At 54.7% G+C, this 57,156-nt stretch overlaps 4 protein-coding genes across 5 annotated transcripts; 2 read left to right on the top strand and 2 right to left on the bottom strand.

Annotated features, from left to right (window-relative positions):
• Positions 1 to 1,792: 1,792 nt before the first annotated feature.
• On the bottom strand, positions 1,793 to 12,481 carry PRPF19 (pre-mRNA processing factor 19). The gene is made up of 16 exons (XM_046015450.1): positions 12,263 to 12,481; positions 10,416 to 10,565; positions 10,164 to 10,240; positions 9,007 to 9,148; positions 8,850 to 8,923; positions 8,670 to 8,732; positions 7,555 to 7,596; positions 7,356 to 7,430; positions 6,976 to 7,051; positions 6,709 to 6,818; positions 4,764 to 4,919; positions 4,472 to 4,541; positions 4,159 to 4,244; positions 3,675 to 3,845; positions 3,447 to 3,552; positions 1,793 to 2,294 (listed from the first exon to the last, which is right to left on the bottom strand). Exons 1-16 carry the CDS (start codon positions 12,279 to 12,281, stop codon positions 2,197 to 2,199), a joined length of 1,515 nt encoding a protein of 504 aa, XP_045871406.1. The 5' UTR covers positions 12,282 to 12,481; the 3' UTR covers positions 1,793 to 2,196.
• Positions 12,482 to 12,597: 116 nt separating this feature from the next.
• Positions 12,598 to 24,807, top strand: TMEM109 (transmembrane protein 109). 2 transcript variants are annotated; one of them, XM_046014202.1, is made up of 4 exons: positions 12,598 to 12,717; positions 21,541 to 21,785; positions 22,654 to 22,756; positions 23,195 to 24,807. In XM_046014202.1, the coding sequence occupies exons 2-4, from the start codon at positions 21,549 to 21,551 to the stop codon at positions 23,584 to 23,586; spliced, it is 732 nt and encodes a 243-aa protein (XP_045870158.1). In that variant the 5' UTR covers positions 12,598 to 12,717; positions 21,541 to 21,548; the 3' UTR covers positions 23,587 to 24,807. The 2 variants fall into 2 exon arrangements, with proteins under 2 accessions (XP_045870158.1, XP_045870157.1); XM_046014201.1 differs by lacking the exon at positions 12,598 to 12,717 and adding an exon at positions 16,656 to 16,777.
• A 1,065-nt stretch (positions 24,808 to 25,872) lies between these two features.
• TMEM132A (transmembrane protein 132A) lies at positions 25,873 to 38,869 on the top strand. The gene is made up of 11 exons (XM_046016288.1): positions 25,873 to 26,134; positions 28,586 to 28,800; positions 29,042 to 29,260; positions 29,996 to 30,327; positions 31,605 to 31,754; positions 32,832 to 33,030; positions 33,128 to 33,271; positions 35,197 to 35,399; positions 36,332 to 36,611; positions 36,987 to 37,178; positions 37,593 to 38,869. The coding sequence occupies exons 1-11, from the start codon at positions 26,035 to 26,037 to the stop codon at positions 38,625 to 38,627; spliced, it is 3,069 nt and encodes a 1,022-aa protein (XP_045872244.1). The 5' UTR covers positions 25,873 to 26,034; the 3' UTR covers positions 38,628 to 38,869.
• SLC15A3 (solute carrier family 15 member 3) lies at positions 38,792 to 52,224 on the bottom strand. The gene is made up of 8 exons (XM_046016289.1): positions 51,033 to 52,224; positions 47,811 to 48,100; positions 45,407 to 45,554; positions 43,916 to 44,026; positions 43,046 to 43,214; positions 41,032 to 41,190; positions 39,511 to 39,666; positions 38,792 to 39,071 (listed from the first exon to the last, which is right to left on the bottom strand). The coding sequence occupies exons 1-8, from the start codon at positions 51,570 to 51,572 to the stop codon at positions 38,917 to 38,919; spliced, it is 1,728 nt and encodes a 575-aa protein (XP_045872245.1). The 5' UTR covers positions 51,573 to 52,224; the 3' UTR covers positions 38,792 to 38,916.
• Positions 52,225 to 57,156: the final 4,932 nt, after the last annotated feature.

Below are 57,156 nucleotides of genomic sequence, written 5' to 3'. Positions count from 1 at the left end.
GAAAGAAAAAGAGAAAGGAAGGAAGGAAGGAAGAAAAAAGTCAAATAATCTGGCCAAGGGCCCCAGCCTCCTAAGTGCCACAGCTGGGATTCTGCGCTCCTACCTCTATCCTGGACTGCAAAGGAGGCAGCCTGAGGTTCCTGGGGGGTGCAGGGAAGCTGCTCGGCTGCACAGCCAAAAGCCAGGCTGTTTCAAGAATAAAATGAGAGAACGTATGTATCGTGTCCAGCACACAGCTGATATGAGGGCACGGAAGGCAGGACGGCGTGGAAAGTGTTTCAGGGTTTCTAGCCAAACACGCGGCTCCCAAGGCCAGGAGAGCAGGGCCAGGCTCCAGTTCCAGGACGGTGGTTTGGAGCAGGGTGAAGTGGGACTACAGTCCCTTTGAGATCCTCTGAGACATATTCCAAGCCCCTCCGCCGCCAAAAAATGCACATGAGCGAGGACACGACACACGCTCCACCCCACAGCGCCCCTCCTAACCCTGCAGTCCCCAAGAACCTCCCTTTATCTCTTCAGTGGCTTTCCAGGCAACAAAGCTGACCTAACAGCGCCCATTCACGTCTAGCCAGGAACCCACCAAGAGCTCAGTGCTGGGCTAGGGGAGCTCCAGCTCTGCCCTTCCCCACCTTGACCGCGAGGCCCTACCACCTGCAAACCACGGCTCCAACCCGTCCTCCTTTTGTAGGGTGTCCGGACTCAGGAGAACTGCATGACTGCTCTTTTCTTAAAAAGGGACAATCCCACATTTTTCAAACCAGAATACCCAAAATTGACCTTTGATTGGCAAATACTGGAAAAGCTCTAGGTGTTCAAAGGCCGCCTCCTTACTGCCTGTTGGGCATCTCCTGTGAGAACTGACCCGAACTACCAGGTGGCCGGCGCTCAGCCGCCCGCAGCAGGCCGTCTGCCAACAGCTACAACTCTGCCGTGGGTCTCAAAGGCGAGTTCTAGGAACAATCACAGATACACACACAAAGGCTGTGCTAGTCAAATACCTGTGAAAACTGGGTCAGTAAGTTAAAAGGTTTCTTTCTTGCAGTTTTCAAAGGCCTTACTAGCCTAGCAAGCATTCTGGGCCTCCAAGTCAGAGAACAGCATGCCTGAACTTTCTAGACCACGGAACGCTGACCCAGCAGAACACACACGGAGCTCTTCTGTGGCACTAACAGGGTCCCCGTGCTTTGCGCCACTGCCCCCGGCCCCAGCGCAGTACCTCACCAAATCATGCTTCCCCCTCACACTCCCACACAGGCCCCCATGAAGCTTCCAGTCCAAGAGGCTCCTGGACTGTTGTTGTCCAGGGTCCTGAACACCTCCCTGGCCCACCACCCCTGCCCCTGCACAAGCACTAAGGTTTCAGCTTCGTTATCACATGAACGAGGCCACCCCGCCTTCAGCAGCCAAGAAGCTCTGCTTCCTCTCCCAGGAGAGGCATCAGCGACCTGATCTGTGTTTATTTACTGGACTGGCCGTCTCCCCTGGAACCGGCTCTACTTCCAATGTTCAAAAGCCAGAGTTTGGAAAATCCTTCGGATTTAAGCCGGCCTGGGACAGGTTTCGCAGCACCCACAGTAATGACGCCTTCATGATTTGCTCACACTTCCTCACCAGCAAGAAAAGGCTGTTTTGCCCTCACGTTCCCTTCCCCTCTTGGCTGCTGTGGAAGGAAACCCCACAAGGAAGTGGCTGCCGTGAAAGTGTCCTTCTGGCAAATGTGCTTCCTCCCCGCCCTCGGGGGAAAACCGAGCGTGGTTTTCCTCTTACAGACACACACAGGGGGGCGCTATGTTTATTTTCTTTTTTTAATGAAACTAAATCACTGCTTACAAAAACCTGCAAGAGCCCTCACGCCCATCCCCTTCACACTTCCCTTGGCTCAGCCTCTCCCCATCTCCCAGGAACTGAAGCTCACGAACGCCATGAGGGGAGAGGCCCTGGGCTCCGATCCGAGCCTTCCCGGGGTGACAGTTCTACCGCCCATGATCCTTCCTGTCAGGCTGAAGGTGGTACGGATGAGGGTGGTCCCTGCCGCCGTGGCTCTCAGGCCACCACCCGGACCAGAGTGAAATGATGTGAATGCCCCGCCCCAGAGACCCCCCTCCCTCAGTAGTCTCTCCCGCCCCCCCACCCCCCACCCTAATTCTACCCCTCTACTGAGATGAGGCCCGGCTCCCAGATCCGAAGGGCCAGGGCCTACAGACTGTAGAACTTGAGGCTCCTGTCCATGCCCGTTGAAGCGATGAACTTGGCGTGGTGCCCAAAGGCCACCCCTGTGGTCAGGCCGCTATGCTCTGAGGAGAGAGACAAGAGGCAGTGGTGAGGCTTCTTCCGCTTGCTTGGGGCCAAGCATTGACCCCGAGGACACGCTCCCAAATCCATCCAGCGCTCCTGGGTCAGTGCTCATGTACTCTTTCCCCAGTCACCTCTACGCCCCTGAGGGCAGGGTGCTAGTCGGACCTGCACACCACCGGTCCTTACTCCACGTCTGGCACACAGCAGGCGCCTGTGCACTGAGTGCAGAGAGGAACGTCAGCGCCCCCACCTGAGCTCTCGGGGCAACTGCAATTCTGCTCAGTTCAAGGGCTAGAAGCCACTGAGAGCTGGCAGAAGGCAGTCTCATTCTCTGCCTTCTCACAACCTCAGTTTTACAGATTTAGCGAAGTTCTCACTTCGGTTTAAAACCTCACAGCTCAGCCGGCTGGTGTATGTTTATACTTTGTAGTTAGTTCTAACTCCTTGCTTAGAACAGTCCGTTGGCTGTTCTAGCTCGGGGTTCCCACTTAGGGAACCTGGGCCCCCAACACAGCGCAGGGCTGGGCCGAGGGCAGAAGAGGCTGGGTGACACGCAGCCCTGGATTCAGGTAGTTTGTGAGCAACAAAGCAAATTCCTTCTAGGTTTAGGGGTAACACCTGGAGCCCCGACTACAGAGCCCAGGCTGTGCTTCCGGCCTCCGTCCCACTTCACTCCCAAGGCAGAGATGCAGTGCTGAGCAATGGCAAATCCTTACTCCAAGCCAGACACGGTTCTACGTTCTAATGTGTATATACACGTGGATGCACGTCATATACACAGCTACTTCCTGTCACATATGGATGTGTGCACCCTGAACAGATGACTTCGTATGTGTACCAACTCACCTAAACCTCATGGCCACCCGGTGGAGTACACCCCGTCAGCATTCCCCAGAGAGGCTAGGCAACTTGTCCAATGTCACACAGCCTGAAGCGCACTTGAAGTGGTAGAGCCGGCATTTAAGGCCCAGCAGTCTGACACCTGAGTTCACTTTCTTAGCCACTCAACTCTACTGTCTCTGGTGGTGATGGAAAGCTGCCTAGGCAATCTCACGCCTGCCCCTAGAAATTCCTAGCCCGGTGGTATTTGCCCTCTTCGTCCTGGGCCAGGGCACCCAGGGGACCTTGGGGGCCCAGAGGTCAGACCCTACCTGTGAAATGAAGAATCTCTGTCCACTGTTTGCAGATGTAGATCTGGACATCCGTGCCCCCGAGCGCCAGGTAGGTGCCGCTCTGGTCAAAGATCAATGACTTCACCTGCCAGAAAAAGGACAGAGGTCACACGAGAACAGTCAAGGATACACAGAAATTGGATCACTTCGGTGAATAACCAACAACCGAGGAGCCGCAGCGACAGAGCAGGGGCGGGAGGGGCCCACCTCGAAGTTGTTATCCAGCTGCAGCGTCTTGAAGTTTTTAAGCTTGCGCAGATCCCAGAGCTTGACCGAGGAATCATCAGCCGCCGTGGCCAGGTAGTAGCCATTCTCCGAGAAGGCAATGCTGGTGATGGGGCCCGAGTGGCCAGGGAAGTTGGCCACGTTGGTGCGCTCCTACGGTTGGAGGATGGGTAGCACAACATCACCCACTGGTCACGAGAGGGAGAAGATGGAGTTCGCCAAATGCCTGCCTCTGAGCCGTCCTCCTCCAGGCTTCAGGGAAGGACCACGAGCAGGAATGGCAGAAGCAGACGGCCCAGCCCAGGAACCCCAGACCACACCTATCATATTACATCACACATACACACACACACACACTCCACCCTTGGCAGCCCCCCCGCCAGGGCCAGGTGCCATCAGCACTTAATCACACTGTGTAGTCAAGGGCTCAGAACCTGGGCCTTAGATGGAGACTGCCATGTCCTACCTTCAAGTCCCAGATCTTGATCTGTGAGTCCATGGTGCCTGTCCCAAAAATGAGTCCATCGGGGTGGAACTGCGCACAGGTGAGAGCTGTGGGAGAGGGAGACAGAGCTGCGGTCAGAGCCCACAGGACAGACACGCACAGAGAGAAGTTCCTCACTCTTCACGCTGCGCACTGTGCCCAGCACAACGCCTGGCACCTGGCAGGTGCTGGCGGTTACTGTATTTTAAGAAGAAATGAACAAATGACTAAATAAAACATAAAACTAAATGAGAAGCAGCAAAAAACAGAAGCCAGCGCCTCTGAAGCAACTTACAGCAGCCAGAGGTCTCATCTGTCACCTTGGTGAGCACACGCCCTGTCTGGATGTCAGAGAAAGCCCAGTACTGAAAAAACAGAGACAATGGAGCCCGTAAGAAAGTGGGTGTCCTTCAGGAAGGCAGGGACCCTTGTTCGGCAAACCCTGGCCAAGCCAGACCCTCCGATCAGAGAACATCCTCCTCCGGGGTTCTGGGGAACCAGCTGGTGTTGGCAAGGTGCTCCCTCCTCCCAGAATGTTCAAGCTCAGAGACCAGCAGGCCTCTGCAGCGTCCAGGCTGGGACCACACCTGGTCATCAGAGGAGCTCAGGAGATAGTCCCCAGTGGCATGAAGGCTGAGGCCTGTCACAGCGCTCTCATGCGCCCGAACAACCTGCACACAAGAGGCATTCGGGACCGACCAAATCCTGATAGTAGCATCCGGAGAGGCAGAAAACACCAGCTCCTGAAAGGAAAGCAGAAGAGATGGACCACACAAGCTTACAAAACCGGGGACGGCCATGACCCGAACAACTGCTACTCTTTCAGTCCTGTCCTGCCTAGCACCATCCATCCACCCAGGGATGCCTAACAGAGCCAAAGTAAAGGCTACTTAAAATGGTAACTCAAAACAGCACTGGCCTAGATGAGGAAGCTTATCTAGTGCTAAGGACAGTTGTACCAGAGATCAATTTCCCACACCCTGTTTCTAAGACCAGAGAGAGCAATGTGTCTAATGCAACTGAGGAACTGAGTTTTTAAATTTTAGTTTATTTGGGGCACCTGGGTGGCTCAGTGGGTTGAGCCTCTGCCTTCGGCTCAGGTCATGATCCCAGGGTCCTGGGATCGAGCCCCACATCGGGCTCTCTGCTCGGCGGGGAGCCTGCTTCCCTTTCTCTCTCTCTGCCTGCCTCTCCGCCTACTTGTCAAATAAATAAATTAAAAAAAAATCTTTAAATTTTAGTTTATTTTACTTTGTTTAAATAGACACATTAGCTACTGGCAGGGATGGCACGGGTCTGAGCACTGGGTCTGGGAGGGGCTATAAGGACAAGTTCCACGTTCCAGGACCTCCCACACTTCAGCTCTGCAGGGGCAAGTTGATCCTCAGAAAAATATGGGGCAGAGAGAACCTCCATAGTGTCAGCCACCAATTATTTGGATTAGGACATTAAAAACTGTAAGGTACAACCAACTACCCAATTTCGTCAGTATGATTTCATAAGAGAAATAACAGCACCCAATAAGCAAGGAAGGAATGCTTTCCACCTGAAATGCATTTACTTTTGGGGTGCCTGGCTGACTCAGTGGGGGGAGCATGTGATCCTTGATCTCAGGGTCAGGAGCTTGAGCCCCACGTTGAGATTAAATTAAAAAAAACCTAAAGAATAAGGGACTATGGACTCTGAAAAACAACCTGAGGGTTTTGAAGGGTCAGGGGTGGGAGGTTGGGGGAACAGGTGGTGGGTGATGGGGAGGGCACGTTTTGCATGGAGCACTGGGTGTTGTGCAAAAAGAATGAATACTGTTACGCTGAAAAAAAAAATAAATAAATAAAAAGGGAAAAAAAAAAAAACCTAAAGAGAATAAATGAAAAACAAATATATTTAATTTCACAAAAAATTCACGTTCATCATCTATCTAATTTCCTCAAGGAATAAGGAAAAGGCTAATTGGGAAGCACAGACTCAGCCACTCTCCTGTAGTCTCAGACCCAAACTGTCCCAGGCCTCAAGACTCAAATCCTGTAAGGTCAGTAATCTGGTCTACTGAGTGGTCTTTGCCCTCTACGCCAGCACCTCTCCATCTACTTTAGCCCACGCCACTTTCAACAGTCAACATCAAGCCCCCACAACCCCACAGGACCATGGGAATGTGGACACACCTGTCTTTCCCACATATGTTAAGTCAAGATTTTGCTGAGCTTTGTTTTCCAGTTCGTATTACAAAGAGCGTAGGGTTTTCCCTTTCCCCTAACATATGTCTATGAATAAGCTTATTCAAGCTCTCCGTTTCCACTCTTCCCCTGGTCTGAAGGCGACTGCTCTAGGAGGTTCTACAGAGTACAGGGCAACCCCATGACTGCAAACAAAGGCCTAGTGCCCACTCTGAAGGCTCAGCATTCTTCCTCGGGCTCGATTCACTTCCAAGAGCACACAGCAGGGCACTGGGTAACTGGGCCACGACCCAGCCCACTGCAACAGCAACCACTGCTCAGGAAGGAGCAGCCCCGGGGAACTGGCAGAACCCTTTACCTGGGAAGGATGAAACACCACACTGGTGACTTTCTTGGTATGGCCTTTGAGGGTGGCCAAGATCTGCTCAGAACTCTTGTCGAAGACGACAACATTTTTATCCGCCCCACCTAGAAAGGACCCAGATGAGATCCAAAAATGAGTCACGCCCACCTGGGTCCTCTGCTGAAGAAGGTACTTTTGTCCCCAGGCCATGCACAGGACAGGAGCATGCACCTTCCCTACCACCCTCCCCGCCTTGGCTGGCTGGGCCCAGCCGGCTCTCACCAGTAAGGATCTTGTTGGTGTCGGCAGGGCAGAGGTCCAGGGCCAGGATTCCAGGAATGCTGGCACTGTGCAAACCCTGAGCAGAGAGCAAGACATCAAACCCAGTTGTGGCCGAATCCAAACCTGCCATAAAGCCACACAACTCCCCCATTCCATCCCCAGCCCCGGGGAATAAGAGTGACTTCTGTTCCTCATTCACTACACTTGGCCTTCTGCTTGGACACAGCACCGCCCTCGTGGCATAACCGGGAAGGCCAGCACTGAGACAAGAAGCTGGAGCCCTTGTGCAGCTCTACGGCCACCGTCCTCCATGCTGGCTGCCCGCCCCAGATACCACAGGGGCACCCTGCCCCCCAGCCAGCGGGAACCCGGCTACTCACCACGTGGGAGGCCACCTGCCGGTATTTGCTCAGCTCCTCCGGCTTCACCAGCTCCTCTGGCACCGTCTTCCCTCTCTGAGCAAAAGCGAAAGCCCCCCAACGAGGGCAGCAGTGAGTGCAGGATGCAGCGACCCCCACTTCCCCGAAGGAGACAGCCGCCTCCACTGACCAGCTCTCCCCTGGCTCCGGGAAGACTCACCTTCTTACGCTCCGTGGTGAGCACAGTGGCCTTGTCTTGAAGCTGGGTGAGAGAGAGGAACAGGTACAACGTTGAGACTAGTGATTTTGCCAGCACAGGGCATGCCGGACGTTGGTCACATCTCCAAGTGTCACCTGCACTCGTGATCCACCAGGTTCTGCGCTGAGGGCTTACGTGCATTCCCTCTTACTCTCACCCCAACCTGATGGGGGGGTGCTGCTGACCTGACTTCACAGAGGGGACACTGAGCCTCCGAGGAGTGAGGTCACTTCCCCAAGGCCTCAGCAGTGACAAATGGCAGAGCGAGCACCTGAACCAGCTCTGCAGAGCTCCCAGACCAGGTCTACACCATCGAGAGAGTGGAGATGCAAGGTGAGCACAGACAAGACACAAACGACCAACTCCTACCACAGGCGAGTTCTGTGACCACAGCAGGGCACTGGCCCTGGAATCCCGCCCGCTCTGCCTCTTGTTGAGCTCTGCCTTTCAGCTTTTTTATCTTTTTTTTTTTTAAGATTTCATTTATTTGACAGAGAGAAACATAGAGAGGGAACACAAACAGAATGAGTGGGAGAGGGAGAGGAAGGCTTCCCACAGAGCAAGGAGCCCGATGGAGGGCTCGATCCCAAGACCCTGGGATCATGACCTGAGCCACCCACGTGCCCGTCTGCCTTTGAATCTTAGTCTCGGGTTCTTTATCTGTAAACCTAAAAATGGTAATTCCCATTCTGTCTCCCTCAGAGAAAACACACGAGAATGGGTAACAAAGTGTTTCACAATCTGCAAAGAACCCCCATAACAGTAAGAGCTACAAGTTGCACTTACCAGGAATTACAATCTTTTACATTCTCCCAAGTCTATAAAGTAGACACTGTTACTCTCAGTTTAGAAACAAGGAAAGCGAGATACAGAGTTGGTTGAGTCAGCCCCAGGTCGGCCGGCTTCTAAGAGGTGATAACACAGCATGACCACAGGCAGTGCGGCCTGAGTCTGTGCTCTGCTCCCCTCTGCCTGAGTACCACGTGCCTGGGATTTCTAGTCAGACAGGACTTGAGGCAGAGGGCGAGAAGTGAGGGCCCACAACCGTTCCAACCGAGTGACTTCCCACAACTTACCTTCTGGATAATCTCGGGGGTCATTCCCACCAGCTCGCCCAAATCCATCGGCTCGCCTGCACCCTGAAGACAAGAAAGTTAAAGGTGAAGGAGGCACAGAAAGCCAAAGACCCTTGCAAGAGAGCCACATGTGACACTGCACACAGGGGCTGCTCATGGTGGGGGCGGGGGTCCACTCACCGCAACACTCGGCTGGGAGCTTGGCACAGCCTGAGGCACGATGAGACCGGCCTGTGGCTTCAGGGTGGCCAGAGCTGAGAGAGAAGAATACATTAGAAATGGGGCGTCACAGAGCAGGACCGGCCCAGAGTGGGGGATGGCAGGGCAGGGGCGGCACCTTCTCGGGCAGCTGTAACTTCCTTGGTGAGACGGGCTATGACGCGGCAGGCAGCATCGTGCTGGTACAGAGCGTGGGACAGCTCCTGGCGGGTTGTCTGCAGCTGCTGGCGCAGAGTGAAGCTGTGCAGCATGACTGCGTCCTGGGGAAGGGAAACGCCACTGTGAGGGGGTGGGGAGGAGCAGGGAGCACCCGGTGGAAGGGTCAGCCCTTGACCAAGAGGATAATGCCCCGTATTCCCCCAGCCTGGACCAGTATCAGTAACCCAAGAGGTCCAGGAGGGGCTGGGAGTGTGCTGGCAGCCGCTCTGGAGCTGCCACCCCACACCAAACACTGGGCACAGGGAGGACTGGGCGCCCACTCTGCCCCACCCCATCTTCTCCAATTCCCTGGCCAATCTCAACGTCATGCCGTCACCTCCCCAACAAGGGAAGAGTGATGCCGCTGTTGCCATTTACCGACTGCCCTCATTGTGTCGGGTACCGTACACGACAGTCGCTCAAGATGTGTTCACTCATTCGTCTTTCAAAGGGCCTAGTACACACAGTGCAGCTCTCAGCGCTGGGGATACACCGAGGAACAAAACAAATCCCTGGGGCGCCTGAGTGGCTCAGTCGGTTAAGCGTCTGCCTTCGGCTCAGGTCATGATCCCAGAGTCCTGGGATTGAGCCCCACACTGGGCTCCCCGCTCAGCAGGAGCCTGCTTCTCTCTCTGCCTGCTGCTCCCTTTGCTTGTGTGCTCGCTCTCTCTCGCGTGCGTGCTCATTCTGTCTCACTCTCATTCTATCTCAAATAAATAAATAAAATCTTAAAGAAAAAAAAAAAAATCCTTGATGTCACCTTCTACTCTAATCTTATTCTAATTCTCCCCCAAACCCTGAGAGATTGGTACAAGTCCTTGTCCTTTAATCAGGAAAACTGGGACTCACATATGAGCAATTTGCCCAAAGTCATATGGTAAGTAAGAAATGGAGCTCAGCGTGGAACCCAGATCTGTGTGAGCTCAACAACCAGGCTCCTCCTCCACTATCATCCTGCCCCTCAAAAAACAAAATAAAGCGAAACAAAACAAGACTCCATCCTTCCCACCCCAAGTCCTAGAGCAGTGATCCCCTCTCTTCGAGTACAGAGACATCGGTTCTCTTCCGGGGACTCACCCACTCATCCTGCAAGGCTTTCAGAATGGCTGGGATGCTGGTAGCAGAGGGAGGTTTGGGCCGGATTGGGTGAGCAACTGCCAAGAGAGGGAGAGCGCGTATGAAGAACCGTAACTCAGGGACTCTTCGCCTCCTGCATCTCTTTCCCCTGCGTTAACAGAACATCATCTCCTCCTCCAGTGCGCTGGCCCCACCTCCCAGGCTCTCAAGCTCTGAGCTAAAAGCTCTGGACAGAAGCCAGCCACCAGGCACCTTTGATGTCGATGAGCTGCTCCTCGGACAGAGGCTGGTTGTTGATGGGGTCTGTGCCATTCTCTGCAATATACTTCTCAATGAGCCGCCGCTCGTAAACATGATTAGAGACGGGGGACACGCACGGGTGCTCTGGCACTTCATTGGAGACTGTGGAGAAAAGGCAGGCAATCAGCTTGGGGTGGTGAAAGGGACCCTGGGACAAAGGGATGCCTCACGGGCAACTGGCCCCGACAAAACCACACGTCCCCACATTCAACTGCCAGAAAGCAGGACATGACGCTAGTTTTGTAGTGTCCTCAGCATCTTTTCAGCTACATAACTAGCTTCTTTCTCCATCATTCCCAACAGGTAGTCAACCAACAATTATTGCGTTACTACTATGTGCCATGTACCTACAGAGCAGTCAATAATCCCCGCCCATCTCCATTTGGAACAAAGACACCCAAGCACCCATTATACTCTGGGACACAGAAATACACATGGCCACTTAAATCTCAGTCTAGAACCAAGATGGATAATCAGACAACGAAATTACAAAGCACCGTGAATGTTACATTAAGAAGAAACACTTAAACTGCATTCTCAAGTGCCAAGCACAATTGTAAACATTTTTCATAGGTTCACTCATCCTCACAACAACCCCCAACAGAGGTATCATAGCCTCAGTAGGCTATGCACCCCTGAGGACAGGGATTACAGCTGGTCTGACTTCCAGCACAATGCAGATGCCCAGCAGGCATCCAGTAAACATCTAACAAAAACATTGAAGCACAATCAAATGAAAGGAAGGATGGTGCTGGGAATATGGGGAAAAAAACCTTCCTCAACACTGAAAGAAAATAATCAATGTGAAAATATTTTGCAAATTTTAATTTCTTCACTATGAAAAATTCCTTTTTCTGGCCCTCATTTCCCTTTCTTCCTTCCTCCCTCCGTTTGGATTCATGGAGAGGTTCTGAGAAGAGCACAGGGCTTACATGTTGGAAGCAAATCGAGAAAGGGATGTTCTAGTAACCTGATGACACAGAATGGAAAACATCTGCGTGCCGCATTAAAATACCGAAAGGAAAGGCCCTACAAGCCAAGAGGAAAAAGCATGGATCTGGGGTGGGAGAAACTACCTCCACCACCCAGCTCCGCCAGTCTCCCCCAACCTTACATCCTCATCTGTAAAACCCCCATCTTCCTTTCTGCTTTGGAGAATTCTTGTGAGGATAAAATGAGATCACGGACTCAGAAGCGCCGCGTCAACCAAAGGCTTTACAAATATGCGCTGTGTTTGGTAGTGGTATACAGAGGAAGACTGGGAGGCTGGGAGGCTGGGAGGCTGGGAGCCAGGGACCTGCATTCCAGCCCTGTCACTGCCTCTAACTCGCCGTGTGACCTTCGCAAACTGCAGAATCTCTGACTACCCGAGCGGGACCTCAGACGTCATGCAGCGCAATAACCTCTTTTTGCAGGTGTGGAAACTGAGGCCCAGAGCCTGCGCCAGATCACAAAGCCAATCGGAAGGGAGATCCTGCACAAGCCCGATTCCTACACCACAGCTGCTTCCCTGCACCAGCTCCTTCCATCCAGGGCTCAGTTCACTGCGTAAACGAGGTGCTTGGCCTCAGTGACGTCTGCGACAATAAACTTGAGGCGTTATGTAAACTGTGAAGCGCTGCGCAAATGCACCCCACGCCAGGGAAGAGGAGGACCCCCGCACTGACAGGCCGCCGCCCTGCCCCCAGGGAGCCCTGCTTTCGCCTCCGCCCCGACCCCCGCGCCGCAGCGGCCCGCAGCTGCTCCCGCTCCGCGCTCCGGCCCCCTGCGACCCCCGATCGGCCGCAGCCGACACTCACTCGAGCAGATCAGGGACATGGCGCCGTCGCTGCGCTCCCAGGCGCCTCACACCGGGCTCCGGGATTCGCCTCTGCGCCCCCGCGGGCCGCTTCCGGTCCCCCGCTGCTTCCGGGAGGCTCCGCGGCTAGCGGGGAGCGACCCCGCCGAGCGATGTTCGCGTAGCGCTTCACGTGGGGATGCGGCCGCTCGCGCGCCTCAGCCTCCACCACCTAACGGAAACTGCCCTTTCCCAGAATGCAACCGGGCAGGAAAGGGCCCGCCACGGAACCTTCGGCCATTTCCGGACCCACTCGGCGCCTTCCGTAAAGCACTCCCGAGGGCTGGGGCAGAGGAGGTTCCAAACTACATTTCCCACGATGCAGTGGGAATTTAAAGCCAATGCGTTGAACAACACTTTGGGGAGACCTGTGCTGCGCTGGTCCATGGGGACGGTATCTCGCACAAACTTTGGAGTGTAAGTGAATTTCCTAACACACTTTTAAAATGCATCTTCCTGGGGTCTGCCTTAGAGAGTCTGCATGTTTAGTGTGTGCCCCACGTGATTCTGAGGCAGGTGTATCTCCGACCACCCTTTGAGAGACGCGGCTAGGCGCCCAGCCGCCCGGAGAAGAAAGCGCAGGTGCAGAGGGGTAGAGAAACCAGCCCTCAGGGAAAAACTGTTCTGGCCCTGCCTCTACTACCAATTTGCGCTGTGATCGTGGGCAAGTCATCACCTTCTCTGCCCCTTTCCCGCATGACTGCCAGGCCACTTCCAGCTCAGATCTGTCGCGTTCTAAGTGGCTGTCTATAAGGGGTTCTAAGAAATCATGGACGGAACACGTGGTGTGGGCTAGAAGGGATCCAAGTGTAATCAGTGACGTCTTCTTGGCTGAAGAGGGGTGAATGAGCTGGATTTTTACAGGTAGGCAATACTCAGATAGAAGGGAAGAACAAGGATACCAAGAAGAGGAAGGGCTTGAGCAAAAGTTTGGAGAGAAGAGTACAAGTTGCAGGTATGAAGGGCAGCATGGCATAGGAGCCAAGAGCAGTCTGAAGTCTGAAGCCAGATTGCCTGTACTCTAATCCCAGCCCGCCCAGCTAGTAAACTGTGTGAACTTCTCTGCCTTAATTTCTTCATCTGTAAAATAGGGGGAATAATGCCAAACGTTAAATGATCTCATCGGGTTGTGTGAGGAGTTAATATTTAAAAAGTGCTTTGGGGGGCGCTGGGGTGGCTCAGTCAGTTAAGTGTCCTCTTGATCTCAGCTCAGGTCTTTATCTCAGGGTTGTGAGTTCAAGCCCTGCTTCTAGCCTATTTAAAAATAAAATAAAATAAATAAAAAGAGCTTTGGACGTTGCCTGGCACATAGTAAGTACGAATACATATTCGTGTTTCTCATTATCCCTGAATCCAAGCAAGACTGTCCAAACTACTATTATGTCTCCCCTGCAGCAGTAAATTAACATCCTAATTGGTCTCGCTTCCAGCCTAGCCTTCCAATCCACTTTTTACAGAACAGCCAGTGATCCACTTCCCATGAAAAATCTATTCCTGCTACTCCCCAGGCTTTCCAAATTCATCCAACAAATATTAATTGGGTGCCTCCTAAGTGCCAGACTCTGCTCTGATAACTGGATATACAAATGGTGAACAAGGTTTCTGCTCTCTTGGAGCTTACATTCTTTTTTTGGAGGGGGGTGGTGAGGTGGCAAAGACAGTCAACACATCAGAAGAAAATTCCAGAGAGAGGTAAGTGCTAAGAATGAAACAAATCAGAGAAAGATGGATAGGAGGTGGTGTGGATGGGAGAGATGGGCTGCTTTTAAGCAGGGTAATCAGGGAGGTCATCTCTGAGGAGGTGACATTTTTGCCGAGACCTGAATGCGGGAGAGTGTTTGTGGCAGAGAAAACTTGCCCCCAAGTCCTGCATTATCTAGCCGCTACTGACCTCTACCATCACATCTCATCTCGCCTGCAGCCACACTGGCTTTTCAAGTCCTCAAATTAGCGCCTCTGGCTGGTTCCACTACTTGTGCCTGGCACACCTTCCTCCTCTCTCCTCCCTATCTGTTCCCTCCAGAGTGAACTTTCATCTCATCTTAAATGGCACTTCTCCTGGCGCCTTTTCCTTAACCCCTGACTGAAGTTGACATCCCCACAGCACCCTGTAATTCTCCTTCGAGCCGTTCTGGAAGCTACAATCATTTGATGATTTAATTACTTACAGGTGTCTGATCTCTGTGTTCTCCACCAGACTGTAAACTCTGTGATACCAGGAACCATCGTTGTTCTGGTCACCGTTTTCCTCAGAGTCTGACGCAGCACCTGACACACAGCGGGAACTTCATAGCTGCTGTTGGTTGAATGACAGGCTGCCCGACACCAAGTGTCTTGAATATTTGGATGTGATAGGAAATAAAATGGATCCATTTAGTCAGGGCCTTGAACCAGAGGCTAGTTAGACTTGATCTGGCTGGTAGCAGATCAGGAGCTGAGCTGTGGAGTAAGAGCTACACTTCCCAAAGATTCCTCCAGAAGACCCTGGATGGCTTGGAGGAGGACAGACTGGAGGAAGAGAGCCAGGAATTCATTTGTTGGACAAGTCCTTGTTCAGTACCCACTATGTGCCAGTCAGGCTCTATCGTGGGCGTTAGGGATACCACTGTGAGTGAAAGCAGAGGTGTCCCTGTACTGGGGAGCTTCGGGCTGTGACTGAAGAAGGGAGAAAACAGGGAGTCCTTTCAAGCCTTGTGAATTTCAAAAGCCAGCCCCTCAGGGATAGAAAGGATATAGGGAAATAAATTTTGGAGTAAATACTACAGATAAGAACTTGATCTCAGAGTCCTCCCCACTCTTCCAGTCTCAAACTCCCACAAGGGAGCTAAAGATCCCCTAGGCAGGGAAGGAAGACATAGTAAAAAAGGGATATATGGATAGCCATAGTAGCACCCCAAGGGAGGAGCTCTATGCCTTGCTCCCTCGGCCACGGCTCCTGTTACTCGGAACTAAGGGAACTTAGGGGACATGTTGGCCAGTAACCCAGAAGAAGCTCCATTTCTTGGGTAGATTTAGTGGCAACCTTTAGTGGACACGTGACGGAAGAGTAGGCAAGACAATGCAGCTTAACTGACAAGTGAGGATTCGTGGCCCTTGGGCCCCATTTTTTCCAAACATGGTGTACACTCCGAAAACCAAGGTGGGAAGAACCCTAAACTGTTTGAGAATTGTTTCTACTACTCAGATGAAAAAGAGCTGAAAAGAAAGTGATTTGTCATAGTGGGGATGGGGGTGAGGGTGAGGAGTTACATTTCTTGCACAGGAGTCTGTGACCCGAATTTGGTAGTCCTACAAATCAGAAACATTTCACAAACAAATGTAAATTTGTAACTGTTAGGAAAGCTGGAAGGTGAGGCCCAGGATGCTACCAGAGCCTGTTCTGGAAGAAAGAGAACCTTAGCTCAGGCAGGAAGATGGGAGAAGCTGAGAAACATCTGAAGAAACAACTGGAGGAGGTGATGGGCTGGTTGCCAGTGAGTTGTGTAGTCTGAGAAGGCGGCACAGTTAAAAGGCTGATCCAGGGAGGACGGGGGAAAAGAGTTCTCTTTTGTTGAGCTTCGAGAATTGTTTTAACATCTAAGGAGGAGCTTTCCTAAAGCAGCCAATGTGAGAGAGGTATTCAGATAGCGACTTGGATTTTTTTTTTTTTTTTTTAATATTCACTCTCATTACTGATCGACTCTCCACACCCTACTGTGAAAGGAAGTGGTATTTTTAGGACTGTGTAGGAAAACTGAAAAGCTGAGGTCAAGAGGGATGAAGCAAAGTGCCTAGAATGACAAAGTAGGCAAAGTATCATCTCATCCCAAACTCCTGTTTGTTTGCCCTCACGATCTTGCCTTTTTTCGTAGAAATGGGGTCTGGGTGTTGCTTCTTTTCCTTCTCCAAAATTGAATAAACATTTGGGAGCCATCTGCAGGGTTTGGGTGTGTAACTACTCTCGGAGGGGCGGATGCAACTTCCCAGCTCCAGTACCTCTTACTACTCCTCTAACACCTTTTTCCTTTGTGCGTTTTTAGCGCGAAAGTTTTTAGGCACCAGGTGCCTCCAGATTAGAACTACATTTCCCACAATGCCCCACGAGGCACTGATTAGCCCGAAACTACATTGCCCGGAATGCTGAGGTATTGAAGCGATGGATAGGCTTCGACTCCGAATTTCGAAGATCCACTTTATTACTTCATACCCCAGTTGTAGTCACTTCTTCCCCCTTTCCTGCCAGAAACTTCCGATCCCACTCTTTTTGGGTGGGAATGCTTGGGGGCGGCGGGGGAGGGGGGGTGGGAATCGTGAGCAGGAGGGTAGGGCGCATGCGCCCAAGGCACAGGGTTTGGGCTGGGAGGGGGACCGGTCTGTCCCGGGCTCATCCCGCCTTGCGCGTGCGCAGACGATAAACCAACGCCCGGGAGTTGAGGCGCGGGTTTGGTGGCGCGTTTTAGCGAAGTCGCACGTGAAGGACAGTAGTGGCCGGAGCCGGGTGAGTGCCAGTGGAGGCCGGGGCTTAGGGGCAGAACGTGGGACGGGCAGGCGGCAGCCGCTGCAGGTGGGAGCAAGGCGCGGCCTCGAGGCCTGGCGAACACACGTGGGGAGGGGTCCGACGGCGCCCGGCGGGGAAAACAAACTGGGGACCCGGATCCTGGTTGCTACGCAACAGGGGGCGTCGTTACTAGGTAACAGGGAGGCACGCCTTTCCGGGGTGAAGAGGGTTCAGCGCTCTCTGCTCAGAGGTCCAGTTGAGGCGGGGCTGCTGCCAGGCTGGGGTAGGAGGCTAGCGCTGAGCCCCTCGACCCCACCCCACGGCCCAGCTTCCCCCGGCCCAACTTCCCACCGCCGTGCTTTGAGCCCCTCGGGGTACCCCGAGCCCCTTGGGGGTACCCAAGCCCATGGGCCGCGCCGCGTCCCTCGCCAGCGACACCACCCAGCAGGGCTTGGCAGGGGACTTGCTGTTCGAAATAGCACATGCTACTGACACCCTGTCTGGGGGAGGCTGGGCCCTGGGGAGGAAGCTGCCCCTTTGCCCGTCGCCCTGCCCCCAAACAGTTGCTGGGCAGCAGCTGTCAGGGGCTTAGCGGGGGCTGCCCCCACCTGCTGGGACGCTGACTTCATTTTCCTCAGTGGCAGCTTCGCCCCATCAAGGAGCTTCCTTTCAACGCAGCTGTGCTTCTCCGGTGGCCGCTGCCTATTTGGATCAACTTTAAAATAAGCCTTCTCTTCCCACCTCTCCCTTGCCACTCTCGCAGCTTCTTGGCGGGCTTCTAATATTCATTTCACAAGCATCTATTAGTCATTGTTCTGTGCTAGGCACTGAGGATTCCAAAAAAAAGTTGTCAAGTCTAACCGGAGGCGCTCAAAGTCTCATGGGGGAGACTGGCCTGTAAACTGCCAGATTATGCTACAATGTAATGAGTGGTGTATTGGTGTGCTGCAACATTTCTGTTGACCCTTAAGGTCTACAAAGCTTTGCAGAAATCCGCAGTAGTCCTTAACCCCATTTTGCATTGAGGAGATTGAAACTCAGATTAAGTAATAGGCATAAGGTAGTGGCTTCTAGTTCGTGGCAGAACTGAGTCTGGGATGCAAGTCTCAGTTCCTTTGTCTGCTGCCACACTTTGGAGGCTTTGCCTAGAATAGACTTCCTGCGCTGCTGGTCGCTTGCCGCAGCTGTCTAGTTATGCATCAGAAATTTTCCAGGGGCTCTACAAACGAAATCCTTAGCCCTTCTTTGGGAGAGTCTAAGGTGGCTCCTCGTGGGGCAGACATCCGTGTTTGAACAGGCTCTGCGAGCGACCAGAGCCCAGAAGCCCTGCCCCACCTGGGCAGCTCCGAGCAATGATGGGGAAAATCAGGGCCACCAGAGGGCACTGAATCAGCTGCCCCTCCTGCCACGTAGTGATTCATGGTGTGAAAGGAAGCTAACCAGAGGAAGGAGCCTTGGCAGGGGGTGTATGGGCCGCCCCACCCTGCCCTTTTGGCAAACCACAGCTGAACATCTATGCCTCCTGACTACACGGTAGTTAAGTGAAGCAGTTTTCCAGCTGAGCCAGGTTCTCCTGGCCCTGCCTGAGCCGTCTTACAGATACCTGGACAGAAGGGGCAGGTCTCCCTCAATCTTTTGCTGTCCTCATACCTCTCGGTACCAAACCATGACCTCTAAGTCCAGCAGGTGGGTCAGCTCCCAGTAGGAATCTGGATGTCCTCTGGCTCTGAGCTCGTTGGTATTTGGTGGAACTTTCAGTGCCTTGAGGGCAGGGACCGTTTCTTTCTGAGGCAACAGAGGGATGTGGAACAAGTTAAGAGGCAAGATTTAGATCCTGGGTTCTGCAGGCAAAGCCCAGTTCTTTGTGTGAGCTTGAACAAGTCACTTGACCTCTGTAAGCCATGGTTTTCTGAGTAAAATGTGGAATCACAGAAACTTATGAGGTTGTCATAAGAGTTCAATGACAAGAATAGACAAGTCCTTCTTAAATTATAAAGCACCACACTCATACACAAATAAACATATGCTTAACAAGATACAGACACACTCAACTGGGGCAGATGGCCGCTTGCATATATAAATATGAATACACACAGTCACATATGTACAATTTGTTGTTGTTGAATGCCTACCATTTGAGGCCAGGCATTGCAGGAGATGATGTTTAAGACCTACTTACTTTGCCTCAGAGCTCGAGACCACATCAGCTCTTGACTGCCATGGCTTCTCTTTATTGAAAGTATTTGATTGGGCTGCAGTGAGGAGTTGTAATGACAGTGAGTCTGGTTTTTGCTGCCTAGAAATGACCTAGAAGAAACGAGAAGGAAGCTTGTTAAATAAAACAACTGTAAGAAACGGACCAGCCAGTGATCTGCACCCTTACCTGCAAAGGGCATGCTCTAGAATCCTGCTAGATTTGGTTTCTGGTGCACTTAGAAAAGATCAGCTGGCAAGGCAATGATGGCCTCATGCGGAGGGTTTATTCCAAGGTCCCCTAGCTCCTGTTGACTGGAGCTAGGGGACCTCAACTTTCAGGCTAGCACAGAATGCCGGAGGCTGCCTTGTGGGGAGCAGCTCACATCGCCCTGACCTTCTAGAACAGAGGAGACGACATCTGATCCGTCCTGGTGGAGGTCCTTGGATATAGGACCCAACCCAAGATAGCAACCCTGCTCTTTAAGTTCCCAGGGTGGTTATGACCCAGATAGCTCAGGAACTGACCTGTGCTTTCCTCCTGTCTGACCACTGGCAGGCAGGAACCATCTGGTTCTTGATTTATGCTAAAGAGTAGAGTAAAAGGCTTCCCGGTCTGAGGTTGCTCCCCATGAGTGCCTGTTTTGTAGACTTGCTTGATTCCACAGACCGCAAGAGGAACTTAGGGCAGCTGTTTCTGGGCCAGAAAGTGCTCGGATGTGATATTTTTATAACTCTTTCTTGGACTCTCCTTTCCACTAAGTGAGAATGGGAACATCTTTCCTCTCCTCCATCCCAGTGCCTCTCATTTCTGGCCATTTCTGGTAACTGCAAACATTTCAGATACTTACCTGCTCCTGTGTCAGGGGCATGGCTTAGCTTCTGATCGTCCGGTTTGAGTCATGGAGACTCCCTGGAGCTACAGGTTCATTGCCCAGCCTGAAAGAACGGGATTTGCTGGTGGTGTTTGAGATTTCTCAAGCAGAGTGGCAAATGGAAGATAGACTTGGCAAACATTCTTTTTGGCTAATCCATACCTGCTTCAATGAATCAGTACTTGCTGGGGCCTTAACTTGCCTGTAGCATCACGATGGGCGAGCTCAGAGCACAGAGCACAAAGTGGTTACGTGAATTGTCACCAGTACTTCACGGGGATGACTGCTAGATGCCAAGTTGATTGTAGCTCATGAATAATCTATTGTGTGACTTTCTAAATCACTTGAGAGACTGACTTTGGAGATGACACAGCTGGTGGCCTGTGCAAGGGCGCCGCTATCAAGTGCACCTGGGTTCGAGTCCTGACTTCCCCACTTACTGCTTCTCCCACCTTGGTTTCTTCAGTAAAGTGGAGGAAAGTGACAATGCCTACCTGATGTGGCGGTGCTTATGTGAAATCAGTGGAATGTAGCTCGCTTTTTATTAATAATAATATCTTTCCCTAAAGGTTGCGCTTTAACCCTTTGCCTGCCTTGGAGGCTGGGGAGTTGAGACCATTCCCTGTCAGCGCATCTCAGCTTGGCGCTGTGGAATCCCCAGGCGAGCTTTTGCAAGTCTAAGCCCAAGTCACGCCCAAGTCACGCCCAAGTCCCACCCAGTGACACAGGACCTCTGGGCTCGGGACAGAAGCATCAGTAGTTCGGAACCTCCCAGGTGACTCTGCTGAGCAGTCCCAGTTAAGATCCCCTGTGTTCCCTTCACTCCCAGTGGGTGCGCAGTTTGGAAGCAGAGGCCCAGGTTCAAATCCCATCCTCTCTGCTTAGCCCAGTGACCTTGGGCAGATGCCTAACTCCTAAGTCTCAGTTTCTTCTCATTGTCACCGGGAGGGTGAGGAGGCTAATACCCACCTCCTATGATGGCCCTGCAGAGCAAATGGCATATATGCCGTTTTTTCTTGCTTGAGCACGTCCCTGAGCGCTTCCCTTTACATCATGACACAGCAGTAATCATACTTGTGTGCTATTTTTTTTTTTTTTTAAAGATTTTATTTATTTATTTGACAGAGAGAGAGAGATCACAAGTAGGCAGAGAGGCAGACAGAGAGAGAGGAGGAAGCAGGCTCCCTGCGGAGCAGAGAGCCCGATGCGGGGCTCGATCCCAGGACCCTGAGACCACGACCTGAGCCGAAGGCAGCGGCTTAATCCACTGAGCCACCCAGGCGCCCCTTGTGTGCTATTTTTTAAGCTGTTTTTTTATATCAGCTTTATCTTAAGTAGATTATAATCTCTCTGGGGACAAAGCTTTATAGTCTTAGGCTTTCTCTTATACTCACAGCACCTAAGACCCAGAGATGGGCCTTTGGATTTTTAGAACTGGAAGAATCCTAGATCTTCTCACCCACCCCAAGGCATTGAAGAGTACTTGCTGGTTAATTAATATGCAGGTGGTAAAGAAGGTGAAGGAGGAACCCGTGAATCAGATGGTTGTGCCCAGCTGCAGTTGAAGGGCCCACTTCTGCCTTTCTCAGCTAACAGGATGGGGTAGAGGAGGGTGTTGGGGCAGGTCATGGCTGCCATAGCCACTGTCTGTGCCAGTTTGGGTTCCCTGCTCACCCTGTGCTTCTTTCCTGGCAGACCCAGCCATGGCAGGCCCAGGCAGCAGTTCACCGTGGGGCAAGCATGTGTTCAAAGTCATCCTGATGGTCCTAGTGGCCCTCGTCCTCCTCCACTCAGCATCATCCCAGTCCCATGCAGACTTTGTGCCCCCAGGCCAGCAGAAGAAGGAGGCCCCAGTCGATCTCTTGAGCCAGATGGGCCGCTCTATGCGGGGAACACTGGATGCCTGGCTTGGGCCAGAGACCATGCACCTGGTTTCCGAGGTAAGGATGGTGGTCCCTGCTGTGAGCACACGCATCGAAGAGAGATAGAGGAGGAGCGTTCATGGTCACCCCGTCTTGGCTCCACACCCTCTGTGTGTCACAATCCCTTGTGCAGAGAGCCCCTTCATTCCACAAAATGAAGCCAGACAGTATCTGCTTTTTGCAATCCCATTGTTTGATTCCTGCCCTGGAGCCTTTAGCCCTTTCCCTTCTTCCTGCCCTTTCTTGTCAGAAAGCCTGGGAAATGAGCCGGTCTTTATAAATCCATGTTGCTGGATGACGATAGAGTCTGACTTTGGCCTAAATCTGACCTGAAGTCTTAAATTGGCAAAATATCAAGACCTGAATCCGTTCCTTCCCCTGTAGAGGTAGAAGTAGGTCTGACTCTGGGGCTTAAGGCAGGGCTGTCTCTTCTCGCTTAGGGCATCCCAGGCATGGCCTCACATACTTTCCACAGGGCGTTCTAAACAGTTGAAACGATCATTTGTAAATCCCAGATTCTGATAGAGCTGGTACCTGAGCTTTTACCATTGAAAAGTCCTAGCCCTTCGCATATGTTGCTTCACAGAACTTCACGACTCCCCGGGAGGACCCCAGCTTCACAGGGCGACCACTGTAGAGATTTGATGATTTCCCCACGCACGTTAACCCACTGCCATCACCAAAGTATTCTTGTAGATCAGTTGAATGAGGGCCCAAATGTCCGGAGTTCCAGTTCAGGAAGGATGCATGGCCTGCTGTCCAGGCTTGGTGGGCAAACCCCTGGCTGAGAGGGAGGTGGGACACGTTCTTCCCGGCCTTGACCCAGTGGGGGTGAGAGGCCTGAAGGAGAAGGAGCGTGACTGATTGCGGACTCATCTTTCCACAGACCTCGTCTCAGGTGATGTGGGCCATCTCCTCGGCCATCTCAGTGGCCTTCTTCGCACTGTCTGGGATCACTGCGCAGCTGCTAAATGCCTTGGGACTGGATGGTAAGCACCAGAGAACTGTTCAGGGCTCTTGGAGCTTAGCCTGTCACTTCCTGCCGGTGGGACTTTATCTTTTCAGGGCCCAGACTTTTCCGTAGCTGCTGGACCCCTGCCAGGTTTCCCCGGAGGCAAGCCTAAGAACAGGCTAATGACCACCAGCACCTACCAGGCATTTGCTTCATGTGAGGCAGAGCGTGGTGCTAAGCCACAGTGTCTCATTTAACTGTTAACCCGCAACCCAGAGAATCACTCCCGCTTTTGCAGAGGAACTGGTTCAACCAAGAGAAGTAATCTACCCCCAGCCAGCAGGCACTGAGATTCACGCTCCTATCTTGGTGACCCTGTGGGAAAGGGGGTTTAGCTCCTCCCCCATTTTTGGTTCTGGCCCCCTGTGCCCTGACCACCCCAGGTTGGCTGATTGTGTGACTCTTCCTTTTCCAGGAGACCACCTCACTCAGGGCCTGAAGCTCAGCCCCAGCCAGGTCCAGACGTTCCTGCTGTGGGGAGCAGGGGCCCTAATCGTCTATTGGCTTCTGTCCCTGCTCCTTGGCTTGGTGTTGGCCTTGCTGGGGCGGATCCTGTGGGGCCTGAAGCTTGTCCTCTTCCTGGCCGGCTTTGTGGCCCTCGTGAGGTCTGTGCCTGACCCCTCCACCCGGGCCTTGCTCCTCCTGGCCCTGCTGACCCTCTACGCCTTGCTAAGCCGGCTCACTGGCACCCGGGCCTCTGGGGCCCAGCTGGAGGCCAAGGTTCGGGGGCTGGAGCGGCAGGTGGAAGAGCTGCGCTGGCGGCAGAGGCGGGCGGCCAAGGGGCCCCGGAGCGTGGAGGAGGAGTGAGGAGGCCGCCGGACAAGGACACCTTCGTCGTCGTACCAAAGAGCTGCACTGCTTCTGGATCGCCTAGCACTCCTTCCAGCCCCCTGCCCCTTTCGTGCCCTGTCTCTGAACTGTCAGAGCCTTCAACCCTGCACCAGACCCTCTAGCTGAGAAAGAGGAAGACCCTGCCCCATGCTGGTCCGCAGGGGCCCCGTCTTGTGAGGTTGTCTGGGATTGGTTGTCTTAACCCTTTCTCTGCTCCCTGCCTGCCTCAGTCAGGCCAGGTTGGAAGGGCCCCCCTGTGGCTGGTGCATCTGCTCTCAGTGGACATCACTGCCCTGGGTTCTCCCGTGACTGTGCCGGCTCCCCTCTGCTGCCGCCTTGCCTTCCCCCGATGCTCTCCCTCTCCTGTCCTTCTGGAGCTCCTCCTCTGCCAAGTCCCCAGCTTCCTTCCTGTTTGTCTCCTTCTAGCCCAGCTCTCCGCCCAAACCACTGCCCCTCAAGGAATGTTCCTGTCCTCTTCATTGCCTAGCCCTGGGGAAGAGGCAGAGCATATGAACCTGAGGGGAAGGGCTGCAGGCCGGGAATGAGGATATACATTGAGTCTCATTAAGTGCCTTAATCCGAGCCAGCAGGGCCCTCTGCTTGCCCACTGCTGTACTGTATGTAGGAAAGTGCACTGTGGCTGCTTTGTGTCAAGAAGAGAGTTGTTCCTCTCGGAACCTTGATTCCCCTTCAGCCAGAGCAAAAGATGACTGCTTCATAGGCTTGTGGCTGCAAGTAGGACCCTGCAGTGGCCTTCAGATCCCCCGTGGGGATTTCAGAGACACTGAAGGAGGAAGGAGGACTCCTCTGGTCTGCACAGCTCTAGACAGTTCTCCACTCTTCTCCCTCCGCTCACTGCCACTAAGGAACCGCCCACCCCAGTGGCCCAGGGAGAGTGCAGGGCAGACAAACCAGAGCTGCACACATGGCCCCTTCCCCTCCCAAGCTCCAAGATGGGCAGGGTGCCTGTCACCTGAGCCCTCTCCACCGGGGGTCTCATTCTTCCTCTGGGGCTCTGGAGGAGGTGGGCATCCTCTGCCAGGCCCAGCACATCGTGTGAAGAAATGAATCCTGTGCCCAGTTCTTACTGTCAAGGTTTGATGTGGAATCACAGCTGCAGTGATACATATTTTTATCAGCGCTTGGTTGGTTTTAAATAAAATGCACGCTATTTTATTATCTCGTTCCATATAAAATGTATTTACTCAAAGTCTGGATGGCTTTCATTTCTCCCTACAGCTAAATCCATTTCTGCGGAGCTGCTCAGTTTTCTTGACTTCCCTGCAGGGGCTGTGTGAAGCTGGTGGAAAGGGGGGGCGGGTGGGGGACGGGGTGGTGGGGGAGACAAGAAGGCTGGTGCCAGGTACCCTTCCCTCCTGGAGCGTGAGGAATGAGGAAGTCATGCCTCCTTTACAAAACTTACAGGAACTGACCCGTACTGCTGGAGTAGTGTGTATGTGGGGAGAGGAAGGAAGGGTACCCCTTCCTGCGGCTGTGTGCAGGAGTAGGAAAGGCTGGCCCCAAGACATCCAGATTTGCCTGCCCTCCCTCCTTCCCTCACCAGATGGGAGTTTTCCTGCACTGCGGTTCTCAAACTGGCCCATAGGTTAAATCGGTTGTTTTCTAGGGTCCCAGGTGTGGTGGGTTTTTTTGTTGTTGTTTTTTGCTTTTTGCTTTTTAAGACGCCACGGAGATGCTAACGTGCAGCCAGGTGCCCTCGTCCGGACCTCTCCTAACTGCCTGGTAGGCAAGGATGGGCCCGGAGGCCAGACCTGGGGGGCGGGACTTCCTCAGGAGCAGAGGGGCCTCTCTCCCAGGGGTGGGGCTGGGCATGAACTCTGGCAGTCTGCGCCTAGACCTTCCTCCACCGGCATGGCCTAGGGCTCTGTCAGGGCAGGCCCAGGTGGTTGTGACCCAGCCCTTTTTGGCCGCTTTCTCCGCCTTTCCGCCCCCGCAGCTTAGTTCCCCATATTCCCCAAAACCAGTTCAGAGTCAGGAGTGCGATGCCTTTACAGGTGGGTTACTTGTGGGGCGGGCGTGAGGCAGAGGAAGTGGCTGTTTCCTCCTGGGCAAGAGGGAGCCAGCAGAACGCCTCCAGGCCCTCTTAGTAAGGCGGGTCAGTCTCCAGGGGAGCGGCCGTCTTCCCGACCTCAAGCGCGGGGGCGCTCGGAGCTTGGGGATCCGTGGGGCACTAGGACCCGGCGGGGCGGAGGGGCAGCCCCTGTGCCGCGCTCCCTCCCTCCCACCCTCCTGCTCCGGCTCCCGCTCCATTGTCTGGGAGCTGCGGCCGCGGGCAGGCGACCGGGCGGGCGGCAGCGGGGATTCAGCCCGCCGGGTTCGGGCGGCGCGGAGCGGGCGCGGGAGATGCCGGGCGGGCGGGGGCCACCTGAGCCACCCGCCTAGTCCCCGCCCTCCGCGGGAAGGATGTGCGCCGGGATGGCGGGGCGCGCGGCAGCGGGTCCCCGGGGGCCCTGCGGCCCCTGGCTCTGCCTCCTGGTGGCCCTGGCCCTGGACGTCGCGAGAGGTCAGCGGGAAGGGAGGGGATGGGCGGGACCCGGGGCGGCTAGGGCCCGGCCGGGGCCGGTCTGGAGGGATGCGGCCAGCGGGGAGCTGTGAAGGTTCCCGGACTAAGCCCGGAGCGGGTCGCCCCGCAGCTTGCCCTGAGGACCGGAGGTCTCACCACTCCCCGCCCCCCAAACGGATCTTCCCTCCAGTGGCGCCCCTCTGTTGCTTCCCTCACTTCCAGAACCTGGCAACTCTTCCTAATCCAGGACCAGCCGGTACGGGGCTCTCACCGCCAGCCCCCGCACATTCCGCGAGCTCCCCCTCCCGCCCGGGCATTTAACCCGGCTGCCCCTGGCTCGGGCGCACCAGCTCCCTAATCTGCGGTCCACAGAGCTGCACCCAAGTGGCTCCTAGCCTCCTCCCCCAACCCACTCACCCACCATCGACCCGCCCCCACGGGCATGGGAAGCAACCCCTTGGCCTGGGACCTGCGAGGTGCAGTAGCCGCCCTTCCCTTGCCCCCAGGAGCGATCTGACCTTGGAATCTCCCGGGATTGCCCCATCCGCGCCTTCCTGAATTCTGTGGGGATCCCTATCACTGGAGGAAGGGGGAGCGATTCCTGTGTGCCCAGGATGGGGGTCAGACCAGGCGGATGACACCACAGAACTGGGTGGGTGAGTGGGGGGGTGGCAGATCGTGAGGCTTTCTCTAGCCCCCTCACTCTCACCGCGAGAGCTGAGCTCTCTGAGTGCTGGGAGTCCGTGGGAGTCAGGCCACAGAGCATCTTGTAATTATCCAGGCAGTCGAACAGGAGGAGGAACGGAGGTCAAGGGCTGCCCCCAGGAAGCCATAGTCACTCACCTGTTAACACTTGGGGGCAGGATGTGTGGACTGTCTCAGATACAAGCTCTTTGGTGGGGAGGGTCTTGAAAGAGGTTGAAACCGTGAAGTGACCCAGCCCAGGATGGGGCAGAGAGGGAGCTGGTTCTAGGGCTGCTTTCAGCCACCTGCTCCCCTCCCCCCCCCTCCCCCCCCCCCCCCCCCGGGACCCAGCAGGAGCCCTAATAACCTCTTACACAGAGAGTTGAGGGAAGCCTTGTCACATCCATTATTCAGTAGTGATAACCCCTCCTCCAGACTGCATGCCACACTTTACAAAGCACTCCCCTACTCACAGTTGTCACTAAATGCTCATTCTACAGGTGAGGACTCAGGCTCTGAGATGTTAAATGACCCAGGCTTTATTGAGGCAGAATTAAGATGTAAACGCAGTCCTCCAGGCTCCCAGAACATCCTGTCCAGGGAGAGCTGCCCAGCTTGGGGGATTCAGGAACAAGTAGAACAAGTCCCCTGTCAATAGACAGGAAGACAACCAATTCAGAGGAGGCAATTAGGGGACTGGTGGGAGGGCAAGCAATCAAGAAGGGCTTCCTTAAGGAGACAACATGACCTTAAGGGCGAGGGGAGAGACCCACAGTCTGGGGAGTGAGGCTGGAAGGGCTCACCCTTGAAAACAGCCCCAGGGAGGAGAAGCAGGGTATCCCTCTGGGTGTAATTGCTGAGTTCTGACTCCCAGCTTCCCCACTTTCCAGCTGGGGGACCCCAGGCAAGTCCCTTAACCTCTGCCTCATCTTCCACATCCATACAATGGAATTCATAGCAATAGAACTTAGTTCTCAGAGTTATCACACAAATTGAAGAGTTAATACATGTAAATGTCTTAAATAGTCGTCTGCGTATAGTTAGTGTCCGAAAGTGTTTATTATTACTAGGGCTAACGAATAGTTGGTACAAACTGAATACGGTCTTAGGAGTCCTTTGTCCTTCTACTCATTGAATATTTTGGCTCTCCCCAGGGTCATGGTTCCCCCCTCCCGCAAAGTCCCAATCCCAATCCCATTTTTGCACTTCGGTACCCAGTTGGGACAGAGAAGAAGGGAGCAAGCTTAGGAAACCAGTGTGCGGTTTCCATGGTGTTGATGGAAGAGGAGGGAGGGTGGGTGCCCGGATAAGTCTGGCCAAGGACCCAGGGACAGAGAAAGGGTCTCTGCTTCTACAAAGCTCCCCTCATCACCATCTCACTACACAGACCCTGTCTGGGGAGAACTGTGTCCCACAGATGGCTTGATACCAGAGGCAAGTAGGTAGAGGGCAGGAATGGGGAGGGGATGCTGAGAAGGTTCTCCTCAGGGAAGGAAGGCCTGAGCCTATTGGAAGGTAGACGAAGGAAAGGTTTGGAAGCTGGCATCCAGTCCAAGATATACATTCAAATCCTCTCGTCCTGTCTTGTGCTACCATCCATTTCCCCTTCTGTGAAATGGGACAACTTCCCCTACATCCTGGGGGGATGGGACCTTTCTAACCTTTTCTTCCTCCACTGCCCACCACTACTGTGCCCCAGGCTGGAGCTTAGTTCAGCCCTGGCCAGCTCTGGAACTGTCCTCATCTCTAGGCCTTCTCCTTCTGCAGTGGGCTGTGACCAGGACCCCCTGGGCTCCGTCTACCTGCCTGCAGCCCTGGAGCTCCTTGACGCCCCTGAGCACTTCCGTGTGCAGCAAGTGGGTCGCTATCCACCCACCAACTCCTCTCTGGGCTCCCGATCTGAGACCTTTCTGCTCCTGCAGCCATGGCCCAGGGCCCAGCCGCTTCTCCGGGCCTCCTATCCACCCTTCGCCACGCAGCAGGTAAGGAGAAGACACCAGGAACTGACTCCCAGGCTAACAGGACTCAGAGCTGAGGTCTGCCTGTGTATGGCTCAAGGCTCTTCCCCAGCCCTAGCTGTGCTCCTCATTTTCCAGAGGGGGAAACTGAGGCCTCTAAATGCTCTCTTCTGCCGCACCAGGCCTGGAAGCCTGGGATCCCCTTTTTCCAAGTCTTGCTTCCCTGCACTCCCTGTTTTCTTGAGCAACCCCATTCTCCCTCCAGGTGGTCCCACCACGAGACACTGAGCCCCACCAACGGCCAGTGCCCTGGGATGTGCGGGCTGTGTCAGTGGAAGCGGCCGTGACTCCGGCGGAGCCTCATGCCCGAGTCCTCTTCCACCTCAAAGGGCAGGATTGGCCACCAGGGCCTGGCAGCCTGCCCTGCGCCAGGCTCCACGCCACACACCCCGCAGGCACTGCTCACCACGCCTGCCACTTCCAGGTGAGTGGGCGGGCCCTACCTGCTGTGGCAGCCAGAGGGTAGTCCTGGACTAGGGAAGAAAGAGCTTACCACTTCTGGGTGGTTTCGGAGTCCCAGACAAGCTGACTCCATTCCCGCTCTGCTAGCTTTCATGGGGACCCTTTGAAAGGGTTATTGAGGGCCCCTTAAGGAAGTCGGTCTATTGTATACGACTTTGGACAAGTAACTTAATTTCTGTGGGACTCAGCTTCCCCATCTGTAAAATGGGGTGATAATAAATCATGCTTCACACGGAGCTGGAATAAAGAACAAAGGAAATGAGTGCAATAGCTTAGTACAATGCCAATGCCTGGCCCAGAGTACTTCCTCAGCAAGTGTTTGCATTATTGTTAGAATTACTTTTATAATTGCATCTTGCACTGTTTTGGCGCTGGGCTCAGGAATCCGCCAGGGAGAGGTATTTTGCGGGCTTCGGGATTCTTCGAAACCTGAGATGTAGTCCAGGTGATCCTGGGGCATTGTTAGGGGGAGGCATTGGGATTGGCTCACTTTGGAATGAGACTGTCCCCCAAAGTCAAAGTGTGGCTTTTGGACGGGTTCGGAGACCCAGTCTCAGTCACTATGTCACCTGGGACATGTCTCTGGCCCGTGCTGGTCCTGCCTTTCGTGAACCCCCTCCAGCTCTGCATTTCCTGCCATGGGTGCTGGAACCCACTCCCCTGCCCTGGATCAACCACGGCCGTTGTGTGTTTGCAGCCCTCCCTAGGTGCCTGCGTGGTGGAGCTGGAGTTTCCCTCCCACTGGTTCTCCCAGGGCTCCACCACGCGGGCTGAGCTGGCCTACACGCTGGAGCCCGCCGCTGAGGGCCCTGGGGGCTGCGGCCCCGGTGGGGAGGAGGACCCCAGGGAACAGGCCCTCCCAGTGGGTGGTGTGGAGCTGCGCCCGGCGGACCCCCCGCAGTACCAGGAGGTGCCCCTGGACGAGGCGGTGACTCTGCGGGTGCCTGATGTGCCCGTGCGGCCCGGCCAGCTCTTCAGAGCCACCGTCCTGCTTCAGCACAACTTCACAGCCAGTGTCCTGACTCTGCGGTGAGTTCTGGTCTCCTGGAAGGGTTGCGGGGGGTCGGCAGTTTGGAGGCAGGAACCTCTGCAGGGAGACTAGACAGATGCTTTCTCCTTTAGGGGTCCTTACTGGAATCCTTGTTCTCTGCAAACACGGGCCCACCCCAGTCTCTCCAGGCCCAGCAAGACCTGGCCACGGGCACAGCCCTGAACTCGGAGTCAGAAATAGGGAGCTCCCCTTCCCCTGGCTAACACAGGCCTGCTTCCTAGGGCAGCTGTGAGGCTCCGGGGAGGGAAAACAGGAGAGGACTTGGAAACTGGAAAGTGCAGTGCCTGGGAGTGGCTAATGCTCTAATGCCCTAGGAGCAGTGTTTGCTCCAGTCAAGTTTATCTGCATGTTCTCTTGCCTGTCCCCTGACGGCACGTCCCTTCTCACTCCTCCCCACAGGAAGGCCCTCCTTTTTGTGTCCCTCCCTGCAGGAAGTTCTCCCAAAGTGGCCCCCCAACCCAATTCCACTGACAAGGATTTGCAGAGTATGAATCTCCTCTCCCATGTCTGGGTTTGTGTGTGTCCTGTCTCAGGTGCCTCTCCCACCCTCCTGTGCCCACTTGCACACTCATTAGATCTTTCCCAGACACTTAAAACATGCCCAGCCCTGTGTCTCCCTCTACTCTGGAGCTACAGAGAGGAGCAAGGCCAAGTCCCCACCTGGTGCTACGGGGCCCCAGCGGTAGGGAAAGGAGCTATACGGCACGCACTGGATTATGTTCTCTGGTGGAGGTCCCAGGTGTGGTGGGGCCTAGGTGAGGGCTGGAGGGAAGGGGAAATTCATCCTGCACAGGAAAAACTTCCTAAGGGAAACAGTGTTTGAGTTGCTGGAGGCTGGAAGAATGAGCAATCAAAAAAAAGAAGGGCAGGGTGGGCTGAAGGCACAGCCTGAGCAAGGACTCAGAGGCATAAAGGAGCTGTGGGGGGGGGGGTGCAAAATCTTTTGGTGTAGCTGAAGCAGAGTGACAGAGGGATGTCACAGCTAAAGACAAAACTTCACCATCTCCTGGAGGGCTTCGATGCCCGGATTAGAGTTGACCTTGTGGGCAGTGGGTCTTTGAGGTGGGGAGAGCTCTGTGTCCCGACCTGCACTGCGATGGGGTCCTTCTGGACCGGAGGATGGTGAGCAGAAGATTCAGAGCGGAGTTGGGGAGCCCAGACGGAACGCCGGTGTCTTTCGACCCTTGTGTCCCTCCTCATTCAGTCCATGGTTCAGCACCCAGCTTGACACACTGGGCCTCTGTCCCCTTCCCAGGATCAAGGTGAAGAAGGGGCTGCATGTGACAGCTGCCCGCCCAGCCCAGCCCAGCCTCTGGACTGCCAAGCTGGACCGCTTTAAGGGCTCCAAGCACCATACAACCCTCATCACCTGCCACCGTGCGGGGCCCACAGGGCCAGACTCCAGGTGGGCAACTCTTTCCCTGGGCGCCAGAGAAAGGAGAGAGCAGATTTTTTCTGGGGCCCAATGGAAGGGGGCTGCCGGGCTGCCTCCCTCCCTACTCCCATCTGAGCATGTACAGAGCACTCCTTCAAGGAAGCAGCACAGAGCAGATACTAATTCATTTAGCTACTATGTATCCATGCCCCAGTACAGTGAAGTCATTCAGCTACTGTGTATCCATGCCTCAGTACAGCAAGTGTCTATGATCTAGTTCCAGGGGATGCCAGCCCATCCTGACGGCTCAGTGACAGTCCTCACAGCCGCCACCCTGTCTCCCACAGCCACATCAAATGGGTCCCCTTTTCGGGGCCATTACTATTTCAGAAACAACTCAGCTGTGGTTAAACTTTATGAACTCTTACTGGTGCTCTGAGCCTGGGCCAAGGCCATGACTGTGGTAGCTCAGGTTTGAATCCTGCTTCTGACATTTTGGATGAATAATCACGGGCAAGCTGGTTAACCTCCCGTGATAGCTCCCGCTCCCGACCAGAGCCTCAGTTTCCTCACCTGTAAAGTGGGGATAATAATATACTCCCTAGGGTCTGTGAAAATAAAATATATAGCAAGCACCCAGGCAGTGTTTGATCAAAGGAACCTGCAAGGGTTATGATTCAGGGGGTTGAGTGCCAGTCCTGGGCCTTAGAAGTGACTCTTCCCCCTGGGTAGAAATTGACCCCAGCTGCGTTAATGCCTTCCCCCACCAGCCAATGGCTGTGGAAGGTGGACGTTTGAGTGGAGGTGGGAGTAGGGAGGCAGGAGGGCAAGCAGGCTTTCCAGGGAGGGTGGCAAAGTGGCTACATGGATCTTCTAGAGGCCAAGGGTGTATGAGAGCTGGGGATCTGGAGCCGGGATGCTTGAGTTTAATCCCAGCCCTGCCACTTTTCACTCTGTGACTCTGGACAGGTTATATGACGTCCGTCCCTCCATTTTCTCCCCAGCAAACTGGGGGTTATCCTAGGACCTAGCTCACAATCTAGAAGTGCTGACAACAGCACCTGGCCGTTAGCAAGCGCTCAGTCTCTCTCTCTCTCTCCTGGCCAGTAACCCCCTCGAACTATCAGAGTTCCTGTGGGTGGACTTTTTGGTGGAGAATGGCACGAGTGGGGGTGTGGCAGTCACTCGCCCTGTCACATGGCAGCTGGAGTATGCAGGCCAGGCCCCCGAAGCAGAGAAGGACAAAATGGTGTGGGAGATCCTGGTGTCAGAGCGGGATATCAGAGCCCTTGTCCCACTGGCCAAGGTAAGGAGTCCCCTCCTGTGCTTGGCCAGACTTGGGGCCAGTGAGGGGAAGAGCTAGGGGCTGAGCTCCTCCTGCAACCCCTCCCACCCACCGCCAGGCCGAGGAGCTGGTGAACACAGCTCTGTTGACTGGAGAGCCGCGCCGTGTGCCCGTGCGCCTGGTCACTGTGGACAGCGGGGGGACGCTAGTGCAGGTGGCCGAGCAGATCGGCTGCGAGTCAGCCAACACCCAGGTCCTGCAGGTGAGTGGCGTGAGCCGGCCCTGTGTGAGTATACCCTCGTGTGCACGGGGATGCACAGACCCCTTCCCCACTCGGGTCCCCAAGAGAACAGCTGTTTCTTCACACCAGAAACCTCGTGGAGGTAACCACGGATTCAACTCCATTCGTTCCCACCACCTTTCACCACAGTCAGGTGGGAGCTGTGTCGCCCCAGCAGCCCCAGCTTAGGCACCTCCACGTTCATTGACAAATGATCCGATGTGGGAGGGTTAAGAGTGCATACTTTGGAGGCACATGACTGGCCCAGTCAGCCGGCCATGTGACTGTTGATCGTGGGGTCCCGAGTTCAAGACGCATGTTGGACACAGAGCTAGAGCCTACTTAAAACAAAAAAGAGGGAGAGTATATATGTTGGGACCCACAAATTTTAGTTGGAAACCCATCTCTGGGGGTGCCTGGGTGGTTCAGTTGGTTAAGCATCTGCCTTCAGCTTTGGTCATGATCTGGGGTCCTGGGATCGAGCCCCACATTGGGGGGTCCCTGCTCAGTGGGGAGTCTGCTTCTCCCTGTCCCTCTGACTGCTGCTCCCCTGTGCTTGTGTGCTCGCTCTCACTTTCTCTCTCTTTCAAATAAATAAATCTAAGAAAGAAAGAAAGAGAAAGAAAAGAGGAGAAAACCCATCTTTGTTATCAATTAGCTGTGTGATCATGGGCAAGTCTCTTCACCTCTCTGAGCCTCAGTTTTCTAAGCTTTAAAATGGGAATATATTCGACTGTTGTAAGAATTAGAACTCCCAGAGGTGGGTGGCTCAGTTGGTTAAGCATCCACTTCTTGATTTCAGCTCCTGTCAAAATCTCAGGGTCGTGAGATTGAGCCCCACATCTGGCTCTTCTCCGGGCATGGAGCCTGCTTAAGTCTCCCTCTCCTTCTGCCCCTCCCCGACTCTCTCCCTCTCTTAAAAAAGGAAAAAGATGAATTTAAATCACCCTAAGATCATGATCCTGGGGTCCTGGGATCGAGTCCCACATCGTGCTCCTTGTCCAGTGGGGAGCCTGCTTCTCTCTCTGCCTCTGCCTGCCACTCTGCCTACTTGTGCTCTCTCTGTGACAAATAAATAAATAAAATCTTAAGAAAAAAAAAAATCACCCTAAGAGACTCTACCAGCGGAGAGCAGCAGCTGAAGCCATGGCAGCTTTTAATGCAATGTAATACTTACAGGATGCTAAAAATGGTAATTATTAGAGCCTTGTAATGATCCATGAGATAAAAAAAGGGTTAAGCATCTTTCTCCATTTTGAAGTTCTAAGAGGGGAAACCCAGAGCCTGCATTTCCTAACTCCCGGCTGCCTGACTGGAAAAGATGTCTTGCCATTTATGATGGCACTTTGCCCCTATGTGAGTGACTCCCTCCTGAGGGCTCTCGGGTGGGTAGGCCTGTCCTGCCTCTGCCCACCTTCCTGTGGTTGGTTGCCAGGCGGCTCCCACACAAAAGTCAGAGGTCAGCCCTAATGAGGAGCCAGATGCGTGGGTTTGAACTCTCCACGACCAAGAGAAAGATCTTGTTTTAGGCAAATCGCTGGTTTCCCCAGCTGAGCACCGGGTGAACTTGGGGAGTGGCTGGTTCCTCCAGATTGAATCTTGGAGGCATGGTGAACCCCCCCCCCACACTTTTTTTTTCAAGATTTTATTTGAGAGAGAGCATGAGCAGGGGCAAGGGGCAAAGGCGGAGGGAGAAGCAGTCTCCCACATGGGGCTCAATCCCAGGACTCTGAGACCGTGACCTGAGCCGAAGGCAGACCCTTAACGGACTGAGCCACCCAGGTGCCCCTTGGTGAAATCTTCCTACTCTTAAGACAGGCCAGTAAAATGCAGGATGAATTTCAGCCCTTACCCTCATGGCGAAGCCCGGTCTTCCAAGGCTTAGCCCAGCTCCCGCCCTCTCGTAGGTGTCGGAGACCTGTGATGCTGTGTTTGTGTCTGGCAAGGAGAGCCGGGGCGCCCGCGGGGTGCGGGTGGACTTCTGGTGGCGCCGGCTAAGGGCCTCACTGCGGCTGACAGTGTGGGCCCCGCTGCTGCCCCTGCGCGTGGAGCTGAGCGACACCACCCTGGAGCAGGTCCGAGGCTGGAGGGTCCCCGGAGCAGCTGAAGGGTGAGTGGAGGCCTTGGTGAAGTCGCTCTGGGACCTGAGAGATGGTGCAGGGAACATGGCCAGGGGCTCAACCTGGGGTCTAAAAAACCACTCCCGTTGTTTCTGGTTCCTCCTACCCACCTACCCATCACCAGCCAGCCGCTGGCCACTTTTTTTTTTTTTTAAGATTTTATTTATTTATTTGACAGAGAGAGATCACAAGTAGGCAGAGAGGCAGGCAGAGAGAGAGAGAGAGGAGGAGGAGGAAGCAGGCTCTTTGCCGAGCAGAGAGCCCGATGCGGGACTGGATCCCAGGACCCTGAGATCATGACCTGAGCGGAAGGCAGAGGTTTAACCCACTGAGCCACCCAGGCGCCCCTCTGGCCACTTTTTGATCGCAGACCTCCACACTCCCTCTCCACCTTCTCCGAAGTCCAGATCATTTCCTAATTACTGGGTTGCCTGATTCACCTTGTTTGTGGTCTGCCCACCTGCCTTCACTCTCCTCCCTGAGAATGTAAGACCTTAAAGGCGAGGGGTTTTGTCTGTTCTGTTCACTGCTGGGTGCTCAAAGCCTAAGATGGCACCTAGCTCAGTAAATATCGAGAGGGTCCCACCAGAGCCCAATGGTGAGGTGGTCTCAGGTATCTGAGCCAGGCCTTCTGGACCGTGAGCGCCCCAAGGTCTCCCTGCTCAGAGATGGTCTCTCCACCTCCCTGGGAGACAGGAATTCAGATTAGGAGCAAGAGGAGGGTGGCTTGATGGACAGGCAAAGGTACCAATTAGGAACAGGGCTGCTGCAGGCACCCGCACACGCAGGGACAGTAGAGGGGCAGCTGCGCACGTCCCTTAGGAAATGCGTGTCTCCAGAGGGCGGGACCCTTTGTGGCTGGGGCGGAGCCTGAGCCGACAGCCTGCCCCTGGGTTTGTCCGTTCCCCACTCCCACCCCCAGGGTACCGGAACCCGAGGCTGCTGGGGGTGCCGAGGAGGCCGAACGGCGAGCCCGTGGTTGCCGCCTGCAGTACCAGCGGGCCAGCGTGCGCTTCCTTGTCCCCTTTGCGGCCCACCCGCTGGATGGTGGGCGCCGCCTCACCCACCTGCTTGGCCCCGACTGGCTGCTGGACGTGTCCCACCTCGTGGCGCCGTACGCACGTGTGCAGGACCCACGCGTAGCCTCGCTGGAGGGCGGCCGCGTCCTGGTGGGCCGGGAGCCTGGCGTCACCTCCATTGAGGTGGGTAGAGCCGCCCGCCCCCCCCAAGGCCCCCAGAATGTTCATGGGCGGGTGTGAAGAGTGTCAGAATAGGCCCAGGGTGTACCTGAGCAGATATGAACCCAGTGGGATTGGGGATTGGGTGAGAATAAGATGGCCCGTGTAATGGGGGACACCCTCCAAGCGTGAATGGCTGGGGTTGGATATGTGGAGGCCAGGACTTGAGAGAGGAGGGAACTGTTCCCAAGGCATGGGATCGGGGTCCTGGTATGTATTGGTTGTGTGGAGGGCAAAGGGGGGGAAACAGAGAGTGTGCAGAGGGTGGGGCTCAGAGGGGAGGGGCTGTCTGTGTACTTACTTGGCCCCCCACAACTTGCAGCTCCCTCTCACCCTCAGGTGCGTTCCCCACTGTCTGACTCCATTCTGGGAGAGCAGGCATTGGCTGTGACGGACGACAAGGTCTCGGTGCTGGAGCTGCGGGTGCAGCCGGTGATGGGCATCTCACTGGCCCTGAGCCGGGGCACTGCCCACCCCGGGGAGGTCACGGCCACATGCTGGGCACAGTCAGCCTTTCCCGCCCCAAAGCAGGTGACAGCCAGGGGTCAGGGGGATGAGGTCAACATCTCCAGGTGGGGGCTAATGACAGGGGGATGGGAGGCACCTGGATCCCTCACCTTAGGGTTTTCAGAATGAGGACTGACTGCCCTGTGAGGTAGTGAGCTCTCTGTGGATAGAGGTGATCAAGCAGTGGCTGGCTGGAGTGTGGCAGCGGGAGGTTGGTTAGATGGCTCTGAGGACCCTCCCGATGACTCAGACCCCAGGGCTGAGTGGCAGACAGGTGATTGACACACGTCCCCTCTCTCCCTGTGTTTTGTCCATCTGCCCGTGTCTGTTTTCTCTCTGATCTCTCCTCCTCCGTGTGGCCTGTCTCTGTGGGAGTGGTCTCTGTGTGCATGCGTGCGTGCCCTCGCGTGTCTCTGCCTGTGTCCGTGTGCCCCACAGGAGGTGGCCCTCTCCCTCTGGCTGTCCTTCTCTGATCACACCCTGGCCCCCGCTGAGCTCTACGACCACCATGACCTGGGACTGTCTGTCTCAGCCGAGGAGCCCGGTGCCGTCCTGCCAGCTGAGGAGCGGGGTGCCCAACTCGGGGTGGTGGTGAGTGGGGCAGGGGCCGAGGGGCTGCCTCTGCACGTGGCTCTGCACCCGCCTGAGCCCTGCCGCCGGGGCCGCCACCGAGTCCCCCTGGCCTCTGGCACTGCCTGGCTGGGGCTGCCCCCTGCTCCTACTCCGGCCCCTGCCCTCCCATCCAGCCCTGCCCGGAGCTCACCAGACACGGAGGCCAGCACGGGAGGGAAACGATGGGAGGCAGGTGGTATTGCGGGCAACGGGGGTGTGAGGGGCAAGTTTGAGCGGGCGGAGGAGGAGGCTGGGAAGGAGGCAGAAGCTGGAGAGGAGGAGGAAGAGGAGGAGATGGTCCCTGCCCCTCAGCGGGTCACCGACCTAGAGCTGGGCATGTACGCTCTGCTGGGCATCTTCTGTCTGGCCATCCTCATCTTCCTGGTCAACGGTGTGGTCTTCGTGCTGCGCTACCAGCGCAAGGAGCCTCCTGACGGTGCCACCGACCCTGCCTCCCCCCAGCCCCACAACTGGGTCTGGCTGGGCACTGACCAGGAGGAACTGAGCCGCCAGCTGGACCGCCAGTCCCCCGGCCTGCCCAAGGGGGAGGGGGGCTGCCCCTGCGAGACTGGGGCAGGAGGGGAAGCCTTGACCGTGGCCCAGGCCCCTTCTGGGGGCACCACCAGCTCCTCAAGCACCCTGGCCCGGAAGGAAGCCGGGGGGCGGCGGAAGCGCGTAGAGTTCGTGACGTTTGCGACAGCCCCCCCAGCCCAGCCGTCTGAGGAGCCTGTAGGGGCCCCTGCCGTGCAGTCCATCCTGGTGGCGGGCGAGGAGGACATCCGCTGGGTATGTGAGGACATGGGACTGAAGGACCCCGAGGAGCTGCGCAGCTACATGGAGAGGATCCGGGGCAGCTCCTGACCCCCTCCCCAGCCTGTCTGGCCCGGCCCCGTCAGCCAACAGCCCGGGCAGCCTCCCGTGCACCCTCTGGTGCTTGCGGATCCAAGTGTCCCGCCTGGTCTCTCCAAAGGACGCCCACCCAGGTCCCCTCTGCCCTGCCCCACCCCCATCATGGACCATGCTTGTGAGGAAGGGCTTATGCCCCTTATTTATGAACCATTTCATCCTAATGTTGGGTACAGAATAAACTCAAGGAACCTCCACCGGGCCTGGACTGTGTGTCGTGGGGAGAGAAGGGCGGGTAGGGTGTTCAGCCCCTGTCCCTGCTGGGACAGCTTTGGGAAGTCGGGGCCTGAGCTACCCTCTCGTAGCGGCCGGCGATCCACATAAACAGGAGGGCCGTGGCGGCCTGGATGCCGGCCAGCAGGAAGAAGTACAGGTCCATCCGGCAATTGTTGATGTTCCCTGGGGAAAGGAGGGGTTGGCATTTGGGTCAAGCAGGGCTCCCCCGGGACTGGCGGCTGAAGCTGCGTGGGGAGTGGGTGGACAGACAGCCCTCTCGTTCTATGCCGCCTGCAAGTCTCCATCAGATGTTCTTTCAGGGGTTTAAAACACAAAGACCCCAGAAAACGGTGACCCTTCAGCCAGAACGACAGACTTCCAGAAGCAGGAAGGAGCCTTGGAGGTCTGTCGAGTACACGGATTCCCCTTTTGACAGTTAGGGAAACTGAGGACCAAGGCGGGGAGGCCACATGGGCGACTGGCCAAGTTGGGGCTAGAACCCGGTTCTTCTGAGTCCATGCTGCTATTTCACTGGGCCTGGGGTCAAAGCACTTAGTTGCCACCTCCTTTCCAAGCCTCCCACCACCCAGGTCCCACTCCCCGGGGAGGGCCCCACACTCACCAAAGTCCTTAGGGCAATAGAGCCAGCCCCCGGGCAGGGACAGCAGTGCCACGAGGCTGGAGCCCAAGAGCGAGCCCACTCCCGACAGGCAGAAGAAGATGCCCATGATGGCGCCCTGCATGGAGCGCGGAGCCTCTGAGTACGCAAACTCCAGGCCTGCAGAGGGACGGGGGGGAGACCCAAGCGGCCGCTGGAGGTGCAGAGATGGGGCTCACCCAGCCTCCATCCTGGCCTCCCCGGCGTGACTGCCCACCACGAGGCTAGGATGACCCCTGTGCCCCCGTGCCCCCTTGCCTCTGCCCCGCTTATCTAGTCCCCTGGCTGAACACCTCCGCCTGGATGCCTGCCCCCACATTGTTCTGTCGCCCCTCCTCCTCGGTCTCCCCTTTCAGGGACAGCACCTCTCTCTCCCCTACAGCCTCTCCACCCTCCTTCAACATCATCACCAAATCCTTTTGATTTAACCTGAGAAACTTCATGTCGGCCTCCCTCTCTGTTCCCTCTGCCCCAGGCCAAAGCACTGCCCCGGTCATTTACTGTCCAGCCCCTGTAAATGCCTCTTAAACCACCCCCCCTGCTTCCTGTCTTCCTCCTCACACAGCCAGATGGGTCGGTCTAAAAAAAAAACTCTAATGGGATCGGGATCCTTTCCCTGCCAAAGTCCCCTTGGGGGTGGGGGGTGGGGTGTTGTTGCCCTCTGGAGAGACTTCAACACCCATCCAGGTTTGGTCCCGTCCCCAGCCCCCGCACACTCCCCACAAGGCTTAGCTCTCCGCATCTGCTGCTCCCCCTGCCTGCAAACATCCTTCCAGCTACCAGCCGAATTCTGCCCTCCCTGCCCACCTGCCTGCTCCCCACCTCCCAGGGACTCTCCCTACACCCTGGAGTCACCGCTACAGCCCTCCCCTGGGTTTTCTGTCTTCGTGACCATCCCCTCCCCCCACCCCAGTTCTGAGTGAGTCCCACGAGAGCCTAGCCCTGGGCCTCCAGCTGAGTAGCTCCTGCTACTTGGCCGAGCAAAGAGCCCACCTCCACTCCACAGCTTTGACTCACAGCCCGGCGGGGGCCGCAAACGTCCTGCGTTATTACAGCACAGTGACCCGAAATAGAGATGAAGGGAGGGAGGATGGAAGACTCCTTCTGCCCAGGGGTCTCGAAAAGGGCTTTATGGAGGAGTTGGCATTTAGGCTCAGCAGTGATGGGGAAAGCGGGGTTCATTTTGAACCTGAGGCACAGGGAACAGCACCCGCACAGACACGGGGGACGAAGAGCACAGCACCAGGGACGATGTGGGAAGTCGGTAGGGAATGTCTTAAACACCTGCAAACCTCCAGTGCCTAGTCTACTGCCTGGCACAAAGCAGGAGCTAGTGAGTCCCCCCTGGGTGAACTCGGCCCCGCTCAGAAAACCTGGCCTTCTTCCCCATGAACTCCAGAAGCTGGGCCCGTGAGACCTCCGACTTCGAGGCAGCACCAGGCAGAGCCCGTCACTGGCGCGAGAGCAGGGGAGAGGGCCGGGTACCTGGGATACTGGCAAAAATCTCACTGATCCCGATGAGCAGGTACTGAGGGATCTGCCACCAGATGGACAGCGGAGCTGCGTAGTACATGTCCTTCCCGATCTGCTGGGCCACCGTCTGGTTGCGATGGATGTACTGTAAGCGCTCCATCTCCAGGCCTCCTTGGGTGGAAGGGGGTGGGGGATATAAATAGCCAGGCCCAGCATCGGAAGCTTAGCCCAGGGCAGAGCTTGTCTGGTGGTTGGTATTCACTAGGTCACCGGGGAGCGGGAGCGAGTGGCAGGAAGGGAAAAGCACACGGGCCTGGGGGCAGGCTGGAGGCCCGAGATTTGAGCTTCAACGCTTCGACTTTTGCCTTGACTGCTAAGAAGCTCAGAATGCAGTTTTGCACTCATAAACAGGAACAGCTTGTGTTCATTGAGAGCCTGTTACGTGCCGGGCATTTAATATGCATTCTTGCAAATGAAGAAGATAATTTTAGGCTAAGCAACCAGCCCAGGGTCACCCAAGCTGATGAGGAGTTGGCGCTGGATTTGATGTCACAGCGTCTGATTTCACAGCTAGCCCCATTTCCCTGATACCACGGGAAATCCAGAAGGGTCTTTAACCTGGTTCTCAGGCTTATTTTTACCTCCTTCCCCTTCGCTGCTTAGGAGACAGCTGTGCTGTCGTGGCATGAACACTGGATGTGGTGGGAGGTGACGTAGGTTCCAGTCCTGAGCCCTGACACTGGTCAGCTGTGTGACCGTGGGCAAATCACTTAAACTCCCTGAGACCCAGTGCTCTTATGCAAAAAGTAGGAATAAAAATCCCAGGATATGGGGCACCTGGGTGGCTCAGTCGTTAAGCTTTTGCCTTCAACTCAGGTCACGATCCCAGGGTCCTGGGTAGAGCCTCGATTAGGCTACCTGCTCAGCAGAGGGCTTCTCCCTCTCCTACTCCCCACGCCCCCCGCTTGTGTTCTCTCTTTCACTGTCTCTTTCTGCCAAATAAATAAACAAAATCTTAAAAAAAAAAAAAAATCCCAGGATTGCTATGGGGATGAACTAGGACAAACTGCATTAAAGCACGGGTTGAAAAAGAACCTAGTTTGGTTTTCGTCCTTGCAACACAATCCTGGTTTTTGAGCTTTGATACCCCTGGCTCCTCATAATCCAGGCACAGGGCTGGGTGTCTCACAGACTTCGCCTTTTTTTTTTTTTTTAAGATTTTATTTATTTATTTATTTGACAGACAGAGATCACAAGTAGGCAGAGCGGCAGGCAGAGAGAGGGGGGGAAGCAGGCTCCCTGCTGAGCAGAGAGCCTGATGTGGGGCTCGATCCCAGGACCCCAGGGCCAGGACCTGAGCCGGAGAAGAGGCTTTAACCCACTGAGCCACCCAGGCGCCCCGGCTTCGCCTTTTTTAAATCCGCACAACACTCCTGCTAGACTACATTCCATGAGGCAGAACTCGGGTCCTGCTCTGGGGCTGAACGAATTACTATCCCCATTGCAAAGATGGGGCTCAAAGACGCTTAGTAACCTCGGGATCACTGAGTTGCTGAGTGAAAGGGACGGAGGTTTGTGCAGTAGCATGAAAGGCTTCGTTACCAGGACCCCTTTGTCATAAATAGCTTCAAATAATTTTGAACCAGAAGAAGGAAGAGAAAAAATATTAAATTCTTTTTTTTTAAGTGTCTGAGTGTCTGAAAAATTCTCCAACACATTGATTGGGTGCCATGTGCATTATTCATAGCGATGAATGAAAAAGAAAAAAAAAAAAACCTGTCTTCAGGGAGCTTCCATGCCACTGGGGAAAATCGTTTTGCATCTCTTGGCCTGAGTTCCCTCATCTGACCAGCGGAGTCGGGACTAGAGGAGGAAGGTCCCCCTCAGCTCACACCCCCCGGGAAGCCAAGACTGATACCCACAGTGGGAGGGTGTACATGGCCCAGGCCCATGGTTCATGGTTCCAGCATCAGCCCAAAGCGGAGCCAGCCTCCCTGCCCATGTCCCTCCACTAAGGCCCACACACCTGCCACAAGGACAGAGGCAAAGCCGAAGGACATCCCCAGGGCCATCTTCTGCAGGGCCGAGGGAAGCAGCTTGCACCGCAGCAGTAAAGGGTCCAGCAAGTGGTCCTTCACGGGCACCAGGATGAGCACCACCACGACGTTGGCCAGGAGGAGCCAGGCTTCTGGGATCTGGGCAAGAGGGGGAAGAGCAAGACGGGCTAGCAGCACGGAAGGCGCTCTGGACGGGAGCGGGGAGCGCTGGCCTCCTGGGTGATCCAGGGTCGGCCCTTTCCCCTCTCTGGAATGCACCTTCCTCCGCTGGATAAGTCGGGGATGGGATTAAAGCAGAGATGGCAAATCGGTTCCTCGGGTTTCTATCTCGGGTAATGGCTGCCTGGAACATTCTTGGGCTCTGCAGGAAAACATGTCAAGACGGACTAGGGATGTCGGCCCTGGGCAAGGAATGACGGCATAGTGGCAAATGTCACACCCTCAGCTCTGAGGGTCTTTGATGTTATGAGTCTTTGACATGCCAAGGAACTGGTTTGGAAAATTCTGGTGAAAGACAGACGTCTGGGCATCTAGGCGTCCCAGAGAGTGAGGGAAGTCAAGGTGAAATTGAGGGACCCGAGTGCACCTTGAAGGCGCTGAGGGCTGCCTGGGAGCAGCAGTGGGTGGGAGCAAAGCTGGCCCCGAATGCTCTGGAATAGCTGAGCATCTTGGCAGGATGCCTGGGCCGGGGCACAAGTTTACCCAGCCTCCAGGTGCTTTTCCTGTTCCCTGAGGACCCCCTGCCCCTGGGCGTGGAAAGAGTTTCATTGCTTTCTGTTTACAGAGGAGACACCCAGCACCACCTGTCGTGGGGGCTGAAACCCCGCCTGGCCTCTTACCTTGTAGCCGCCTTGCTGAGCTCGCAGAGCCGTGGAGCTGTTGGCGGGGTTGTCTGGGAAAATGTTCGGGATGCGCAGGTGAAGACCCTGCAGGACGTACGTGGACTGCATCTGCCAAGAGGGACGGAGCCGTGGTTGGAACAGAGCTGGCCGCCTCCCCCTCAGCCCGGGAGCCGGCCAGCTCCTCGATGGTCATTCTTCAGAAGGAGCACAAGGCAGCTGGACAGCTGTCCTCTCTCCCAGCCTCAGGGGATGTGACCCCCCCCCCGCCCCCCCCATTCTCCTTCCTCCTCAGGAGCCAGGCTGGGTCAGGGAGCTTCCTTCACTCTGCTTCCAGGCCCAGGAGCCCTGTGTGCAGCCTTATCCCAGAGCCTGGGCACAGCTGGTCTGACTCCCATTTGGTGTCTCCAGGGCCTGGCACAGAGGAGGTGTGGAGAAATGTCTGTTGACGTGGGGAAGATAATGACACGGCTGTCCCCACGGGGAGCTCTCCCTTGACACTGAGGCCAAGCTGCGTCCCACGGGCTGACACAGCACAGGCCCCGGGTAGGCACTGGCCCACCAGAATGGCCCTGGGCAGGCTCTAGGGGGCCCACTGCCACACTGGGCATCACCCTGTTAGCTGCTCTATAAAACTGGGGGACCAGGAGACTCCCCCCAGGAGGGCCTGGGGCAGGAGAGGTCACTCGGGGTGCTCAGGACAGCGGCTATCTACCAACTGGTGTGTGCGGATGTCCATATTCTGAGAACCAGATGTGGATGCATACACACACCCTCCTCATGTCCCCATCCCCTCGCCTCTGTGTCACCCCAAGTAGCAGGCTGGCCCTACACAACTCCCATATTCTGTAAATGCAAAACAAGCTTCCTAGGAAGAGGGTATGGAAGGCAAAGGCCTTGTCCTCTGGGGGCTAAAAGTTGGGGCTAAAAGCTGCTGCCCACCGCCCGCCCCCCAGCACCACCAGCCTTCCCCTGAGGAGATGGCAGGAAGCAGAGACTCTCAGACAGGCTGGGTACCAGTCTCACCCGAGAAGTTTACCCTTCTAGAGACTTCCCTCCACAGTCTGGGGTGGGACATGGAATCGGTTTCAAAAGCTCTGCAGGCAGTTCTGAGACACAGCCCAGGTGGGGAACTCAACCCACGGAGCTCGCCCCTCACTGGCTATGTGGCGTTGGGCCACCCTGGGCCTCCATTACCACGTCAGAGGATCTGACTGCTCTGGAGCTGGGGGGAGCCTCCATATCCCCCGTTTTGCACATGAGGCCCAGACAGACGGGGTGACATTCGGGGCACTGGACCTCAAACCTGTCTCCAGAGTTCCTCATGCTATTCATTACTGGGATGGCTTTGTGCCAGGCCCCGTGTAGCCACACGTCACACTGCGACCCCTGCCTCCTCTTCCGCAAGCTCTGCGCTTCTACGGTGAGAGCGGAGGCCTGTCAGGCGACCGGGGAGCCTGTGCCCCCGGAGCGAAAGACCCGGATGCTCACCTGGAAATACACCATCCAGTAAGGCACCAGGGTCACCATGACCGGTAAGAGCTTCACCAGCACCTGAAAGTTGGCCATGTCCTCTTGGGGGGAAGGGCCAGGCTGGGGAGACCTCTGGTTAAGCAGCGGCTGGGTGCCTTGAGGGTCTCTGTGGGGTGATGGGGGGCAGCAGGTAAAATAGCAGCCTTCACCGCCCCCACGGCCAACATTATCTTGCTCCTCCAACACCAGTGGTCACCTCTGAGATCACCCATCTCCTCCCTCCACCAGGAGCATCACCTTCTCAGTCATCACCATCACCAGCTATCCTCGCCAGCATCGTCGTGAATGAGGTGATCTCCCCCAAAGCCAGCCTCCCGCCAACTGTTCATTACACTCCCTGTCACTGTGCTTACTGTCCCCTCCTTTCTCGCACAGGTGGCTGATCAAGACCCCTCCCTCCTGGAGCTGGAGCCCAGCGGTCTGGGGGAAGGAAGACCAGGGACTGTGGCGAGTGGAGTGTTGAGGGACTTTTGCCTCAGTGCCAGCATCCTGTGGGAAGCAGGGAAGTCCCAGTCCAAGCCTGACTCAGAGAGAGAGGGTGGCCCAGATCTGACATACCCCAAAGCACCCCCATTTGCCATCTCCAAGTCCACCTTCCTCAACAGGCAACATTACAGCCCTCTCCCTACAGACGGAGGCATGGAGGGGTAGGGGTGCAGGGGAAATGGTCAGGAAACAGGAGAGATTAACCACTGCTGCGACCTTCCCCCTTTGTCCTTTGTCTTGACAGGTTTCTAATCCCTTCTTGATCTAGAGCCTTGCCTCATCCTTTGAGATGCCAAAAAGGGCAACACCAGTGCGGCCATTTCTAAAGATGGCCGCTATTAGCCTCTCCCCTCCCATGGTGGGATGCTACTCCTCCACCAACGGCCGGTTTGCTCCCCTGCCTGGAATCCTGGCTGGCCTTATGGCTGACCTGGGGAATGAGCAGAAGTGGTGGCTCTGGGACTCCAAGCCTGATATCAGACTCTAAGACCAATAGTTTCTGTCTCTTTCCCTTCGGAACGTTCACTCTTTGAAAGCTCCTTCTCTTGCAACCCAGACACCATGCCGTGAGGAGGTCTAGCCACAGGCATGAGGTCACATGATGGGGGACGAGATGTGGACTACCAGCGACATAAGTGAGCCATCCTGGATGTTCTAACCCCTTTGGCCAGATGACAGCAGCCCCCCACCCCCATGACATCACAAGAAGAAGAACTGCCCGGCTGAGCCCAGTCACCGCGGAATTGTGACAGGTAAGAAAACACGGTTGCTTCAGCCACTGAATTCCAGGATGGTCTGCTGGGCTATGCTGGATCCTTAAAAACGAAACCCCACAGCAAAGTAGTGCGCCAGCTTGGACAAACATGGGTTGCCTCTTTTCCATCTAGATCCTACTGGCGTGCTCCGTAACCGGTTCCAGGGTCTAGACACAGGTTTGCTTAGCATAAGTCATCAGTTAACTTTAGGAAGAGCGGGGCTGAAGCAAGCCGGTGGGCCCGCGAGAGGCTGTTCAGAACCTTCCTCTCTGGGCTGCCGGTTAACTCAGGGGGAGCAAGTTTGGCTGATTTCTTTTTTTTTTTCCCCAAAGAGTTTATTTATTTATTTGAGAGACAGAGATCACAAATAGGCAGAGAAAAAGAGGGAAGCAGGCTCCCCGCTGAGCAGAGAGCCCAATGCAGGGCTCGATCCCAGGAACCTGAGATCATGACCTGAGCTGAAAGCAGAGGCTTAGCCCACTGAGCCACCCAGGTGCCCCTTTTCTTTTGTTTTTAATATTTTTATTTATTTGAGAGAGAGAAGAGAGAGAGAGAGCATGGGCAGGTGGAGGGGTGGAGGGAGAGGGAGAAGCAGGCTCCCCGCTGAGCAGGGAACACGATGCGGGACTCCATCCCAGGACCCTGGGATCATGATCTGAGCCGAAGGCAGACGCTGAACCGACTGAACCACACAGGTGCCTTCTTAGACTTTCTTACACTCAATACCAGTGTGGCATTGGATTACTTATATCGCAACAGCCTGCACTGGTACCATTGTCTCCATCACCAGCCAGCCCTACTGCCTTCGTCAGTCACCGCCCACTTAGCTTCACCGAGGCCACTAGCAAACACCTCCACCTCAATCATCACCGTCAAGACCACAAACAGCCTCCCACTTTCTACAGTGAGCCCATCAGCCACACCACCGCTGCGTCCACCTTGACTTCAATCACCATCCTCTGTCACCCACGCCGCTCCAGCCCCCGGCACAGCAGGCCGTCCTAGAGGACTACCACGGGAGCTGACCCCGAACGTCCTTCCAACTGGCCCATGCCTCCCCAGGAGGAGCACAGCACATGTCCATGCTCCATGGCCCCCTTTCCCAAGAGCCCCCTTCTTACCTGACAGAGTGTTGGGGCCACAGCCGGGGACAGCAGCTTTGGAGAGCGAGTTTAACCATCGAGGACACCTGGCTGCCTGTGGGGGGCTTGGTGACGAAGATGGGGGTGGCAAAGAGGAAGATGAAGAAGGCCAGGCCCACGCAGCCCAGGGGGATGCTGTAGCCCAGCAGGAAACTGACGTTCTGTTGGATAAAAGCCACCACCAGCAGCGAGAGCACGGCCCCCACGTTGATACTCCAGTAAAGCCAGTTGAAGAAGCGACGGCTGGCATGGCGACCAAGATCCATCACCTGCAGGGCAGGGGTGAGAGTAAGGGAGGACCGGGGCACCCTGCCACGAGGTACTGCACCCCCCTCTCCCACAGAGGCACTTTCCTGGTCCCTGATTACTAAATAGACACTGAATAAATATTGGTTGATAGAATGAATAAGCCTTTCCCTTGGGAGTCACTTGTTAATGATCAAGATAGTTTGGCACAGCTGTTTTTCCATGCCCATGGCACACCGTGCTTTTTTTTATTCTCACCAAGAAGTGCACACAACAGATGTCTTTGATGTCACTTTGTTCATTTCTGGTTGGTTTATTCCTTTGTCTTCAACCGAATGGCCTACAGTATGCATCCCCTTTATAATCAGAAGAAAGCCAATAAAGATCAGGTCTATTTCCCGTTATTAAATGTGATGAACAGTGAAAAGTCTAATTGAGAATTTCCTCTGTAATTTGGAGATGCTGAGTTTTCTCCTGTGACCCATCGGTCCGTCCCTTCCCTTCCTCTTTCTCCTTCTGATACAGGTCCAGTCAAGCAAAGTTGGCTTATCAGGGAAAGCAGAGGTGGTCGCAGACGCAGCCCCAAGAGCGGGTTCTGGCCTGACAAAAAAAGGAATAAGTGCCCCCCAGCGAGGGCAGAAAGACTGAAAATCTTTACCCAGGATTTGGATCGATCTCCAACAGTCAAGCCCCAGGCCCCCTTCCAGGCTGCTGGTTCGGGTCAGTGGCGCTGGCTGATCCTACTTCTCCCAGACCCTTGTCCCAGATTCTGCCCCAGCAGGTCTGGGGCTGGGCCCGGGCATCTGCATTTCTAAAAAGCAGCGAAGACTAGAGGTCAATTTTCAAGGTGACTCTGTACTCTGTTACATTTGTCACCTTTTCAACAATCACCACATCTCGAAATCCACTGGGTTTCCTTTCTGTTAAGCTTGACGTTCTGTGATTGTGTTGGGGAACACGTAAGTATTTTTTTGCCTTTCTAAAGGTAAAATTACCGTCTATACAGAAGCGTACTCTTAGAGATTCTGAGGGCTCCTCTAGGCATTAGAGGGGGAAGACCATGTCCACATGAGCATTTTTGCTGTTGACTTTCAAACAGAAAGTTGAATAAGTCCCATTATGTGCAGGCACTTCCATTTATTAATTGGATGTAAATTAATATGACAATTGCAGCTCTAAGAGGGAAGACCAGGCAGCCCATTCAGGATATAAATGAGCTCTCCCGAAATGAGCACTTTGTCAAGAATGATGGATGGCCCCTTCTGAAATCAGCAAGTGTGTTAAAAACACGGCTCCTGGGTATGGCTGTCTGCCAGATGGTGCCAACCCTTCCCACCCACACACCCTCCATCTAACTGCCCCCCTGAATTCTGCAGTATCCCCTCACCACTTTGGGGTACCTGCTCCTGCTATCCCCACCCACTCGCCTCTGCAGCCAGAGACATTTTTAAAGAACTCAAATCCAGTGATGTCCACCCCTGCCTGGAATCATTTCAGTGTTTCCAACTTGTCCTGTGGGTCAGGTTCAGACTCCCTAGGGCAGCCTAGGGCACCTGGGGGTGTAGTGCACATCAGTGAAAGAATAGAATGAAGGGAAGAAGAGAGATTCCTATTGGCAGACGTTGGGGGTCCCCTAGTCTGAAGGAAGGTCAACAGTAGCCAAGGAATGGAGAGGGTGCCCTGGGGGCACCAAGTCCCCCGTCATCGAAGGAACCCCAATAGCCTGGATGAGTAAGTCCTTGGCAAGGACAATGGAAACTGGGTAGGATGCAATGATTCTTTTAAAATATCCCCTTTATGATGGGGGATAAATACAATTAAAGAACATTTGAACAACAGAGGCAATAAGGGAGAAGTACAGTAAGTCCCGTGGCCTGATCACACTGTTGTGACAGCCTTTTCCTGTTTCTCGTTTTAGCTGACTCCTAGTCTTTTCAAAGGGCTGTAATCATATTCTGTACTCAATACTGCCTTCCTTTTGCTAACACCCTATGTAGTTGTTTTAATCATATTACATATTACTTAAACGTATTGTCTAATATCCCACTGAATGAAGCTATCAAAATATAGCCATATCAGGAGTGCCTGGGTGGCTCAGTGAGTTGAGCCTCTGCCTCGGGCTCGGGTCATGATCTCAGGGTCCTGGGGTTGAGCCCAGCATCCACTTCTCTGCACATCAGGGATCCTGCTTCCTGCCCCTCGCCCCCCACCCAAGCCTGCCTCTCTGCCTACTTGTGATCTCTCTGTCAAATAAAAAAATAAAATCTTTAAAAAAATTTTTTTCTAAAAAAGAAAAAAATATACAGCCATTTCGTTAGGCACTTACTCATTCATTTGGTAGATATTTATTGAATTTCTCCTGTGTGCCACACTTTGTCCAAAAGCAGAGAGAGAGGCCTCAGAGGCTGAGATACTTGCCCAAGTGCTCATGGCTAGTGAGAGGCAGAGCTGGGATCTGAACCAGTCCTGGGACCCCACCTCTGGCTCTGCTGGTTAGGAAGGAGCTTACTCCTTCCCTAGCCCCCAGGTTCCCTAGGATACATAAAGATGGGGCTCCTGGAAGGGCCTGAAGTCCAGCTACCCTTCCCACCCCTTGACCTGCTCCCTATGTGACCTTGGACACATACTGAAACCTCAGCGTCCTCATCTGTAAAGTGGGAATAACAACATCACCTTCCTCCTGGGTAGTTAAGAGGATTAAAGGAGTTGAAACATTGAAAGCAGCGCACGGTCCAAGAAAGCCAACAACAACGGTTATTACCCTCGCGGCCATCGTTATTGTTGCTAGACTTAGCGCCCCCTCTTCTTTCCAGTAAGGAAACCGGGATCAGAGAAGGGGGGAAGTGGTTTGTCTGAGGTCGCTGCTGGCTCTCCGTCTCAGCTCCAGGAACCACACAGGCCTTGCGCCCTCCCCGGACCTCGCCGGGCGCGCGGGGCGGCCCGCCCGCCACTCACCTGGTCCGCCCCGAAGGAGGTGAGGTTGCTCCTGATGGAGCTGGCGGCGAGGGCGAGCAGCAGCAGCCCGGAGTAGAGGGTAGGAGCGCAGTACGGGGCGGGCGAGATGCGCGTGCAGTCGGGCGACGGGCAGGCGGGCTCCAGCGGCAACGCGGGCATCTCCCCGCAGAAGGAGCGGCGGCCGTCGGCGAAGGCGGTGGCGGGCAGCAGGCTGGAGGCGACCAGGTAGAGCAGCAGGCTGAGCGTGATGGCGCGCGAGCGGCCCAGGTACACGTCGGCCAGCCAGCCGCCCACGGGCGCCAGCAGGTAGGACGCGCCCAGGAAGACGAGCGCGGCGCGGGACGCCTGCTGGCCGTCCCAGTTGAAGCTGGCGCTGTTGAGGTAGAGCACCAGGTTGGCCGAGACGCCGAAGAAGGCGGCGCGCTCCAGAGTCTCCACCAGCAGCACCGCGGCCGCCGCGGTCCGCCGCCACCGTCGGGGCGCCCGCGGCCTGCGCGCCACCAGCGGCCGGCGCTCCTCGCGGGTTCCCCGCGCGGCCATCCTCCGCCTGCGGCCCTGCCCTGCAGCCCCGCGCCCTCGGACGGGCCGCCCTCCTTTCTCAGCCCTTGTGGCTCCCCCTCTGCCCTCCCGGCTTTCCCGTCCCCTCTGCCTTTCTCTCCCCCTCTGGCCTCAGTGGCCACCCAGCCTCTACCTCCCCGGCCCTAACCCTGGGCTCTGTCCTCTCTCCTCCACCCACCCTGATTCTTCCGACTCCCCCCCCTTTCTCCCCCTCCTCTCAACACCGCTGCCCTGGCTGCCGACCCTTCTTCGCCCCGCCTCTCTACCCCTCTCCCTCCTTTCCTGTTGCTCTCCCCGGTCGCCCCGGCTTAAGTGGCTTAAGTGTCGTCCCTTACCCCTGTGACACCTGGCCTACACTCTAGGGAGGGGACCCTCCCACAGGGCTCACTCTGCCCTCACCGCCTCCTCCTAGCCCCTCCCCTGTCTCCCCTGACTCCCCGGCCTCCCCTCCTCCCTGGCCCCCTCTGGCTCTCTGTCCCGCTCAGCCTCTGTCCAGCTTTCTGCTTCTTGGGAAATTCTGGCCTCTTCTCGGTTCCTCTTTCTGTGGCTGGGCTGTGTCATATGGTGCCGTGGGGTGCACAGGAGAAATGAAACCCTGGGTCACAGGGTCCCTGTCTGCCCAGCTTTCTAAAAACCTCCCTTCTTCCCCCGCCTACTCTTCCTACCCCCGCCTCTGGAGCCTGAGGAATTGTTTTCCATCTTTCACTTTCATTTCGTCCCTCCATCCCACTTTGGCTGCATCTTCTTCCAATCACAGTCCGAAGCAACAGCAACAGAACTGGAAATGCCATTTGCATTTTTTTGGCTTTTTTGGTTCCCCCCTCCCCGTCCCCGCCCACTTTGCAGATGCAGCAACCCAGTCGCAGAGAACCTGTAGGAAGGGAGGGTGGGGATGACTGTTTATGATAACTGAGCTGGGGGTAAACCCCTGCTGCTGCTCTTGAGTGATGGGGAAGCTCTCTGAACGCAATTCAGATTGTGTAACTCCTATTGGGAGGAAGGAAGTGGGGTCACCTTCAGGAAGCATGTGGCATCATAGAGGGCCCACAAGTGAGTTGAGATTGGGAAGGGTCGGCCCTCAGACTTCATCTAAACTGGGCTCAGCACTCGCCCCGCGGAGGGCTGCAGTGCGTGCCTCTGCCGTCTGCCCTCCTCCAACCTCAGTACAGCCCCATAGCCACCGAGTCCAGCCCCAGGCCCCTTCTGTTCTCCTGACTGCTGAGCTCTGCCCTCTCCCAGAACAGCTCTTCCTCCGGACCTCCGGATCTCCACATGGCTGGTCTCTTCTCTTTACTCAGATTTCAGCTGAAATGTCTCCTCTTCATAGAGACCTTCCTGGTGGTCCTAAGTAGTTGCCTGCTGGGTCCTCAGCACTCTCCATCTGTCACTCTGTCTTGTGTTTGTGTCTTCAGGGCATACAATACTCACCCAATTACAGGTTTATTGTCTTCCCTGATAGAATATATATTCCACGGAGTCAAGGACTTTTTTTGTTGTTTTTTAAAGAATTAATCTTTTTTAGGGGTGCCTGTGTGGCTCTGTGGGTTAAGCATCTGCCTTGGGTTTAGGTCATGGTCCTGATGTCCTGGGATCAAGTCCCGCATCAGGCTCTCTGCTCAGTGGTGAGTCCGCTTCTCCCTCTCCCTCTGTGATCTCTCTCTTGCTTGCCCTCAAATAAATAAATAAAATCTTAAAAAAAATAATTAATGTTTTTTTAGGGCAGTTTTAGTTTACAGCCAAATTGAGAGGGAGGTACAGAGATCGTCATGCACCCCCTGTCCCACGGTTCCCCACTGCTAACATCACTCACCAGAATGGTACATTGTTTACCGAGAATGAGCTAACACTGATGCATGATAATCACCCTAAGTCTATCGTACCTTAGGGTTCACTCTTGGTGTTGTACATCCCGTGGACAACTGTATGAGGACCCGTCATTACAATATCAATAGAGTATATTTACACTGCCTTAAACATCCTCTGTGCTCCTCTCCCTTAGGTGCCCGCTTCCTACCCCCACCACTTCCAACCCCTGGCAACCACTGAATTTTTTTTTTTATTCCCATGTTGTTGTTTTTTTAAAGATTTTATTTATTTATTCGACAGATAGAGATCACAAGTAGGCAGAGAGGCAGGCAGAGAGAGAGAGGAGGAAGCAGGCTCCCTGCCGAGCAGAGAACCCGATGCTGGGCTCGATCCCAGGACCCTGAGATCATGACCTGAGCCGAAGGCAGAGGCTTAACCCACTGAGCCACCCAGGCGCCCCGCAACCACTGAATTTACTATCTTTGCTCCCTTTCTGGAATGTCATGACATAGCTGGAATCGTGCAGTGGTTGGCCTTTACAGCTCGGCTTCTTTCATTTAGTAGCACACACTTAAGAATCCTCCATGTCTTTCCGTGGCTTCAGACCTCATTTCTTTTGAATAATTGTCTGGATGGACCACAGTGGATCCCTTCACCTACTGAAGAACATCTTGGGCACTTCCAAGTTTTGGCAATTACAAATAAAGCTGCTATCCACTTCCGCCTGCAGATTTTTGTGTGGATGTAATCTTTCAGCTCCTTTGGGTAAATACCAAAGAGCATGATTGCTGGGTCATATGATAAGAGTATATTTCGTTGTATAAGATACTGCCAAACTGTCATCCGAAGTGACTGTACCATTTTGCATTCTCCCCAACAATGAATGAGAGTTCCTGTTGCTCCATATTCTTGCTGGCTTTTGCTATGGTCGGCGCTCTAGATTTTGGCCATTTTAAGAAGTATAAAGTGGTCTCTTACTGATGACAGGCTTTTTTGTATTAAAATGAGATAGGGGCGCCTGGGTGGCTCAGTGGGTTAAAGCCTCTGCCTTCGGCTCAGGTCATGATCTCAGGGTCCTGGGATGGAGCCCCATGTCAGGCTCCCCGCTCAGCAGGGAGCCTGTTTCCCCCTCTCTCTCTATCTGCCTGCCTCTCTGCCTACTTGTGATCTCTGTCTGTCAAATAAATAAATAAATAATCTTAAAGAAAAAAATTAAAATGAGATAACCGAGGCCCGTGGCTGGCGTATCATAAGAGCTCAGGAAATGTCTGCACTTGAATTAGCTGACAAAGAAAACAAGTGTTTAGAGATCGCTTACTACGTGCTGGGTGCTGTTCAAGGGGCTAGGGATACAACAGGGAACAAAAAGGACGCAAACCTCTGCCCTGTGGCAGTGATGTCCCAGTGCTCAGGGAGACAGAGAAGGAACAAAGGAAGAGAGGGGAATCAAACAGGACAGAAGGTGTCACATATAATAAAGGCTATAATGAAAAGTCAAGTTGGAAGGAGATGTGGAGACAACAGTGGACGCTTTTTGTTTTTATTTATTTATTTAAAAGATTTTATTTGTTTTTTTAAGATTTATTTATTTATTTGTCGGAGAGAGAAGGAGAGTGAGAATGAGTGCAGGGGTGGGGAAGGGGCAGAGGGAGAAGGACAAGCAGGCTCCCTGCTGAGCAGAAAGCCCGATGCGGGGCTCGATCCCAGGACCCTGGGACCATGACCTGAGCTGAAGGCAGATGCTTAACCGACTGAGCCGCCCAGGCGCACCTAAATTAAGGATCTAGAGAAGAGGCACTTATCCTGGGTTATCCCAGTGGGCTTTAAATGCCATCTACAAGCATCCTCATAAGAGCAAAGCAGAGGGAGAGAGCACAGAGCCACCCAGAGGAGAAGGCGCTGGGAAGACAGAGGCTGAGAGCAGATGTTGCAACCGCAAATCCAGGAATGCCAAGAAACTTGGGCTGCCATAAGACATGTGGGGGCAAGGGGCAGACTTTGGGAAGGCCTCTGCAGGGAGTTTGTCCCTACTGATATCTTGATGTCAGGCTTCTGGCCTCCTGAACTGTGAGAGGATTCACTTCTGTCATCTGTCACCAGATTTGTGGTATTTTGTTAATAATAGCCCTGAGAAACTAATGGGAAGGTATACATCGTCAGTGAGTGTGTTTCAGCATTGAACGTTCTGATGCCAGATTCAAATGGCCACAGGAGAATTTATGAAAGAGGTCGCTGATGTTGGATGAGAGCGAACTCCCTTGCAGATCATACGAAGCTGAAAAAGTTCACAAAAACAAAAAACAAACAAAGAAAAACTTTGACCATTAGACTCCAGACACCAGAAGATGTCCACAGGGCAGGGGACAGATGTGAATGTCAGGGTCTGTTTATGGTTCACCCAGCCCCACATGGAAAAGGTCAAGATGACGTGGCCTAGTGGTAGCAGGACGGAAAAAATAAAAACCTTGGGGAGTTCATCAGCAGATACAGGATGAGTCGACGTTGTCTGGGCCACCTGAGGTCACAACAGAATAGCAGTTGTCACTGTGATGAGAGTATAATGATTTGTTTTCATTTCCTAAATTTCCAGAGTTGCTCCAATGTAGTTGTAAGGGTTTGTTATGCAAAGACCAAATTTGGTTTGGGGGATATCCTTCTGCTCAACTCCAGGTTGGGTTCAACAGAGCGTTGTGTCCAGGGGGTACCACACTTGAAAGTCCAATGGGGAGCGATCATAGGAAGGAAGGATCTTGAAATCCTGCCCGTGGGAGAGAAGAGACAATTGGCAGCATGTCCCTTTTGCCAAATGTCCACAAGGCTGCCCCTCTAAGGGAGCTTTTTTATTTTTTGTTTTTAAAGATTTATTTATTTTGAGAGAGAGAGAGAGCAGGGGGAAGGGCAGAGGGAGAGAGAGAATCTCAAGCAGACTCTGCACTGAGCACAGAGCCTGACTCGGGGCTCGATCCCACAACCCTGAGACCGGACCTGAGCTGACACCAAGAGTCAGAGGCTTCACCGACTATGCCACCCAGCTGCCCCACGAAGAAGGATTCTGTGTCTCAGGCAGCACTTCAGAGAACAGCTAGGGTTTCAGGGTGCGTGAGGTTTTGGTTCTGAGCCCCACGGCCCTTCCCGTGGAAACAGGAGTTTTCAAAGTCGAGTCCATGGGCACCCTATGGGTTCCCGAGACCATTTCTGGGTTCTAGGAGGTCAGAACTATTTTCGTACTAATCTGAAGACACCGTTTGCCTTTTCCATGAGCTCATTTGCCTGGTACAAAAGCCATAATGGGTAAAGCTGCAGTGGCGTAAGATTGTCCTAGAAGCCGCTGAACTCTTCAACCCTCTGCTCAGAGTACAAGCTGGGGGAAAATGTCTAGTTTTACTTAAGAATAGCCTCCACGAAGCAGTTAAAATCATTAACATTATTAGAGCACAACCCTTGTGTGCCCAGTTTCTTAGGATTCAGTGTAACAGGATGAAACCAGCCAGAGCGCTCTTCCGCTGAGTCCCCTGGCTGCTGTCACCACTGAGCAGAATTCTGCTGCTGCTTCTGGTTTGCCAGCAAGCTAGCTGGGCGGGCTTATGCGTTTTTTCCCTCCATAGAACACCATCTTTACTCAAAAACGATGGTTATTCAGACTGGAGAATTTGGCAGATAATTTTTTGAAACCGAGCAAAGGAAACCTGTTATTTCCAAGGAAGCACAAGACGGTATTTGCTGCCAGTGATGAAATTGGAGATTTTAAGTGAAAATTTGA

This window comes from Meles meles, chromosome 8, assembly GCF_922984935.1.
Source record: "Meles meles chromosome 8, mMelMel3.1 paternal haplotype, whole genome shotgun sequence".
NCBI classification, from domain to species: domain Eukaryota; kingdom Metazoa; phylum Chordata; class Mammalia; order Carnivora; family Mustelidae; genus Meles; species Meles meles.
The sequence above is the reverse complement of the archived record's forward strand: the minus strand, read 5'-3'. Positions and strand labels throughout refer to the sequence as shown.

What these genes read in the sequence shown, in the direction of transcription:
- PRPF19 (XM_046015450.1), bottom strand. An exon ending in GGCAGGTGGCCTCCCACGTG is followed by an intron (nt 7,052 to 7,355) that starts GTGAGTAGCCGG and finishes CTCTCTGCTCAG; the next exon opens with GGTTTGCACAGTGCCAGCAT. An exon ending in TCAAGATCTGGGACTTGAAG is followed by an intron (nt 3,846 to 4,158) that starts GTAGGACATGGC and finishes CTCCAACCGTAG; the next exon opens with GAGCGCACCAACGTGGCCAA.
- TMEM109 (XM_046014202.1), top strand. Translation starts at nt 21,549, where the DNA reads ATGGCAGGCCCAGGCAGCAGTTCACCGTGGGGCAAGCATGTGTTCAAA. An exon ending in CCATGCACCTGGTTTCCGAG is followed by an intron (nt 21,786 to 22,653) that starts GTAAGGATGGTG and finishes ATCTTTCCACAG; the next exon opens with ACCTCGTCTCAGGTGATGTG. An exon ending in AAATGCCTTGGGACTGGATG is followed by an intron (nt 22,757 to 23,194) that starts GTAAGCACCAGA and finishes TTCCTTTTCCAG; the next exon opens with GAGACCACCTCACTCAGGGC.
- TMEM132A (XM_046016288.1), top strand. Translation starts at nt 26,035, where the DNA reads ATGTGCGCCGGGATGGCGGGGCGCGCGGCAGCGGGTCCCCGGGGGCCC. An exon ending in GCCAGTGTCCTGACTCTGCG is followed by an intron (nt 30,328 to 31,604) that starts GTGAGTTCTGGT and finishes TCCCCTTCCCAG; the next exon opens with GATCAAGGTGAAGAAGGGGC. An exon ending in CTGGCGTCACCTCCATTGAG is followed by an intron (nt 36,612 to 36,986) that starts GTGGGTAGAGCC and finishes TCTCACCCTCAG; the next exon opens with GTGCGTTCCCCACTGTCTGA.
- SLC15A3 (XM_046016289.1), bottom strand. Translation starts at nt 51,572, where the DNA reads ATGGCCGCGCGGGGAACCCGCGAGGAGCGCCGGCCGCTGGTGGCGCGC. An exon ending in TGGCCCCAACACTCTGTCAG is followed by an intron (nt 45,555 to 47,810) that starts GTAAGAAGGGGG and finishes ATCACCCCACAG; the next exon opens with AGACCCTCAAGGCACCCAGC. An exon ending in CTCAGCAAGGCGGCTACAAG is followed by an intron (nt 43,215 to 43,915) that starts GTAAGAGGCCAG and finishes CCTCTTGCCCAG; the next exon opens with ATCCCAGAAGCCTGGCTCCT.